At 37.5% G+C, this 72,089-nt stretch overlaps 2 protein-coding genes across 2 annotated transcripts in view; both read left to right on the top strand.

Annotated features, from left to right (window-relative positions):
- LOC136360041 (calcium uptake protein 3, mitochondrial-like) overlaps nucleotides 1–26,019 on the top strand; it is a 37,685-nt gene extending 11,666 nt beyond the window's left edge. Inside the window, 10 exon segments of the mRNA XM_066316940.1 lie at nucleotides 2,852–2,923; nucleotides 4,257–4,299; nucleotides 6,559–6,653; nucleotides 11,000–11,100; nucleotides 12,646–12,817; nucleotides 17,047–17,077; nucleotides 17,080–17,154; nucleotides 17,985–18,139; nucleotides 21,067–21,141; nucleotides 25,984–26,019. Of these exon segments, the coding sequence (XP_066173037.1) occupies nucleotides 2,852–2,923; nucleotides 4,257–4,299; nucleotides 6,559–6,653; nucleotides 11,000–11,100; nucleotides 12,646–12,817; nucleotides 17,047–17,077; nucleotides 17,080–17,154; nucleotides 17,985–18,139; nucleotides 21,067–21,135 (813 nt within the window). The 3' untranslated portion in view covers nucleotides 21,136–21,141; nucleotides 25,984–26,019.
- An 11,414-nt stretch (nucleotides 26,020–37,433) lies between these two features.
- Nucleotides 37,434–70,301, top strand: ZDHHC2 (zinc finger DHHC-type palmitoyltransferase 2). The gene is made up of 12 exons (XM_066316771.1): nucleotides 37,434–37,596; nucleotides 49,812–49,838; nucleotides 53,686–53,780; nucleotides 56,707–56,827; nucleotides 57,789–57,858; nucleotides 59,775–59,807; nucleotides 64,595–64,715; nucleotides 65,480–65,612; nucleotides 68,249–68,375; nucleotides 68,537–68,629; nucleotides 69,652–69,761; nucleotides 70,206–70,301. Exons 1-12 carry the CDS (start codon nucleotides 37,434–37,436, stop codon nucleotides 70,244–70,246), a joined length of 1,134 nt encoding a protein of 377 aa, XP_066172868.1. The 3' UTR covers nucleotides 70,247–70,301.
- Nucleotides 70,302–72,089: the final 1,788 nt, after the last annotated feature.

The raw sequence follows: 72,089 nt of genomic DNA, 5'->3' as shown, positions 1-72,089 counted from the left end.
GACTGACAAGTTTGTTCTAAAAGAAAAAAAGGGCTTCCATTACAGCAGCTTAATGGGAGGAAAATTGAAGCAAGAGGCTTTGTTTTTCAGAAACTGATGCTAAAAATGAAATAAAATAAGCATATAAAGTGGGAAACAAGGACAATATGTTAACTAGGGGTATTGCATCTTTTTATGTTTTTATAATCCTCTTCACATCCTGCTGTGTAGTTGTTCTCTATCATGATCCCTGGGTAAAGTTTTTCTCCTTATCCTTTTCTGTTAGCAGGCTTGGGGGATAAAAAGATGAAAGCAGAATTTTCAAACAATAGATATTCTTCTGTTCCCTCCCTATAATTGTATTTAACAAATCTGTACAGATTAAACTTGAGTGCAACTCTGCTCCATTAGGTGTCAGGTGATCCTTCAAAAATAGATTGAGTTAGAATGTTAGATCTTAGTGAAAAGTTTAAAATAGGTAGATGGATTTTTGTGTAATAAAAGTAAATATGAAAATAGAAGCTGCTTCAGTGATACTGCAGCTGTGATAGAACTGGCCCCAGAACATACATTAGGCATCTTTACACTCACCTTGCTTCAATATGATGTGTTGTATCCTGTGTGCACAAAAGAAGGAGACTGGCAACAGAAGTTGTCATTTGAACTACCCCAACATTTGCAAAATATTTATCCATCAATTACGGGCAGCCAGCCCAAAATTGGTAGTAATTCTACACAGTTTTACCAATAAAGAGACTTTGAAGAGTTTTGTTCAGGGAACACATTATGTGATTCTGGAGGGAAAACAAGTCTGCCTAGGGAAGAGTTGAAAAACCTAAATTCTTCTAAAAACAGCTGTATGGTTTTAAAATCTTTAATTTTAATTATGTAAATTATTCATGGTATTTGTGCTTTCCTCTTTGCTTATGTCAGTACAGAGAGGTCAGGGAACAGAGGATTGTGTTGCCTTGTTACTGGAGATCTGGCTTTTGCTGCCTTCAGCAGTCAGTCTCATGATCCTGTTTTCAAACAATGTTCCTATGAAAGTACTCCTAGAGCCTTCTTGCATTCACTTTTTTCACTCCCTGCTATCCTATAGCACCTCTTTCTGAACAAAAGATCCATTTCCAGAAGTTTAGCAAGGGCTTTAATAATGCATGCAACAGAATCCCACTCCTTTTGCCTCTGTGGCAGGGGAAATACATCCAAGGATGCCTTGCTTTCTACTGATCTTTTTTGGTTTTTTCAATTACTGCCACTCTTCTGTCCTGCTTGATGGCTTGTCACTTCACTTTTCACAAGGGATTTTCTTTCTATTTCTCTCTGTTCATTTAACTTTTTCCTTGGCATTGTTCTGGGTTGCAAACTGTGTAGTCCTCTATCCTATCATGACTCTTTTTTTGGCATAAGTTACAGTAACTAGTGCCTGTAGGTTTGGAAAAAAAAATCTGAAAAAATCGACCAAGGTCTTTCAATTTATCCCATACTCAGAAATAGATATTGTCATACACAAAATGTTCTGGTCTCTATTTTGCTTACAGGAAATTCCAGACCTCAGCAGTCCATTTTGAAATTTATATAATATTTTTTATAAAATGTGCTTGCTACTTAATCACCAAACATTGAATTAATTCATTTCAGTGTTGTCATACCCCTGCAGTAAAGCTTGCTGATCCCTTTGTCTTAGTCATCTGCCTTCTCTGAAATAAAGATATTCTGAAATTCAGTTTGGAAAATTTCCTTGCAAAATGTGTCACAAGCCCTTTGTTTCACATTCCAGTCCTTGTGGAGCTCTGTGTACAAATGCCATGACATGATCAGGTTTTACCAGACTTCTCTAGGTAAAATTTCACCTTTGAAAGGACTGCCACAGTTGTGTCAGTGTGCCAAGGTGTTTGGTCCTGAAAATACCATATTTTAGATAGGACAGGTTTCTCAGATCAGGGTTTATTCCTTTTCCAGCCCACTTAGAAGATAACAAATGCTGCATGTGACAGTGCAATATTTTCACATGCAGCTTTTTTAAAAGCTCAAGTTCTAGTAGAGACCTAGATGGTATCATAGTTAATACTAAACACCGTAGATCTTTTTCTAATGGTTTTGGAACATTAATTCATATTACTATAAATAAAAATACCTAAATCAAACAGTTGCTTGCAAAGAAAGAGAAGTACAATCCAGTTCTTACTCGGAAGACTTTACAAAAATAAATATGCTTCAGAATCTGTATGTTTGAAATCTTTGTATTTGAGGTTTTTCTCAGAAGTCATGTTTAAAGCTCTTCATGTTGAGATAGTGAGAGGGGTATTTTATGAGACCTGGAGGTATTCTTTGAACACACTTGAAAAGAAAGGGTACTTGATAAATGACTTTTTGAGCAGTAGTTTGTTGCTGCTGAAGGGGAATGTTTCACCCCCCCAGGTGTTTTTACCCTCCCTTGTGCCAGCAGGAGTAAGAACTGATCAGGTTTGCAACTAATATGAAAAAAAGAGATTGATCCAGCTGACTACATAACACTGCTACATAACAGATGACAAGAAAGGATGTGCCTTGAGGTGGTGAAAAAGGGTGGAACTTCCCCTTTTAGCCAGATTTGGCTAAATAGGATGTTCTTAGAATTGTGCTCCCAAGCAGAATTGTTACCCTTACTTTGTGGGAAAAAGATTTCCTTTTTCCCCTTTTTGTGTGATGGTTTAAGTCACAGAAAGAACATGAAGGCATGAGTATGAACAATAAAGCATCATGGAAACTCTGATATTTCAGTGAAAAACTGCATTTTTACAGTTTGTAATGTTCCTTATGATGAAGGCTATTGCTGTGCATGTGAAAACAGGCTGAGCACTAAAGATGAACAAAATTGTTTGGGTTTTAGCTCCAGGAGATCTTCAGGAAAAAAAACGAGAAGAGAGAAAAAAGAGGAGATGAAGAAAAACGTGCAATGCTGGTAAGTAAAATCAGAAAAGTTGCATCCGGTATTTGTTTGCTTTTTTTTTTTTTTTTTTTTTAATGTAGGACAAAATTATCTGTATATATATTTCACTGGTCACTTTTTTTAAACACTAAATTCATGTTGTTAAAGAACATGCATAAGTTTATATGTAGAAAAACAGTATTTAGCCTAAACTGCAGTTACTGGAAAAAAGGAGTAAGTGGTTTATATGAAGGAAAAATAGTGTTTAAATACTGTAGTATGTGTTATGACAGTAGCATTGATTCCATTTGGAGTTTAGAAATCTAGGGAAAAGTGAATAGTAATGACCCATGTCTATAACAGTGAGAGATTTCAGTGGGAAGACCAAGTTATACCTTAATTTCAAAACTCATTGAAGCTGTTCATGTAGACCTACAGATCCTGGTGCTTGTTACCCACATAATACTTCTAAAATAGATCATGAAATGTTACAACTGAACTTAGATTTTATACTCAAATTTAATTTCTTACTCAGTAATGCTGACTTCCAATGCAAAATGCATTAATCTGAATAGATTCTCGTGGAATATTGGGTACACACATGTCAAATTTGCATGTCATGCAGATAAATAAAAAGGTAAGTCAGAAATAAATGACTCTGTGATGGTTTGTTTAAGGATGGCAGCAGTAACAGGTAATTCCTTTACTGTTGGAAAATTAAATATCAGGGATAAATCTCTTTCAAGCAGAGACAAGGAAAAAAAGTTCATTTCCAATTTGCATATTTATGGAAAAAATTGCTTATTATTAAAACCATTTTGACATATCAGCAGAGTTTCTCAGTGCCCATTACACCTTTGCCAACATCAATGCTCAGTCTCAGTTCTTTGTCCCTGAAACCACAGGAGGTATGATTTTCAAGAATTAGGACTTCTTTGTAAACCTTCCCTGAGGAAAAAAGGATTTTTTTCCTTCCCACTCAGAGAGACCTATCCTGCTCAGCTTTTCAAAACTGTGGGTCAGTGGTTGAATCTCCCCTAGAGTGTTTATTTTGAACAAAGGAAACTTATACCTAAAGGAAGAGATTCGTAGAGCATTGCTTTTGGAGAAGATTGCCAAAATGGCTCCTAAGTCCTGAGGGTAGTCACTAAAAAAAACTGTACTTCTCTTTCGGAAATTTGAAGTGTAAGACTGAAAATAAACCATTTTTTTTCCTTCTGTCATTTTGAAAGCAAATAAACAAAAAGACTAATTATATGATAAAGGTTTGCTTGTCTTAACCTATTCTGTTGTCTTTTTTTCTCCCTTCTTTTGTCTTCATTTTGACACGTGGTACTTGGCTTGGCCCATTTTTGCTGTATGTCAGCGCCTTCAACTTTATGGATATCACACTCCTACTAACAGTGTATGTACTCTAATTATTTTCACTTGATGCAGTCTTCACCAGTGAGATGAAATCATATGCTATAAGAAAATTTATCGTATTTTATCCTTTTTCATCAAGTAAAAATGTGCTAAGCAGTAAAAATGTGAGGAATCTTGACTTGCATAAAAGATTGTGGAATGCATGCTGAACATGCAAGGCTATCAGGAGGAAATTATGAATTTACATAACATGGAGGAAACAGGATTTTTAGGGGAAAGTACAAAAATACATTTCAATAAACTATAGACAAATCTTGAATGAATGCATGTAAGTGAAGTCATCCTGCATGAGTCATTTGATCCATCTCTTTATTTCCTTGTGTAGAACATGAATAATTAGTCAATTGGATCCTTCACCTCTTTGCTGCCCCCCAAAAAGAAAGCTGAAGAGAGCTTTCCTATTTTTATGCTTCACCTACAGAACAAATACATAAGAACTTGAAATGCTGAAGTAAGAAAGTATTTTACATAAAATGCTCCCTGTGTAGGTAACAGTAAACTTCTTTTCATATTTTGGAGGGGTGAAAAGGAGAAGCAGCAAGAGATCTTCTGACGTTTTTAATGTCTTCATCGTGACTGATTAATTTCTGCACCATGGCAGAAGTAAAGCAGTTTAAAAAAAAAAAGAGATTTGATGTTTAAATAGAAGAATTCATCTTGTGGCATTATTGTGCTATTCCAAGTGAGGGGATGGAATCCAGGACAGTTAGATGACTAGTGAAATTCCAATTTTAAAACTTTGTTTTCTTTATAATTATTCACAGAAATGCACAGATTTGAGCAATATGCAGGAAGGAAGTCTGCTGAACTAAAAAGTGCAGTTGATGTGCATACTGCAGTGATGTGAGGAAAATGAAGTAGAATGTGCAGGGCCTTATGATTCAGTGGCTTTACTGTAGTGAAACTTGCTGGACAGTGATTGCTGTATTCCCATGGCTTCCTCCTGTTTCAGACTGAAACCAAACCAGTTAAGCATTCTACTTAAGTAATTTTCAGCTTCAGTTAAAAAATCTCTTTCTGGCCTCCTGCCACATCCACACTTTATCAGGATAATGCCCAGGTGTGGGCCATGTTTTTTGCCCTCTATCTGAATGGAGATTTCCATACAAAGGAGACTCAGATGTATAGGAATTCAGAAAGTCTCTCTCACCAAAAATTGGTATTTTGGGGTTCTGTTTCTCCTACTGAAAGAAGAAATGTAGCTGCCTTTTGTTTCCCATGATTTCCTGAGGAGTTGAAGATAGCCAGGTTCCAAGTAGATCCAACCCTAAAATACCTGGGATAGTCCAACATTCTGTCTCATGCATGAGGCCCTTCTCACTTCATCTTGCAAATCAATCCTAACATTTTAAAAATGTGTTGAGGTCCATAGGCCATAAAAGGCATATGGTGATGTTTTAAATGGGTGAAATATTTTAGTATTTTCATTTGCACAGGTTTAATTCTTTCAAGTCATGTTCTGGTGGATACTGCATTTGTGTCTTGGCATGTGCTGCATGAGAGCTTTCACTGGCCAAATGCCAACCAGAACATGGAACTGGGGTGTGATGCATGTCATGGAAATACAATGTGAACACTCAGAAGGACCAGTTCAATTGACTCCTGCAAGAGAACAAATTCAGTGAATATTTAAAGTAGATAGTTATAGAGTTGTGTGCATAAAAGAATGTGGTGTTCACTCACATGATAAGGTGAGTTTGATCATCAGACGTGGATGGTGTTTTCCTGATAGGTATGTTACAGTTAAAGTTGAATTTATTTAGGTTTGTTCATTGTCTTTCTTTGTTGGTCAACGATGTCATCATATACTAGATTAAATTAATTTATATAACTATTTGCATGGGGGTATTTTTATTTTAATCAGTGAAAAAATTAATTTCATAAGTATACAAATTAATGATTTCCAGGAAAAAGAATTGAAATAAAAAACAGCGGCAAAATACTGAGTCTACGTGGCCATTTTGACATGTACTTTCAGTAAATATTTTCACTTCTGCTTTCTTGAATTATTTGAGAAGGTGGATTCTGGTGGTACTTTTGTGCAGCCACAAGCATTAAGCAAGTAGCTGTAATGGACCAGTGTTCCTTTCATTTACAAAGCGTCATGTAAAATGGTTAAAATGTCACTGTTTAGAAGCAAGAGAGCCAAGCCCTTCTTTTGAAGATCAATTAGAAAAGATTCTAAAAGTTGATAAACGGTTGTTCTATTGTTTTTCAAACAATTGTGCTTCTTGAAACTGCAGGTTCTTAAACAGAAGGAGAGGACCTTGTCCCCAGAAGCTATTGGGATACTTTGAGACGTAGCACAAGCCAAGCGCTCTTTTCAGACCTTGCGGAGGTAGAACACAACCTCTCTGGTCTCTGCTCCATAAACAGACTGCTCTTGGATTCATTCTGTGCTAATTGTTTTCTATTGTTATGTACCTTGTTTCTTCTTTTTCCTTTTAATGACTTTTTTTTTGTTGTTTTAAACCTGAAAGTTCTTGGATCAAATGCTTTTGGTTCTGTACAATGTGATAATTGAAGGTTATCATTTCCAAGAGAGAACAAAGTTGGCTTTTGAAAGGTTTGGAAGATGAAGTTCTCTTCAGCCCTCACTATAAGAAGCCTTTTCTGACACTAATAGTCATGGCATTTCACAGTTAAAAAAGTAATTCAGGAAACCTTTCACATTTAGGCATGGTCCAATAAAAGGACAATTTATTGAGAGCTGTAGCCCTCTAAGCTTTTAATCTTTATGTCCTTAATGTGCTTTTTATGTATATTATCATAGCAAATCTTCACAAAAAAGTATAATGCAAAGATTGTTTTAATTATTGGAGAAAACCAGGAATGTTTAAAGGTAACCAAAACATTCATACACCTTTTTTAATATTTCATAGTCATTACGGAGGTCTAGAAATACCACTAAGCTGTCAAATTAATTTCCATAATGCTTTAAATTCTAATAATTCTTGTCTTGTTTCATGATCTGCTTCGAGATAATTGAATAAGATTTTCTTTGTATTTATCATTTCAGAGGGTCAAAAAACACATTTATATTTCTCTGTGGCCCACACAGTGAGAGTGACTGCTCTGCTTTAGTGGCATTAAAAAACATGCAGCAGCTCCCCACTGACTCTGGTCTCAGAGTTCCATATTTCCTAAGCAGGAACATAATGAGAAAAGAACAAGGAACCCAAAGTGACCTCCAGAGTAAAACAGTCTTTTTCCTTGGTTTGGAAGCAATGTGTGCTTCACATGAAAGTAATTATTGTGTTTTGTCCCTGCTGTTCCTCTGCAGAATAACCTGAGGACTTTGATGGACTTATTTCTAATTTCCAGGCTAAATTTACTCGTAGTCCCTTTATATCAGTCAGTTGTTCATTAATTTTCATGGTGCTTTTTCTTCTTTAGTGCTAATCTTACTCATGGTTGTGTTTATAAATGCAGTCATAGTCCTCTGATTAAATTTATTTGAATTTTAAGTATGAGCCAATGAAATAAGGTATTTGATTTTTCGTTGAGGGTAGAACCTACATTTCCTAGGGATCAAATAAGCCTTTTCTGTATCTCTCTCTGCTTATGTTCATTTGCCCTTGAACAAAACAAAACATAGTGTTAAAGAATTGAGTTTTATAACAATATTTGTAGCAATATCCACAGTAATAACATACACATAGCAGTCTTGCAATAAAGCAGTAATAACCACAGTAATAACATATACATAGTAATCTTACAATAAAGCAGTAATATCCACAGTAATAACATATACATAGCAATCTTGCAATGAAGCAGTAATATCCACAGTAATAACATATACATAGCAATCTTACAATAAAGCAATATACTCAGCCTATCTTCCTGCGTTTCTACACTGATGAGTCTCTCAATTTTTAATCCAGTCATTAATCCTAATTTATTCCACAAAATTTTAAAATCCAGAATATCAATGCTCTTGGCTAGTCAGATTAAGGAGTCATAGAGGGCAGAGAAGGCTTCTCATTTCAGTGTTTATTCAAGGAGCTTGGGGCATTGAGTTTTCTGGATAAAATATCATCTTAATATACAGTCAGCTGGCATGAATTCAGTCCCAACTATAGATGGACTGAAGTTTGGTAATCTCTACACGTGTTTCGTTTGAAGAGAGAGGTTTTTTAATATCTGATGCCTCAAGACTAATATCTGTAATACACTGTAATTGAAGCTTAATAGCAGCTATACTCAGTAGTGATTTCAATTCTCTGTAAAGTGTATAAAAGCCTGTCTGCTCACTTGTAAATCATTTCATGATGAAAAATTACATTCTGCTTTTTTCTCCACTGGCAATTTCCCACTTCTCACCGTAATTATCTTTATCTGGCTTGGCTTGGGCCAGCTGGCTTTCATCCATAGCTTTATCTCTCCCAGGTACTCCTGCATCTGAATAATGTTATAGCTATTTGTAGTAAGAAAGTGGCATAAAGCAAGGTGATAGTGGGGCCTGTGTTGTTCCCTAGGCTTTTGAGAAGTCTTTATGTAAGTTGAAAAGGAGAGTAAATAAGGTTTGTTGCTATGGGAATAAAAAAAAATCTTTGGAGAGTAAAGTTATTTATCACAACTAGTTTTTTCTAGGACAATGTATAATACTGTTTCTTACTGATTTAGCAATTCCAGAATCCTGTTGGAATATGGCAGTTATCACAATTCAGTTTTGGGGTTTATTCTTAAATTACTATGGGAAAGTGGAAATCAGAAAGTTAGTTATCACTGTTGGAAAAATCAAGAGTTTGCAGTAAGAAAGCTCTTATTAAATCAAATCATAATATCCATAATTATTGGAATATGTTGGTAAAAGTGCAGTCATTGCTCATAAGCATTACCTGCTTTTAGTCAACCCTTGTTAATCAAGAACTTGAAACTAATTTTGCAAAATACAAAATAAATAGACTTTCTGCAGTTCAGGTTAGAAAACAGAAGGGAAAAGATCCTGCCATTACACATCAAGTCAGTGAGGTGATTGAAACACTTGTCTTTGGTCTCTCTCTTTACCTGCTTTGTATTCCAGTTAGTGCAAAGGTAAAGAGAAATGAGAAGGATTTTATTCTCATTTAAATGACTGCAACATACATTTGATCAAAACCGAGGCTCATATTTGTTTACATGGAAACAGGGAGGTAATTTAATTGTCACTGATCTAAAAGAAATCAAATTAATTTTATCGTGAAAAATAAATAATAGCTTTGAATGATTAAGGATCCTGGTTTTATCCTTTCTGGCATAAAGAGAATTGATTTAATGCTATCAGTGCAGAAGGAGCACAGGAATAGTTTTCAGCTGCCTGCAGTTCTTCAGGGAAGCTTCTTGGGTTGAGTTTCTGCAGTGAGGTTTTTGTTTGGGGTTTTTTTTCATTTAGTGAGGCCAACCAAATGGGAATTGTGAAAAGACTTACAGATTGTATTTTTTTTTTAAACGGTTCTTTAGATATGGGTGAATGCAACCTAAGTCTAAGGTTTTGAAATGTTTTTGCAAGATGAAAGGCTGTAATTTAACATTTGATATCTTTTCAGTGTACTTGAGGGAAATTGTTTGAATGTGCTTAGGGATTTAATTGCTTAAAAGACATAAGAAATCAGGGTATCTGCATTTCAGTATATTGTATCCTGTACTGGAGGATAACAATATTAAAAGACAAATAGTGATTACTTTTCTGAATTAGTTTGCTCACTTAAAGAGCAGAGTTGTTTTAATTGAAGGCCATGAAATATCTCTACCTCTATATACACTATGTCATCTTATTTCTCCCTGGAGAAGAATATGAGAATAAAGAGGAAGCCAGAGTACATGAAATACAATCTTGAGAATCCTAAACTGATTATACTAAAGAACAGAAAAGTCTCTCTCATTTCTTTAGATTGGATGTTGAAAGGGATTTGTGTTGTTACTGCCTTGTGTTTTCCCTTTTTGTTGGTACATAAATTGGTCACAATTACTTGGCTATCTCTTCTAATCCAAATTCAAAATCTTTTGTTATTTATTAAGGAAAAAGTATTAATACCTATTCAGATTCCAGTCCTGCGCAGACCACAACCCAGTAGATGAGGAACATCCTTAAGAGAAGTAATCCAAGTATTGCTTCATTATTTCAAAATATTCCGTAATTCTGGTGTTTAAATGTGTTTGGGCCAATAACATTTAAGATGTAGCTATCTGCCACTTCCAGAAAAGAATCATGTAAAGTACACCTAACTTGATGTGATTTTAGAACACAATCCCATACTTACTTTTGAAATATGGATCAGAGTGTATGAACTAATGTCCTCTAATTCCTTTGTGGTTTCATAGCAGAAGGGAAAGGAGATTGTGTACTAAGGGAGTTACATTTTATGTTTACCTTAGCTGACAAGAATTTTCTTTCTCCTCACAAGTTTCTGGGTTTATTTTTCACACCTTTTCCCCCTTCATTGCAGCTTCCATTCCATCATTCTGTTGGTCAAACTACTTTCTACTAAATGCAATTAACAGCTACTGCCATTTTGGAGTGAAAATTGCATGGCAAAAGCATTGTAATGGATTTCAATACTAAAATCTTTTTAAGACTATAAACGTAAAATACAATCTCTTTTAATAGAAAAGTCTTATGATGGTAGGCATTCTCAGATTATACTTCTGTGTCTGATCCAATCATAGCCTTTAATTTTATTTTTTTTTATTCTACTATTTAAGCGTGCTGATGATATTTCAAGTTCACTGTCAGACACTACGTTGCTTGTGCACTTCTTTGGCAAGAAAGGAAAAGCTGAACTGAACTTTGAAGATTTTTATAGGTGAGGCTCAACTTCATTAATTCCTGCTAAAAATATTTGTATAGTTGTTCTAATTAATGTGCACTGTGTTATTATACACACAGCTTCTGCAGGTATGTTTATAATGGTTTATGTTCCCTTTGTGGGTGTTATCTACACAAAGAGCAAAAAAACAATAAGTTTTATTGTTTTATAAATAAAACAATAAAAAGTCCAACAATAAAAAGTCCTCTTCCAATGCTGCTGCATTTGCAAATTCTGTTAGCACTTGTGTGTTTAGTTAGTTTGGGGTGAAAAGGTTCTACCCCAGCCCTGTCCTTAATGATAGGTAGGAACTTCTTTATTGGTTTTAAATTATTTATATCTTTTCCTCTGTTTGTCAGTGCTTTAAAAAAAAATTGTGTTCATCTCTGCACTTAAGGACATATTTAAATGCAAAATTTTTTTGAAGATATTCAGGCACCTTAGAACAAGCTTCTTTGGGTAAAAGTTAAAACACAATGGAAGCTATTGGCTTAGTTATTGTGCCAGTAAATATAGAATTTAAAAATACAGGGAGAGTGCTATAAAAACAGAACCATAAAACTCTATGCTTCTGCAAAATTGGGAGAGATACACTGTTTGGTTATTGCTTCCTTAGTAAATACTCCTAATATCTATTGTCTTTATCACTTTGCTGTATATTCCAACCAATCAGAAGTTTGCAAAACATTTTGCCTTAAATGAGAAGTCCTGAAAAGTATTCAGTATTTTACATAATATAAAACTGTCTCATTAAATAAAATCTTGTCCTAAACTCAAAGTAAGAAGCAGCAGAGGAGGTAGTTTTACAAAAGGCATCTTGGTAAAATGCTGTGTGTTGTGGTGGACAATGAGATGACCAGAGTGCTAATTTCAGCTAATTGGCTGCAGGACCTGGGCATCACACAGAATCGGGGAAGTTACTTCTCATAGGTACCTGGTTTTTTTATATTTGGTGTCCAGAATATTCTTAAATGGGTTGTTAAGTTGGGAAGGGTTTATAAAATAAGAAGAGTGAAGTATTTTTTCAGAAAGGGTTAGATTAAAAGACTGCAAGCACTCATCATACTCGTTACTTGTTAACTTGTTAACATACTTGTTAAAAAAACAAGGTTAAATTTCAAACTGTAAGCAACTACACAGGGAATACATTTTGGGAATTAATTTAGTCCCGTTGGAATTTTGAATTAAGCATATAGAAATAAAGATCTGTTACCCACTGAAGAAGAAAATTGGGCAAACACAAACTAGAATTAGATTACAAATGTAAGTATCAAGTCATTTTAATCCTTACTAACACATTTCATCATCGCCTTAAGATGGTGGCATTGACTTGAAAATATGTCAATATAAATAGGGGTTTACCCAGTTTACCATAAGTCCTGCAAAAAGAAAACTCATTTGTATAACATTATTTGGCTCATATTCTGTGAGTCTTTTAAGGACATGAACAGTAGAAATATGTTTATATTCTATTTTTTATTTCATACAATAGAAAAAGCATGACAATTTTTTGTTTTGGTTTGGTTTGGTTTTTTTCTTTAGATTTATGGATAACCTGCAAACTGAGGTTCTAGAGATAGAATTCCTCTCCTACTCTAATGGGATGAACACCATCAGTGAGGAAGACTTTGCCCATATTCTCTTGAGGTACACAAATGTGGAAAACACATCGAGTTACCTGGAAAACATGCGTGGCAGTATTCCTGAAGAAAAGGTAATTGTTTGGCAGTGGACCACTAAGATGAAAGCATAGCTTTTCCTTAGCACCAGGATTTTATTCTGATCATAAACTGCCTGCCTGATTTTTCAGATTACTTGCTGAATGAAAAGTAGAAAAGTAAATAGCAGAGAATTATAGTCCATAGGATTTAGCTAGTGGTATTGTTGAAGTTTAGATAGAAAGTAACAGACAGAACATGCTAAATTGCAAAAACCATAAGACATTAAAAATTTTCTAGCAATTAATTAATAAACAACCCTTTCTTTTTTTCTTTCTTTCTCTCTTTCTTTCTTTCTTTCTTTCTTTTTTTTCTTTCTTTCTTTCTTTCTTTCTCTCTTTCTTCTTTCTTTCTTTCTTTCTTTCTTTCTTTCTTCTCTTTTTCTTTTTTTTTTTTTTTCTTTTCTTTTCTTTCTTTCTTTCTTCTTTCTTCTTTCTTTCTTTTTTTTCTTTCTTCTTTCTTTCTTTCTTTTCTGTCTTTCTTTCTTTTCTTTCTTTCTTTCTTTCTTTCTTTCTTTCTTCTCTTTCTCTTTGCACTGCCACTGGAGTAGCATCTCCTCACAAATAATGTTACATTTTGTCTCATTGTTTTTTAGTCTTATTAGTGGATTGCTTGCAATTATTCTTGGTTGTGGGTTTTTTAATGATTGAAGAGACAGAAATGATAATATAAATAGTAAAGGTCAGGAGGTGGATAGTCCTTAACTTGTTTAACAACAAATATGTTGTCAGAAGTGTATCTGAGAGAAATGTGGTAGCAACTGTGCATCAGTGATAATCTAGAGGATAATGTTAAAAGGAGCCCTTCAAACAAGGGATGTTTTGGATATACTTCTTCTGTTTGTGTTTACAGAAGATCAGATTGATCTGTCCTAGAAATCTAACTCTTTCAATAGCTATATCCTTTAATAGCATTGACAGCAGAGCTTGCAAAGAAAAGTAATAAATCAGTTTGAACAGTTTCTTTGGGTTTTTTTTGAGAAATGACATGTAATTTCCATCTTCACAGTAACTAAGATCAGTCAACTGACTGATGGAAGCACACTTGAAAAATCAACAGTTTTCTGTTCAAAAATCTGGATTACCTGATTCTTCCTTGTGGTTGTACAGCAGTTAAGGCCACTGAGTGTTAAATACAGCTGGGAAAGCAGGGCTGTCTCTTTTGACCAGATTCAGTGTCAGATGAAGTGGTAAGATGGGATCAGAGTTCCTGCTCAGTCACCCTTTCCAAGTTCATGGTGTAGGCACTGAGGTGCTCAAAACAAGCTGCCATAAAAAGTCTGTGCAGCTTTCAATATTCAGCCAAGACAGTGCAACAGAACTAATATAACTGCATGTTCCAGATGGAAATCTCAAAAAAAAAAACCATAAAACAAAAAACAAAAACAAACCAACAAAACACTCACTTTGGGTCTTGTATAGAAACCATAATATAAGTATCATTTGGGAAACTTAAAAATAATGACCATTGTAGTTGTAGAGAAATACTTTGAATGTCAAAGGTGAAGTTAAGTAAATACACAGACACTTTCTTTTGAACACAAGGTGTAGTCTTTGAAGTTCATTTCTAAGTCTTCCAATGTCATGGCAAGTATTCCACTGTAGTTTCCTCTTCCTGGTCTCTGGTGGGCCATCAGTTAGGAAAACTTCCATGTAGAAAGCTTCATCACTCAGTTACAACTTTGCTTTTGCTGTGTTCTGGGAATGTCCTGGCACTGGACAGGTGCTAAATATCTGTGTGTCATATGTTATATCTCCATTAAATGAAACAAGACATTGCTGTTGTTCATAACTTTGTATTATTGGTTTGATAAATGTGCTGTCAGTACATCTCTTATGCTGGCTTTTAACAATAGGACTTTGTCACTTAATACCATGTAGGTATTGTTCATATGTTGTTAAATTGTCACATTTTTGATTGTCGTCATAACACTCTAATTTCAAAATTATAACATTTGCTCTTTATTTCATGACATGATATGCTGCAATACTAACACTAACCAGAGGATTCCATTTAGAAGAATTAGTTGAGTGTGTAAACTCATAGGCCCATACTCTCACAACTGGCAATGTTCAGCTTTCCTGGCACTGTACAAAGAAGCCCCTAAAGCAGCATGATCATCTTTGTCCTGCTGTATCCTGTTCATATGTTAAGCTGGCATGCGGCCCTGACAGGATTTTTCCTGCTTCACTAACTAGATGCCAAGCAGTGATTCATGTAAGCTGGCATCATTAATTACAACAGATATCAGCTCCTGAAGAGACTGTGCATTTTTAGCAGCACTCGTGTATTACCCTGAGTTTTCTTTGCTGTGTAAAATATAATCTGTCCTATCAATAAAAAAGTTAGCTTCCTTTTTTTTTTTTTTTTTTTTTTTTTGTCATGGTTTAACCCCAGCCATTTAGCAAGCACCACACAGCATTTGTTTACTCCTCACCACCATGTCAGGGAGAGAATTGCAAAGGTAAAAGCCAGAAAACTTGAGAGATGAGAAAGAGACAGTTTGGAAAAGCAAAAGTCATGCACACAAACAAGATCGTTGCAGTAGCCTGAGCTCTTATTTTTTGCATTCAGAATTTTACAGAAAAATTGGGGCACATTAAGGATTTGTGAACCTAAAAATGTCAGCTCAGATTTTGGTGGATGTTCTCTGTGATTGCTCTTTTGCCATAGTACCTGAGGCTCGTGGCTGAGAGATGAAGTTTCACTGATCTGGGAATTTCACAAATGGATGGCAGAGTTATTCCAGTCCCAGAGAGTTTTCAGTCTAAACACAGTGCAAGAACTAGAACTTGGACACATAAACTAATAGTGTCAAATGCAGTGAAACAAAAAGACAGTCTTGATAACACTGAAGTTTTTAAGCTAAAAATTTAAATAAAATAAGGTGGTGGTTCTACCTGTGTATATGAGAGTTTCCTCCCAATTCTGAAGGATCTGCTTGTTGAGAAAAGCAATTCACGATGGAGATGGGCCAAGCTCTCCAAAGAGTTTATAAACCTTAGCTAGGATTAATAAATCTTAGGTAGGATCCTTTAAGCAGGGCTTTACATCTCAGGTGTGGAAACTTATTAAATTCTTCAATTGTAACAATATTCTGCTGCTCTCCACATTTTCCACAGTCCTTGCTGTTTCATATGGGTTAACATCCAACCCCTGCCATCTTCTCCTGTGGCACAAACCTACATTGGCATGTTTTCTTTGTTCCCCCATACTATAAAGACTACCTCTATGTTTGAGGAGAGGCATAGATCAATGTTTTAGTTTGAACAGAAAGGCTTAAAGGTCTTACTGTTGCCTTCAAGTATATTTTCAGAGACAAGTACTTAAACAGAATAAAAGAGTAAAAGCAAATAGAAAAATAGGCAGGAGTTATAGTTGAAGGAGTCCAGGGAGGTCAAGGTTTGACAAAGAATGCTATTCCATGTTCAGAATGGCTGAGACCATTGGATAAGGCAATGGTCCTGGCTTAGTTCATTGTCTCATTTTCAGGTCTCTTCAGAATCGATTTAGAAATAGTTTATCAGATCTTTGGATCTCTAAGATAAGAAAAGAGCAGGAAAATACTACAAGGAATGAAGATCAACTCTTTTAACAAGAACACTTTCATGGAAACTTTCATAGAAGATTCTGAAGTCTGGTCAAAATGCAGTTGATTTTCTTATAAAGCTGTACAAACTCTGCAGCACTTGCAAACCCTCAGCTGAAGAGATTTGGGTGTCTAAATCTAGATATGTAAAAATGTTACCCTGAAATACAGGCTTAAGGTAGACCATAATACATATTTATGAATCAATTAAATGTATTTATATAAGCACATACCCTCACATATATGTAATAGTGGTTTGCAGGTTTTCAGTAGTAAACATACTCCAGTGTTCATCCAAACCTAGACTTTTTCTCACTATTGACTATCATATTGTAATAATCCTGGAATTCTTAAAAATTGCCCTCAGCAGTGGAACAGTATTTTCAACTGTTCAGAACTGTACAGAATTTCAGATAATTCTCTGTATTCTGGTGAGAATTGCTGTCTTGTTACAGTCACAGAGAGAAAAGACATATTGCATTCTTCAAGAAACTCCAGTTCTCTATTGACTTTTACTCCAAATCCTTTTTTTTTCCCCTATTTTTAAATGAAGTAGACAGATATATTTGCAAGGTTTGTTTTCAGTTGTTATTACTACTGCTCATTTACAGTGCATATTGTTCTCCTGGTTTTTAGGGTATCACATTTGAAGAATTTAGATCATTTTTCAATTCTTGAACAATCTAGAAGACTTCACAATCGCAATGCAAATGTATAATTTTGCAAGTCGTTCCATAGGTCAAGGTAAGTGTCCATATTGTTATAAAAATCAATTGATATCCCTACAGAACTGACAAAAATGCAAAAAGTTTTGTATTTCCTAATTTGTAGCTTTAATGTTTCCAGTAAAAGGCTAAAAATGCTAGGAATCCAGCTTTGAGAGGAAAAGGCTTGGTCAGAAGAGTTATCCTTCAAAGTCATATAAATGGTGGACAAGCTGAATGCAGAATTATTGCCCATTAAATCCTCCAATACAGGATTTAAGAGGCACTTGATGACACCAGTGAGAGATCAGATTAAGGCAAGCAAAAGCATTTCTTTAAACAGTGAGCATCTAAAACTTGGCCTTCTAAAAGGCTATAGAAGAAAACAGTGTCAGAAGGTCCAAAGAGAGATCAGACAGATTTTTAACAAATCAATAAGTAATCAAATACTGAAAAAACAGAGCACCAGCACAGTCCTACCTAATGTGGCCTTACCAAGGGATTGTATCATTTTCTCTTGTGCTCTGTTTCTTGGGTTCTGTTTGTGTCAAATAAGTAATATATGTAACACAGGTTTAATTAAATATGATTTTCTACTTTAGTTATTGCACATAGTATAGTACATGGCCTGTTATCTTTTTTGTAAAATAATTGGCACCAAATTAAGCAGTGTCATTTTATATCAGTTAAGGACTAATTGGTTCAGAATTGTGAAATTCAGTCCTAATTTTCCCTTTTTCATATTTTTGAGTATTTAAACGTGAAAACTCGAGTTAAAAGTTTCCTTATATTCACAACATGGGGTTCTCGAAGTACCCTTTTAAATTCACCTTTCTGAATTTTTATTTTTCTGCTGTTCTCCTTGTGCAGATGAATTCAAGCGTGCTGTGTACGTAGCCACGGGTGTGAAGCTCTCCCCACACCTGGTGAACACAGTGTTCAAGATTTTTGATGTCGACAGAGACCAGCTGAGTTACAAAGAATTTATTGGCATCATGAAAGACAGACTCAATCGAGGGTTTAGGGTAAGGATTCTGAATTTTATACTTATCCCAGTTGATTTTGCTACTTTACCACTGCTTTAGTATCTGTAGCACCTGGAGATTTCCAACCAGCATATGTTTAAAGACATACATTTTATGACACATTTTATGACATCGGTTTATAGAAACTGAAGCAATCTGTAGGATAAAATCCTCCTTAAAGTCTTGATTTTTTTTTTTTTTTTGGTTACAAAGCAACGTTTAGAGGTTGTGATGTACCTTTATAATATGCAAATTAAATTGGAGAAGAGGAATCCACTGTATGCTGTCATTTCTTCTGTATTGTGTGATTAATAGATTAGCATTAGGAATTTTAGCAACAGCAGCAATTATGTCAGTGTTGCTTGCAGAGAAAAGAGAATTTGTCTTTCTCAAGCTCAAGAAGTTTAAAGGTCAACTCTTCTAAAACATTTTATAAAATACCAAGTGCTCATAATGACAGCTGGAAAGAGTTGCAGCAGAAGGTAGCTTTAATTTTCAAATAAAAATTGGTGAAGTGGTGCTGAACAATGCTGTGTTCTAGTTCAGAGCTGCTTTTAATAATTAAACCCTGGATCTAATTTCAGGTATAATAAGCTAGAGGGCAGGAAATTACTTGCAGTCTTTTTTTTTCTTCATATGACAGGTGTTAACATTTTAAACTAAATGTAAAATGGTGTTCCAACTAACCACCTTATTGCTTTATTGCTTAGACATAAATTTTAAACTGTATTATGGTTCCTAAAGTCAAAATTCAGTCTGTTTTTTCTTTAATTTTAGTTAATTTTAGTTAGCTTCCTAAATGTAATTCTAGCAATTTCTGTGATGTGGTGTTGAGTCTAACAGCTTACCTGTTATTTCTGTAATATTTTGATCAAACATAAAACGTGGATAACAACCACTGCATTTGTAACAAACTTCCTTGTTGGTCCTCAACTCCTTGATTATGGTGTGATAATGATGATTGTTTCACAATTGTTTCAAGCTGTTCAGCTATGTTTTAATTGTTTACTAATTGTAAATGTGCTGTGTATGTTAATTTAACCAGCAAACAGTCTGCTTATAATTCTTGTATTTATTACATCTTCCTATTTCACAAAATGCATGACAGAAATCACATAAAAATTTAAGAATCTCTATCATCCAGCACTGTTCAGTCTTATGTATGTATCTTGCTTTTGCCTGGACCTATAAATTTCTATATAGAATATTAACTATAAAATATTCCAGCTGACTATAAAAAGAACTAAAAAGAATAGCCAATAGTCAGAAGAACAACACAATCTTTCATAAATTCGAATTCTAAGTTAAATACTAGATTTAGATTTAGTGAAATACTAGGAAATCTCCTGGATTACACAGGAGACAATTGTGATTTGGTCCTGTAATTCAGTTTAATGCATTCTCTTCACTAATCAGTAGTATTCCAAGACAATTACATTAGTAAATGGAGGAATTCCAATTTCCAGGAAGTTTTCATAAGTCTCACACAAACCAATTTTTTCCAAGAGTGGATAATAGTAAAAATTCTGCAAAAATTTGCCTCATCATTAAAAAAAACACTGTGAAAAATTTGCCTTAACACCCCCCACCCACTGAGAATAAAAAGTAGAAAATGCCTAAGAACCTCTTTCCCAGAAAAAAATAATGGAAAGTGTCATTAATTGCTTCTTACTGTTTGTATGTTAAAAGTTGCAGAGTATTTCATGTGTCCAAAAGAAGTAAAACTTTGCTCTCTTGCTCCTGCAGTGTGGAGAGCTCAAATGTTGTCTTGTGCTAAATCAGAGCTAACAAATGACTAACCTTTTCTTTATCAAGACCTGTCTTTTGAATCCATATTTATTATTAATAATAATTTGTTATTATTAATATGCTGGAAAATTCAGTCGGTTTCATTATTTGGATAAAAGATCTTAACAGCTTCAGCTTATTCAGTAGTTTAGCAACACAGAAATCTTGGCCATGAGAAATGTGAACTCCTCTGAAGTATGTAAATGCCTGATTTTGTTAAGTATCCCACAATTAACATCTGCTAATTAACGAAGTGTCTGATTATCTCACTAAAAGTATCCCCAAAATAACAGTTTCAATTAGACCTATGATTTGAAGTATCATTTTACAATTAACATCTTGTACTTAGCAATTTTGCCTTTTTAAAAGTTGTTTCAACTAATTATGTTTAGCCCAGAATCTTGAGGCCATTAAAGGATTCAGTAGAGGGATTATGTATTTTAGAAAAGGGCATTTTGTGGTGACATTGTCAGACTAAAGTGAACCTACTTAAGAGGAAAGAGTCACACAAGTCCAATGAAAATGCAGTTCTGAAATGTCAGTCAGGATGTAGCAGGTCTGTCCTATTTAAAAGCTTAGCCTTGAACTTAAAAACTTGAGCAAGGTCAGGTACTGCCTCTTATCTGAACACAATAAATGTTTTTATTACAAATTTTAGCTATGTTTTTGGAAAATCAAACGTCTTCAAGACTTGACCAAATGAAATTTCTCTTTTTTGAACTTTCCTGGCTCAGCTGGAAACCTTGTTTTATTTTAGCCGTTTGAAGCAAACTCATATGTTAAGCTGCCATCAGGTGGTCAGTCAGAGTATTGCCATAAACTTATTAAAAATATTCAGATATAAAAAGCTCTTTTTTTTGCTTATTGGTTAAAATAATTATTTCCCTTCCTTTTTCAATTTAAAATATAGGAAGATTCCCTTTCCTTTAAAAATTCATTTTAAACTGGAAGATGTGGAACTTAATGACGAAATGATCAACATTTTGCATAACACGTGCTGTTGTTATCTCCTAGCTATTTGTCGATTAAAGCCATTTTTTTTTTGTATTTCCATGATACCCTTGTCTTATGCTCATCTTATGCTGGCTGCCTTCACGTGTTGTCTGCATCTGCACACTTCTCCATCTTCTGCTCCACAGGGCTACAAACCTATTCAGAGGTATACCACTTTCAAATCCTGCGTGAGGAAGGAGCTCTATAGCAGATAAATGACGGTATGTGTTAGCCACCACATCATTTCTGAGTGTGCTGGCATGCCTGCAGGAATGGCTGGGTGTTGGAACTGTCACTGCTTTTGTTCCCTGGTCCAAAACTCAGGATTAGGTGGTAGGACTCTAAGGAAATGTAGTAGGTCAAGGCACACGTTGTGGTTTTGATTGAAGTAATAATAGGGTTTTATGCTGGAGGTGGTAATGACTGATTCACGCTGTCACTGTTCTGTGAGCCAGATGTGATTTTGTGCTGTGTTTGAAATTAGGAAAACTTTTTTTTTTCATAGTTTCCGTTGCTGGTTTTTGTCTGTCTCATTGCCTCTTTTTAAGGGATTTCTCAGGTACTTACAGCTAACAAGTATTTCCCAAACAATGCTGTAGACAGATTTTTCTGCCTTTCAGTGACTTGATTCTACTTTGATTTATACTGCTACATTCTTGAAATCAATCATGTGTTTTATCCCAACTAATACTAATTAGTTGTATTTTTATCCCAAATAATGCTGTACCAGCAATTTTAAAAAATCAGCACTGTGTCCACATACAATTACCAGAGCTGTTCTCAGATACCCACTACATGAACATCCATTCTTACTGTTCAGTTGTACTGTGGATTTCAGTATAAAAACCAGGGTGTGCACATTCTGTAGCTGTACTGTGAAACTGTCACACAGGGGACATAGACACTGCAGTAGATATTTCTCCTCTTAATAGAAGAGTTTGTTCCTTTGCAGTTTAAGGGCTTTTCCAGTTTCCATGTTAAGAGGGTTTGACTCTCATTCCCCTGATGTTTTTAATTCTGAGGCACAATATTAAGCTGAGACTTTTTTTTTGTTGTTCAATACTATACCCTAATACTGAAGCATTGTACTAATATGTTAGGGACAGAAGAGGCAATTTGATTTTAACAAAGAGTCTGGTTTCTGCACCTTACTAATGAGAAGTATAAATGACTACTAAAGTAGTTAAACAATATTTTAGTAAGACAAGTCACTAGTCCTATTTCCACATGAGAGGAAGTCATGGCTTTTGTTTAATCTTATGTAACTTTATATCTTTGAAACTTTTGACTTTCAAAGCTTCCTTTCTTCTTTTTCAGGTATTTTTAAAAATATTTATTAGGAGTACTTGGTCGTTTTGTCAAAACCCTATTGTACTTTCATGTTAAGTATTATTTAAACTGTAGACTTTTCAAGATGTGGAACAGCTCTGAACAGGAAACTGGCAAATGCTACACAGTCATGATGCTTCCCTAATAATTTCAGTGAAGGGTGTGCAACCAAGTGGAAGAAAATGCAGTGACACAAAGGAATCCAGTATTTAATCAACAAACCTAATAAAATTATCTTGGTGATAGAAAGAGTGACTGGGGTAGAAGCATCAAGTGTACATACATCAACACCTGGTCAGATCTAAATTCAGGCACTAAATGAATTAATTCATATGCTGAGATGATGTAAACTGGGAAAAAAATGTACCGTGGAGATTTATAAAGGGAAATGTTCATCTGTATAAAATTCCAAAAAAGTTTGAATTATAATACATCTACACTACCCATCTGGAGGCAGAAGAAACCAGGTTAGTTTTCAGGGCATGGAAAATTTCAGGGCACATTAATTTGCTACTACTCTTCACTTGAGCAACTGCTTCTTGTCTCTTATCATGAGTCAGAATGACAGAATTGTTAAGGTCAGAAAAGATCTCTGAGACGCAGGTATTATTACAGTGACATAACCAGTTGTTGGCTGTTAAGAGTTCCTTTTTGTGCAAAACATTGCAGAACTCATTTCTTCAGATTTGTTGTAAACTTACTAATGGAAATGGAAACTTCAGCCAAGGCATGGGAAGTGATTTGGCAGAAGTGCTGTGGAGTAGAACAGAGAGTTCAGTCCTTGCCATACACTGTGGAGTGAAAGTGGATTTACATCATTCTGAAAACCATTATTTCCATTTATTTTATAAATTGGAAAGGTAATAAAAATGGAATCATTGGAGATTTGAACAATTTCAATAGGTAATTAAATGCCAGTCTGATGTCCAAAGAAGCACATAAATGTACATGAATACAAAAAATCAACTGCGACCACATTCCACAGTAAGGTGCAAAACAACTACTATGAATTTTACTTTTTTACAAATATAAATGTACAGTTTGTTGTGTTTTGAAACATTGTGCTTTTCTGTGGTAAATGTAGAACTCTAGTGAAGGAGATTAAGATACTTGACATGCCTCCATAGATTATACCCTACTTTAATCTGCACTCTGAAAAGGGATAAACAGCACATTGTGCTGTACATCACATATCTCTAAAATGCACTAATGCCATTACTCCAGAATGTAAAAAATGTTGTACCCTTATAATAAATACTGCAAATTTCTCCTTGGGCAACAACTGCACAAGCTGTGTGTGGTCTCTGCAGGGCACACAGCCTGACTCAGCATTGGCAGGTACTCCTTTGCAGCACTGCAGGGGAATGAAAAAACTGTGGAGAACTGCCTGACAGAGCACAGAGGACTAACTAGGAGATTTCTAACAAGCCCTTTCAAAGCTCATTTCCAAAAAGGGATGCTAGAGACCAGCTTATGAAGGGATTCAAGTCCATCCAAAGAATTGTTTGCTATTCATGTAATAGGTATTTAGGTCATAACTGTGATTTTATTGACTACTGAATTATGAAGTAAATATTACATCACAAATGTAAATCTAGAAATTGATTTCTGTGCTAGTAATTTTCTGACCATCTTAGGATTTTTTTTTTTGCATTAAAATAACTGATTTCTAGATGTTCTGAATATTGTGGGGTTTCAGAATTTCTGATGAAAAACTTTAGGAGGTAATGGTTAATAGCTGAAAATTGTACCTTGAGACTGAGTGAGGAAGGAAATTTATTTTGAAAAAGACACGAAAAACTGAAGCACGGATTCAGAACCTCATTCCAGCCACTTCAACTATAAATTGCTGTCTTTTGTAAACACTTGATTCTGTCAAGTTAGATTAAATTTTTTCATGTAGCTAATCTCTTTAAAGCTTTTAATTTCTATACTTCCCTAGTTCACAGCAATTGAATACATCTAGTGTAAAAGACAGCTTAAAAAAAAAAAAGAAGCTGTTGCTTCCTGTTTGAAGAGACTTTCACTTACCTCTTCTCTAAAGAGAGGTGAAAAGTGTGTGATTAGGCACACCTTCCTGACTCATCTTACAACAGTAATTGAAAATGGCAGAACTTGGGCTTTTGATCCTAAAACTGACTATTTTTAAGAAGCTTAAAAACATACTCAGATAGAGTGGGGGAGAATGTTCCAGTGGAACATTCCAGTGAAAGCATTGCAGAACGTGTGGACAAGCAGTTCCTTCTATGGATTTGGTACACTGAGAGTAGATACAACAACAGTGAATACATTAGAAATGAGTAGATGAACAGTTGTGTTTCAGCATTTCTTTTAATGACTTTCATGACCATTTTTCTGAACTTGTTTCATAAAATAAAATATAGATGCATATCTTAAAGCACAGGTTAATAAACTGAATGTGCTTTTGTTAAATAATGCACTGCCATTTGCAAGTTATGCTTTTTTCATGAGACTGACTATAAATATCAGCTAAATTATGCATTCATCTAAGTATGGTTTCTAGTACTACATTTAATGTCTGCATCATATACTACTGTGGATTAAACTGTGTTCTGAATATCTACAACTACTTTATAAACTTGTATGCTTTTTAATTATACAAAATGAGGCATCAGAATAAATAGATGTAGGCTTTAGAGTCTAATGGTGGATTTTAATGTCCTGCAGCGTGGCAATTTCTTTAACATCTTCATAAAGTTCAACCAAAACCAAGGTATTTGACAATCTCACCATGTGTCCTGGTTTTAGCTAAGAGGGAGTTAATTTTTCTTAGTAGCTGCTGCAGTGCTGTGTTTTAAATACAGGATGAGAATATTATTGATGTGTGTTGATGTATTGGTAGCTCTGAGCAGTGCTTACACAGAGTCAAGGACTTTTTCAGCTTCTCACCCCACCCCACCTGTGAGGAGGGTATGCACAAGGAGCTGGGAGAGGACACAGCCAGGACAAACTGAGTGGCCCAAGTGGCCCAAGGGACATTCCACACCGTGCAGGAGATGCTCAGCATATAAACGAGGAGGGAAGTGGTTTCCTTCCCCAGCTGCTCTGTTTCTTAGTATCTCTCCATCTATTTTTTTTTTTTTTTTGACACTTACCATGAAATAGACTTGAGGAGTTAGGAACAGTGGAAGAAATAATGAGATCCAGGGATAATTACAGAGAGCATAGAACACAGAGCAGTGAATCTCCCAGCCCTGGTTTTCCTCTCCATTCAATGGGCAACCTCATGCTGTTGAACTACAATTTAGGATTAAGGTAATCTGATATGAAGAAGCTTTCATATCATCTGCCCACACAGTATTTGGCTTTTGCTGGTGCCTCAGTGAATGAACATCAATAATTTTCTATGCTTTTTGTTTGGTGTCGTAGGTGAATTCTTTAGTACAGTGTAAATACAAATCAAGGAAGGAAACTAGAGAGGGAGCTGGACATACCTGAATAAAAAGGAAATATTTTCTTGCATCTTTTTATAAATAGGCTATTTGTTGAATGCTGTGTGCTGTGAGGTGAGGATGCCTTTTGAATATTTAACCTCCCTATGGATTTATAACTCTCATTTTACAGAAGTAAATTTGATCTCTCATCGTTTAAATATTAAAACATCTATCTAGTATGTATGAGTCTGAATAAAATTTAAGGTAGAATTAATGAATTTAGTGAATAGTATCTTTTTTTTTTTTTCCGATTGAATGTTTTTTACTTTTTTTCCACAGGAGACTCCAAAGTATGGTTGGAAGGAATATTATTCTGTGTGATGACTGTAACCAGTGAGCATCTCAGAGATCTGTGGAAGCAATTTCGGAGACGAGATATGCTGAGATAAAGGAGGAAAGCAGAATTATCTGCACTGGCTAGAATTATTTCTTCCCATGAATTCTTAATGAAGAACAAACTCACCCAGGTGAATGGTGAATCTTCCAGCTGCAGTAAAAAAACACAGGACTTCTTTTCCACTTAGTGTAGTGATCATCAACTCTTAAAACTGCTTGTCAGTATGTATTTTATTAATTGATGAACTATGTATTTTATTAATATTGATGAACTAATTATGCCATATGAGTGGGAGAAGCCTTCTTTTGTAAGAACACCTTTTGAATAGTATTTTTTTAATTATTATTTTGAGATAAATTTGTCATTTTAAAAGAAAACAGAAGTAAGTCTTACACCTGGGCAGGAAGATGTTTGGCAGTGAAGAAACTGCCTGCATCAGCTTAGACTGTGAATTTACTTTCAGAAGAGCACTATTAGAAGTTTGTGCTAAACTGAAAATGAGACTACATGAAGCAGTGTAACAATTACCTATGAGTTGAATGGACAAATGAAACTCTTAGAGGCTGTTATTTTACAAAGAGTAAAGCTGTTATAATGTGAATGATAGGTTATTTACCTAGGAAAAGTACTGTATGAACTCTCATGTTCAGATCCTCCAAGTCTTATTGTTATTTTTATGAATTTATCCTTTAAAAAAAATAGTACAGATTTTAAATGTCTTACGAGCAGTGTGTCAAAGAAAAGTCCAAATGTTCCAATTTATGTAACACACACTTTGTAATATTTATTATCAATTTTATTGCCATACACTGGTACGTTTCTGGAGTTCAAATCCATGTGTTTTCTTGTAAATAGTGCACTTTTATACGAAGTGGCACTGAGTAGAAATTATAGTTGCCTAATTTGCTACTCTGGAATGCTATATCTGAACACTAGATAAAGAGCTTGTGTTTGTGTCAAACAAAAAACCAAAAGGTGAATGCATGCACAGTACAGAACAACACTAATAATATTATTTGAATAGGACTTGCTTGCTATTCAGCATTTTTCCTTACTCAATTTTAACATTATTTTTAGGGAGTAGGAGTTAAATCCACACAAACAAGAACACATATTTTTTACACCCTTCTTGAAAAGGTTTTAGTGGACATTGAATAAATCCGTATCTGTTTAGGAAAAGACTGTGCCTTGAAATAATTCCAGCTGAATACACACAGACTTAAACTAATGTCAATGAACTGTCATCAGAAGTAGAAATATTTGGTAGTCAGACAATCAAAACAGAATTAAAGTAATGCTTTTAAATATCTCACAACTCCAGATCATGAAAGAAATTTCTTACAATTTTACTGAGTGCACACGTTGCTCAATTGCCATGTTATATATGTCATGTGAATAGATGTATGTTATCTGTGTTTAACAGTGCACCTAATTTTAGAAATGCTTAATTTATACTAAAATATATCACTGGTAGAAAAATCAAAATCAGAAGGAAGCCTTTTAAGAAATTCCACACTGGGAATTGTAGAAGAAATATGTGTTAAGTGTGGCTTTAATCTGAAAAAATAAAAAACCCCAAACCAAACCAAGCCAGTTCAGAAAACTATGAAAGGATGATACTTCAGTTAATATTTCATGAGAAATAAATTAAAATTTCCCCCTTGCTGTCCTTGAACTATTGACAGCAAGAAAGAAATCAAATCAATTGATACAAAGGTTCTTGAACTGGCACAGCAGAACACAGGTAAGCTACAGTCCCCGTGTGATCACTTAGGGAACCAGCTGTATTCAGTGTATGGTCTCAGTACTCCAAACTGCCTCACTGCATCTTGTCAGCATGTGCAAACCCCACTCTGCGACTTCAGTGATGAAGGACAAAGAAAAGAGAGGGAATATTGGGAGTCACTGAAGGGGTTATGTTGTGGTTTGAAAACAAACCAAGTGAGAGGCTCTAAGTCAGAAATACAATTTAATGAGAAGAAGGGAAAAAAATAAAATAAAATAAATGCAAGAATACAAAAAGAAAAACCACTGACAGAATCAGAATACACCCTCAGGGTGACGGAAGCAGTCCAGGTGAGGTGCTCTTCCTGAAGCAGTGATCCCATAGAAAGGTCTGGTAGCGCCAGTCCTCTGGGAATCCAGTGGGTGAGGGCTGCTTCTACTGTCCCAAATCCCAGCTTCTATCCAGGGGAGAATGCTTGGCTCCTCCCCGTGGGCAGAGCATCTCCCAATGGGATGCTGAGTCATCCAGGAGCCTTGATGGCCCATTAAAGAGAGATAACAGCCGGAGGGAGTTATCTGTGAGTCATGCACAAGGCATTGATGGGTCATTGACTGAAGATGGTGATAGAATACATCTAAACTACAACCCAGGACAAGTCCCATCCTTCCTTTTCCTTCAGGACTGCCCTCTCACAGTGACCCTCCTCTTGGAGGAAGCAGCAGTACCATCATCATTTTGCTCCTCCACTGCCCTAGGCAATAGTGCACTTTGCTTTTATGGCTGGCTTGAGGCAATTTGAGCATTTTTCTATATATTTCCTATCTAGGTACTTAATATAAAATAGAATGTGAAAGTGTCAGATTAATTTTAAGACTATTTTTTCTTTCTATGTTTAATATTATTAATGTATATGAATAAATCATATAATATCCTTGTTTATTTCAGAATAAATGCACTTGAAACTTAATTTCTTTGTAGTGTATGTAATTCAAATTCTTTGTCAAAATAATTTTTTTTGGTAACATGAATTTGTAAACACTTTGAATTAGAGCAGCTCACCATCACAAAATAGACTTGTTTTCTTCTTGTAGTCATCTCTTTAGAGAGCTCTGCTTTTCAGCCACAGAATTCTGCATAAAAGACCTGAAAATTCAAGGACAGGTGAAAACAAGGCACAGTAATGGCACATGCCATCTGCTGTAGAGGCACCCCTCGGATAAGCAACCTTACTCAAATCTGCAAAATCCCTGGGAGCACAGAATGTGTGTTAGGTGAAAAAGTTGCATAAATTAAGGCTTTGTTTCAAACCAGCTCTTGTCTTCCTCTTTAAGTTGAGAAAACTGTAATAATGCAAATAAATGTATTTAAAGGCTGTTTAGGAATTGCCCACAGATGCCCAGCAGCTCAGATGAAATGAGAACTAGCAAAGCTTCAGCTTTGGCTGGCCTTGTGATTCTAACCAACTTTGGCCTGAGCTGTGCTCAGCTCCCAGCTCCTGTCAGAGTATCCCAGGCTGCTCCCTGATAATCTGCTGGTGTTTAGGATCCCAGGGCAGTTTCCCTTCGTGCACATTTTAGCAGTAAGTGGATGCAAACTCCTTCCACTGTAGATTCTCACTTTGTAGAAAGTTATCAGTCTGAAGGGGAAAAAAAACCCAAACTACTGAACAGTGAACTATTGAACTTTCAGCATTTTGTTAGTCACACTGCCTGGTTTCTATAGTTATTTGATCTCTTATTCTCCATTTAAATATCAGGATACAAATGCATTGAAATAAAGAAGAAAAAAAAAAGATACGGAATTTTTCACTTTGATGTAACATTGTGTGATATGATGATCATTACCTAATGATGTGTCTTGCTCTCTTGTCCCACTGAGGATATACTGAAGACACTTTTTAGGAAAAGAACTCCAGACTAACGCTTGCAGAAGGAAAAGAACCAGACCAAAAAAATCATTATTCAAAAATGGATCTGAAACTAATTTGTAGCAATACCAAGTTTGAAATTCCCTTAAAATCAAGCCAAAATTTACATGAATATTTTCTAATATGTGTGAGGTCTGAATGTATGGTATTCTTCCCTATATCTGAGAATCCATGAAAGGATTTGGCACCCTGAACCTGTCAGCAGATAGTGCCCTTGGATATACAGCATTTTTTTTTCTTACACATAAATTTAATACAAAGGTGTGCTTTAATCTTGAATGGGTAATGTTAATTTTCACCACTAGTTTGACTTACAAATTCCTCCCACAGATGAACATTATAATTAGCTAGTAGCATTCCATATAAGTACTAGTACCCACTTGGATTTTTTAAATAAAATACATAATTTTGTCCATATAAATATTCCTAGAAACAGCAATTCATTACTCATGGGGGGGGGTTTAATTCTAACCCTGATTCAGAAGCTGCAACCTAGATTCAAAAGAGCATGAATCTCTGCAATAAAAATACTGAGTCTGAAGTTGGTTACCTAAGCCTTACCAAAAAATGTCCTTTCACTTGGAACCGTGTGATAAACCCCACTACAAGGAGCAAAGAGTGGAATCCAGAAATCTCTGCTGTTTCACTGCTGTTTCAAAGCATTTCCTTTCTCTGTGCTGTGACCCTTGCAGCCTTTTTGTATAATTTCATGAAGACACTGGACAACCACCAAAACTCGTTTTCAGTCTGGTACTGAAAAGATTTCCAGGGGAAGTGGAAGGAAAGAAAGAAAACGTGGCTGTGGCTGCATTTTGTGCAGATACACTCTGAGGATCCCCAGCAACAAAAAAAAGCACAAAGATCTCTGGACAGCAGCCAGGCTTTGATGTATGACCAAGGCATTGCAGAGCATGAGCTGTAAAAGTAAGTTTTAAAACTACCCTGTAAGTTTTAAACTGTCTGGAAAAAGAGGGTGGGGGGAAAAAAAGAGGAGGTTTTCAGATTGGTCATTTGAAATTTAGATGTTTGCTTTTGGAGTCCACCATAAATCCCATCACTTCTATTCCAAAGGGCAGAAAGCACTGGAAAGGTGCACACAGCGTGGGATAAAGTTTCTCACATACTCTTGAAGGGTTTTCTACTTCTAGTTCTGATTTTTGCCTAAGGCAGAGATCTGCCTTAGGGCACTGTACAGATCTCCATTGCACAAGAGCCAGTACTGATGGAACTGATTCAGCTTTTCCCCATGTTTCCCACCTTAAGGACAAAGGGAAAAGCAGCATGGGAATGGAAATTCCCAGATGAATGCATCTGGGGAAAAAAAAACAACGCAATGAAAAAAATTACCACTGAAAGTGACAGCAGAGTGGGTGGATAATAAGCCCAAATAGGACTTGAAAAAACTCCCCTGAAGGCAGACTCTGACAATACAGTGTTGTATCAATACAGAGGTAGAAATCTAGAAATTCGAGGAAGGAATTGGGAAGGAGCTAATGTGCCAGGAAGACTACCACCAAAATTTAAGGAAAAAAGTCATACAACAAGAATTAGCTTTGGATATCCAAACAGTTGCAAATAATGAAGTACCAAGCTCGGATGAGAGAGGTAGAGCAAGAAGCTGAATACATCTGGGCCAGCCCAAAAATCCATTTGACAGCTCCCTGAGACTGGGCAGGCTACTTACTGCTTGTTTTTACCTAGCCAGGAGCTATGAATGCTACACAGATGGTCCCTAACTCCAGCTGGGACACAACATACAGACATTTTCCAGGTGATATCTTACACCAGGAACGTCGCAGAGAGATTCTTTTCCTGTGTTGTTAAGTGTGGTCCGACACTCAAACATTCTGGGGAGAAGCAAGCAGCACAGTGTCTGTCAGGAAGTTCGGGAGCATCCCTTCAGGGCTGCTGCTTCACCTGCCTGTCAGTCTGTCTGGTGTATCCTGCTCCCAGCTGCTTCTCTGTGTACTGCACTTGTGTAGGAGTAAATACGTGTTTTCCTGTCCTACTCTCCCTCCTCCTCTTGGCACCCCAGTGAATACATGGGATGTAGTGGGAGAGGGAGTATTCCATGGTATCATATTGGCTTACAGAGAGGGGCTGAGCCCCCTAGACTCGCTAAGGAGTAGTTTTTAATTAGGGACTGCGTGTCAGGGTGTCAGGATGCCTTCCTTCAGAAGGAGGCACAGTTCTGACTCTCCATTCTGTGTCTGAACCCAGCTGGAATCTACCTGTCAGAGCACGTGGAAGGAGAGAGAGCGCCTGCTTCCTTAATGTCATCTGATCAAGGACCTGTCAAGTGGAATGACCAAAGGAGGAAGCAAACAGAGATGTACAATGAACCCAAACAACCAGCAGGGGCAGCCCTGGCCAGCCAGAGGACATGCAAGGTATGTGGAGTGGAGAGATGCTTGTTTCAGGAGATGAGCTGCACAAGAACCTTGTCAAAATGCACTGAGCACCAAGCGTGAGAGCTGGTGATTTGGGACCATGGAGCAGGTAAGAAGATCTGGATCTGGTAAGAAGATCTGGGATCTGGGTTATCAGAGCAGGGAGGCCATGCCCCTATGAGGATGCTGCAACACTGCAGCGGCTTGTGAGGGAAGAGAGGAGGGATGTTGCCTCAAGTTTGCCAGCTTTTTTACTGTTCTGCATTTGTCAAGTAACGATGTATGTTTTTAGAATTGTTTACATTCTTCTCCTCTGGGAGGAGAAGATGATTGATGGTGAGGTTCACCAACGAGGTCGAAGAGGTGGTGACCTGTGTAGCCAATCTTTGGCCTGTTTGTAAAAAATAAGATGAAGTCAGAGAAAATAAAGTAGGGAGCTTTCCTGCTTGACCTCCTGCTGCCTGCTTCGTCCTGTCGTGTCTCTAACAGTGACAGAGGGAGGTGTGTGTGTTGCCACCCGTGACCCCCAGCCCTGTCAGCCAAAGGGGACAAAGGCATTGGGCTGCTGGTACTTGGGTGACCCCTGTGCAGAGGCACTGCTGAAGTTGCTGCTGGTTGAGCAGGAAAGCAGCAGCCACCTTCAGCAGCCTGACACCAGGTCCCCACGCTGGGGTCCAGCACAGAGGAGGATGCCCAGCCCCAGAGCTGTGGGTGGTGACCCCTGTTGGAGTCCAGGACATTCCCTTGGATGGCCTGGGACCCGAGGAAAGGGATTTGAGCCCTGGACAGGGGGGTGTGGAGCTGCTCCAGGGGGCTCAGAGACCTTGGCACAGAGCCCAGGAAAACACCAGGTTTGATTTTAATCCATGGGAAAAGTTTCCAACATTGCAAAAGGAATTGCAAACCACCAGGATGTGAAAACAGTAGTTTAGTACAGATAGTAGACGATAGACAATACAGAATTCAGTAGTTTTAGAATCTATAGAATAGAGGTAAATGGGGACAAGATGGTGGAATTTGGGTGGTACCTCATGTACTTCTCCTTCTTCCTCGTCCTCCATCTTTTGGGGTGGTGATGGCACAAAGTAGTCAGAGTGGATTGGAGCAAAGCAGAAATGACACCTTTAGTGTGGGCACTGGGCATTGGTACAAACAGTAAATAACCCACACGTAGTTATCTGTATAAATGTGAGGGAACATCCCATCGTGGGCAGTCCCCTCGTGTCCCAGCTGCTGTCCAGACCTCGGCTGGGAGCAGAGAAAATTCTGAGACACCAAATAATAAACACCACGAGAAACCTGAAAACAGACCTTGAGGACTCTGCTTTTTTATACCGATGCGACTCGGGGCTTTTAGAGGGCCAAGGACTTTAAACCACTGAAATCTCGGGTGAGGAAAACCCTTTCCTTTAACATCCCTTTGCAGGGTGCAGAGAATAGTCAGCAGTGATAATGTTAGAAACACCCAAATACATGCCAGGAGAGACACATTTTAAAACAATCTACCAGCAATAACCTGCATACACCTTGCCTGAGGGAAAAGCCTGAGCGGTACACTTAGGACAAGAACATTTTGTTACAATTTGCCAAACACTCAAGCTGCCCTCCTCAAGCCTCAGCTTCCTTCAGCCGAGCTCCTGACAAGAAAATTACCTCATTTCCTCCCTCTTTTTCTGGTGAACATTTCATACAAGCAGCAATAAACTGTGCCCCAAGTCACCTCTCTCACTGCAGAGACAGCCCAAGTGCTGATTTGGGAAAGCTCTCCATTACTACCTCTAATGGCTTGGACTATCCAAGGATTTACTTCTGCCATAACACAATGCTCCTGTGAATATGCTTCCTATTGATTTTTTTTTTCTGCTGTTACCTAAAACTTCTGCAGGTCACACCACAGAGGGAGGAAGAGGAGGAAAGGAACAGAAGAAACGGTCTTTTGTGACTCAGATGGAGAGTGATGAGAGCCATGGAAGGAACAAAAATTCACTGTGGACATAAAGGAGAGCTAAAGACACAAGGACAGGAGAGAGGGATTCTTTACACCTCTCTGACCAAAAGATACTCCAAGGTAATTCAGAGTATTAGTCAGGACAAGCTTTTTTTGTTCCATCTAAATTAAAGTGAAGTTTGCCTGTTTATTTCACTGATTTTGAGCCAGATAACCATGATTTTGGAGCTACACTAAAGCATACACTGTAGTAATTATTCATGTAATTACTGGCATATGAAATAAGAAAATTCTGATTGCTGTGAAAGCTGAACAGTGAGCAGAGGGTGGCAGTGGCCATGGAAAAAGCAGAATGCTGAATTACACAAGCCCATTTCCACGAAGGGATAATGAAAAGCTGCTGAATAGAAGCTGTATGATATAATTTAAGGTCTTTGTAACACATCATCTTTTCATTCCCACACTTCTGGCAAACCGCCACCTCTCTATATGCATAATATTTTATACTACTATAATTGCAAAGACTAAATTACTATATTATAAAGTTTTCCCGAATGTTTACTGTGTTTCCCTGGCATGTGTTGCTAATAACCCCTGTGTCACCTACAGCATTTAAAAATGGTTTACAGGAGAAGATTTTTTTCATAGGCTCTAAGACGACGCAAAACCTGCTTCGTCCTCACATATGCAGCATGCAGCTGCAAACTTCTCAAGGTACAGACATGTCTCCCTGGAAACACAGGACACAACAGACGCATTATCCTTGGTACCTGGGAGAGGTCACTGTCACATTTATTTCCAAATAAGTACAAAAAGCCATCAAATGAATTAAATTGCCTTCATTTCTTTTAACTTTTGCCAGCAGAGCACGGGGTTTGCCTTCAGGCGGTGGTGATCTTATTCCTTATACTTTTAAAATCTATGTTGAATAATAATGGATGTTTTAATTAAAAAACAGTGAAGTCAAATCCTTTAAATGTTCTGTGAAAATGCTGGCCTCAACAATGACTTGCACAATTAATTAAGGTAAAATAAAATGCTTTATTGTCTGCATCATGTTGGTTTCAGTCCCTTTTACTCTTGTTTTGAGAAATATAACATGTAGGAACATAAATTCTAGTTTTTCAGCACCATTCGCTTTATCTTAACCTTTTAATGTGTAATACATAATTCCTCACGATGCAGAATTATGCTGAATTTATTATGTTCCAATCTTTTGGTGGCATCTTTCATTCATTTCTCTGCTGTAATAACATACATTGAGGAGACAGTTTGCTAAGCCCTCCAGAGGCTTGATATACAAGTTTATTCCCTGAATAGGCAAAGATGATTTACTGCCATGTCATCTATATTATTTCTCTTGATACATCATCCTGCACTGATCCTTCATTCAGTTCATTGTGGCTAACTGAAATCTCTCACTTTCATCTCACAGTAAAGAGGGGGGAATGATTTTGCATGGCATAAAAACCCTGCAGCCATATGGTCAACTTCTTTTTTTGTGTCTCTTCAAACAAACATTCTATAACAACTCCGTTTCCTCCTCTGGAACCTGCCAGCACACCTACGATTGGTTCTGGCTTATTCTCTCCAGTATTTTTTTCCTCTCTCACAGCCTTTTTCTCAATCGATGGCAGTTGTATGCTTTCCAGATAGTGATTTCTTATCTTCACGTGTAGTCTCCTGAGTGAGATATTAGACAAGTTGGGTTTTTTTTCCCAAGTCCAAACCCATTTTAATCTACCAGCTACTTCCCACCAACTGTGCTGCTGATGCTCTGGGAGGTTCTGGCAGGTTGCAGAAATCCTACAACCTCCACATTTCCGATGGTAATTCAGCCACGATGAGGGTGCAAATAACATAATTGTTATAAATGACTATTATAAAGTTGGCTTTTCGCAAGATGTGTGCTATGTGATTAATAACTTTGTGGTAAGGATATAAGATTTTATTTCTACTATTAATAAAGAAAATTAAGCATAATGGTAGTAGTGATATAGTACTTGCTTAAACTGTCTCTTTGGCCGGGATAACATCCAGTGAACATGTAAAGAAGACTCTGCTATTGATACACCAGCTATCAGCATCTCCCATCTGAAGGAAGCACAGACCAAGGCTCAATCTGGAGGTGACAATGAAGACACAACCAAAAAACACACAACTCTAAAAAGGCAGACCCAAGGAGAGGCCATGCAAAACAGTCCCTGGAATATGAAAACTAGTTTATGGAAAAATATGAATATTCAACAAACTAATACAACAGAAAGGGTATTAAAGAAAGCCTGTAAAATAGCAGTTTGTGGACTTGGCTAAATGCCAAGTCACCCAACGAACTGTACTTTGCTCTTTTTTTCCTTATCTCCTAATCGTCTTATCTTTTTATTAAAACCTATTTCTTAAAATCTACCAAAAAAAGTGAATCTCGTTTTTCCCAATAACGGTAATTCAGCCACGACGAGGGTTTACTGTTATAATTCCTACTGTAACAGTTTCATTACGATGAGTATAACGTAAAGCCTTTCGGGAATGGTGAGTCAGCACAACCTTCCCCTGCCACCCAAACCAACCTTGGCCACCGCGGCCTCCCAACCCGTGTTTACTCTGCTCCGAAGCCTTATTTGCAAACGAGGAGCGCTTTTTCTAACCGGGGGCTCTAAAGCCCTTCGCAGGGCAGCGTTAAGAGTCGCCGTGCCCGTTTCCAGAGGAGGATGAGGAGGGAGCGAAGCAGCATCGAGCACTGGGCGCTCCCCGCACGTGGCAGCGCCAGAACTCGGCGGCAGAGGGGACCGAGAGCACCGAGAGGGGACCGAGAGCACCGAGAGCAATGAGAGCACCGAGAGCAATGAGAGCACCGAGAGCAATGAGAGGGGACCGAGAGCACCGAGAGCAATGAGAGGGGACCGAGAGCACCGAGAGCAATGAGAGGGGACCGAGAGCACCGAGAGCACCGTGAGCAATGAGAGCACCGTGAGCAATGAGAGCAATGAGAGCAATGTGAGCACCGAGAGCACCGAGAGGGCACCGAGAGCAATGAGAGCACCGAGAGCACCGAGAGGGCACCGAGAGCAATGAGAGCGCCGAGAGCACCGAGAGCACCGTGAGCACCGAGAGCAATGAGAGCAATGAAAGCGCCGAGAGCAATGAGAGCGCCGAGAGCAATGAGAGCAATGAGAGCACCGAGAAGGCACCGAGAGCAATGAGAGCACCGAGAGCAATGAGAGCACCGAGAGCGCCGAGAGGGCGCTTTGCGCTCGGGGCCGGCTCTGCCCGCGCTGCCCGGGGAGCGGCGGTGGGAGGAGCGGCGGCCCCGGGAGGGTGTGGCCGGGGCGGGCTCCGGGCTGTGTGGCGCGGCCGGGCCGCGGGCCCCCGGAGCGAGCGGCCGGGAGATGCGCTGCGGGAAGATGCGCTGCGGGAAGATGGCGGCGCCGCCGGCCGCCGGGCCGCCGGGAGCTTGGGGCGGCGTGCGGAGGCGCTGCCAGCGGCTGCTCTACTGGGTGCCCGTGCTCTTCATCTCCAGCATCCTCTGCTGGTCCTACTACGCCTATGTCACCCAGCTCTGCCTGCGTGAGTGCCGCCGCCGCCGCCGCGGGGCGCGGGTGGGACGGGGGTGGGAGCCGCCGCCCTGCCGGGGGAGCGCCGCCGGGCGGTACGGGAACGGGTATGGATACGGATGTTGGTACGGGCACGGGAACGGGCACGGGTACGGGCACGGGTATGGGTACGGGTACGGGTACGGGTATAGGTACGGGTACGGTACGGGTATAGGTACGGGTATGGGTACGGGTATAGGTACGGGTATGGGTACGGGTACGGGTATAGGTACGGGCACGGGTACGGGTATGGGTATAGGTACGGGTACGGGTATAGGTACGGGTATGGGTACGGGTATGGGCACGGGTATGGGCACGGGTATAGGTACGGGTATAGGTACGGGTATAGGTACGGGTATAGGTATGGGTATAGGTACGGGTATGGGTACGGGTATAGGTACGGGTATAGGTACGGGTATAGGTACGGGTATAGGTATGGGTATAGGTACGGTATAGGTACGGGTATAGGTACGGGTATGGGTACGGGTACGGTACGGGTATAGGTACGGGTATGGGTACGGGTATAGGTACGGGTATGGGTACGGGTATAGGTACGGGTATAGGTACGGGTATAGGTATGGGTATAGGTGCGGGTATAGGTACGGGTACGGGCGGCCGCCTCTGACTCTCAGCTGCCTCCCATTGTCGGCCCCGGGGTCGCCCCCGGTCCCGCTGCCACGCCCGGCCCGCGGCTGGAGCGGACCGGAGCGAAGCTCCCGTGCTCCGGCCCCTGCGGACCCATCGCGCCTGGTGTGCTCCGACACGCGAGGGGGGAGCCGCCAACACGGGGCTTTTCACAGGCTGAGTTCACCTCCGTGGGCTGCGCGGAGTGTGGCCGGTCCCGGGCACCGGGAGCCGGACTGGCTGTGCGGGTGGGTGAGCGGAGTTCACACACACACAGGTACACACACATGTACACACTCACACATGTACACACACACACATGTACCCACACACACAGGTGTACACACACACACATATACACACACACACATGTACACACACACATGTACACACATACACATTTACACACACACATATGTACATACACACACACATGTACACACACACATACAGAGCCTTCTGAGGACAGACGTGAGTGCAGGAATAGCGAACAGGAAACCGGCGAAATGCCGCTCTCCAGGCGCCCAGAAAACGCCCGGCTGTCCCGACTCCATGACCCTTGTCGCCGGCCCGTGCCTTGGGCAGTGACCCTGGGCACGGCCCTTGGCACCTGGCATCAGGCGGCTCCATTCGGGGGCTGTTTATGACAAGAGCATTGGTGTGAATTACAGTAGCCGAGCCAGAAGGATTTATTAAATGACCAGCCTCTCTCGGTTTGGAGGGTTTTTTTCCCTGATTTCGGTTCTGTTACATGTTTGGCTCTATTCTCTTACATGGTCTTGTAGAAAACCATTGAATCTGATTTTTAGAGGCTGATGTGTGGCATACTGATATTTCAGTAACAATGTCTTAATACTGCCAGAGGAATATAAGTTAGCTCCACTTAGTTTTCAGCTGTTTATGTTAAAAATCTCAGCAGTCCAGCACCTAATTTTTGATATTTTTTTTAAATTGTATACAGAAAACAGATTGGATTTTTGTCCTATGGATGCTTGGCTGAGCAGTTGAGGGATTAAACAAAAAGTGATTGTCAGGCTTAGCACTTCTGATTTTTGGGGCAGTAGCAAGACTTGCTGTAGTTCCTATATTGGAGTTCCTATATTTTTTTTTCTTTGCTAACACCATTGAAATCTGTTAGTTTTAAGCATCACTGTGCCTTCATGAGAGGAAGAGTGAAGTGTCTGCCTTCAGCACAAGTGAATTGTGTGCAGGGTTCTGGGGGTTCACTGAACAAGCCTGGGAAGGAGAGCTGTCAGCTGCCACTGCTGATGCTCCAGGGAAAGATGCTCCAGGGAAAAGCCACTCTGTAGTTCATGTCCTAATGTGTGGAGCCTTGTGCTAGGCACAGTGGGTTTCTTCTGGGCACTACTGCTTCAGTATTCTGTTTTTTGTTTTGTTTTTTTTATTCTGCATAACTGTATGACAGAGGAGGGTTGGGGTTTAGCTGACCTGGAGGAGGATGCCTCTTAAGGAAATGCCCTGCTTCAAACTTGCTCCAGTCTATAAACTGCTTCACTCATTCCTTGAGGACCCCTCAAAGCATCTTTTACTGAATTCCTTTCAATGGACAAGGGTGATTTGTTGATTTGTTTGGTTGGTTTGTCACCCAGCCCCACACTTTCCACTGGGAGCTGGCTCACCAGTGTTTTTAATTCAGCGCAAGAGTCGCCCGTGATTTCCAGTAATTCCATCTTTTATCTATATCTGGATGTTTTCCCTCATTTTTTTGGCATAATAAAATAAAATGAGCTTATGTCTTGTCTTAGTAATGAATATTTAGTGTAAACAACAGAAGGAATAACTAACAACTCTGGGAAGGAAAGCCAAGGGCAGGAATAGACTGAAAGCATTTCAGTGCTTTGAAGCCAGCCTGTGTGTTCAGTGCAGCTTTTATTCCTGCAGCACTGAATGCTAAAGAGGATGTATATAGCTGGGTTTTTTTTTTTTTCCTGCAGCTTTCTGTCATTGAGGCTGACAGCATACAAGGAGCAGTGTTTAACCATTGTGCAATAGGACTTCACAAGGACTTTGCACTGGTGTAATAGAAGTGGTCCATTTGAGTTTTAGTAATGAGAAAGTGGTTCAAATGTAGTATTTTGAGTGGGTTTGTGGGGGGTTTTCTTAGAGTTTATTTGTTGGTTTGTTTGGGTTTTTTTAATTACATCTGAGCATTATATAGAAGGAGCAAATTTTTTTAAAAAAGCAATTTACTAAGCTAATTCCTTATATACCTAAAGCTGAGTAGTTACAGTGTTGAGTAGCATTCTAGAAACACAAAAAAGGTTTTAGAAATAGAAAAATGAATCCACTGTTCTTAGCACTAGTGTTGCCATGTCTATAGAGTTCCATCTCTTTTCTTAGTGGATTCAGGTAAGTGCTCATGCAGCTTTTAACCTTTAGCAGGAAGGAGAAAGATGTTGAATACTAGCAAACAGTTCTTTCTGCTGGATGTACGATGAATACTGGAATTAAATGCATCTGTGAGTTAGTCTTAAAACACTTGACTAAAAATTGCTTGCCCCTAATCCAGAGCCATTGATTTTGCCAGGATTGTCATATCCCAAGCCCTGTCTAGCAGTAGTACTTATTTTTTTCCACCCTGAATAACTTCATGTTTAAAATTACTGGATCTTTAAGTATTCCTTCCCTTTTTTAAAAAAAATGATGTTTGTGAGAGCCTGAGGGATACAGATTTGTTGTTCTCCAGAAAGGATGGGGAGAAGGAGGTGATGCACAGTGAGTCCAGTGAACTTTGATAGCTCAAGCTACTGAAATTTCAACCCAGGGCACGCAGAACAGCAGGAACATGAAGTGCAAATGAACTGCTGAACCCCAGCAGCTGTATCCAGGTGTCTGTATTCAGCAAATACACCTGGAATAACTGTTAGTGAAAAAGCTGAAAATGAACATTCAGTCTTTATTAAGATCTTTGTATACTTCCCATGCAAAAAAAAAAAAATATTCTTACATTTCCCTTCTTAGCTACATCTGTAATTCAGGTTGGAGGAGTTTCCCATTCCATGCTTTAGGTAAGGCAGAACCAGGAGTTAAATTGCAGTTGCTGACAGCTGTTTGTCAGAAATGTTCTTGCCAAACACAGACACTGACACCCTTTTGTTTTGTTTCCCACCAGTTCATGATTTGGAGGTCTGTATAAGAAGGAAAATGTAAAAAAAAAAAATGACAGTTTTGTGATAGATGTTTTTAGTAAAAATAACAGCTGTAGATATCCTGTATCCAAAAGAAATCTGTTCACTTTTGATCCATTTTTGACACGGCACTAATTTTAATTCAAAGGACAACGCTCTTGCTCAGGGAATCCTGTCAGAAAATGCAGCTTGAGTTTGTAATTTTGAGGCAGGAAAACAGATTTACTGTGGAACAAACGAGCAATAAGCATTTTGTGACTACTCCAGTGAAGGGAAAGGGAGAAAATATTGCCACCTGGTGAGTGATTTGGAAAAGAATAAGTTACTTCAGCATAGCTGAAGAGGGGATACAACAAAATCTTTTTTTTTTTTTGGTGTGGAATATTTGATTGGTGTCTGCCTACAGCTCCCCTCAGAGTGGAAGAAGCATGGAATGACATCCAGCTGCTGAAGATGTTAATGGTCATGAAAGATTTTTTTGCTGGAAGATCACATTGATTAGTGCTGAATTGAGGTTTTTGACCCACTGAACTGTCAGTGGAATGGAATTACCACAGGGTATAAAGCTGCTTAATTCATCACAGTTTAGAGGCAGGATTAATACGTGCCCTGTGGGCTTTGGACAGTGTTATCAGGGTGTCAGAAGTGGCAGAAAATAGGGAGATAGAAGCTGCTAGGGTGAGGGGGAAAAAGGTTAAAAATAATAATAAAAAAAAATTAAAAAAAAAAATTAAAAAAAAAAAAAGAGAGAGACCCAGGATTTGGTCAGCTGGATTTGAGCTCTTTGCTCAGTGTGTTCTCCAGATGGATTAAAGGATTTATGGTACTTGCAGCTTATGTCCTGTAACCATTTGGAGCTTAGGTTTGGCTATAGAAATAGAAGTACACTGCAACATTGCAGTTGGCTGTGGTCAAATACCAGGTTAAATACCCTGTCTGCAGGGTACAAAAGTACTTTGGTCCAGGAAAGTTTGCATTTTTATTCTGTATTTTGGAAATACTATCTGGTGGATTTTTTGTTTGTTTGTTTGGGGTTTTTTGTTGGTTGGTTTTGGGGTTTTTTGGGTTTTGGTTTGGGTGGGGGTTTTTGTCTGTTTGTTTTGGGTTTTTTTGTGGGTTTTTTTTTTTTTTTTTTGGTTGGGGTTTTTTTGGGGGGTTTTTGTGTTGTTTTGTTTTTGGTTGGTTTGGGGTTTTTTTGTTTGTTTTTTTTTTGTTTGTTTGTTGTTTTTTTTGTTTGGTTTGGTTTTTTTTGTTTTTGTTTTTGTTTTTTTGTTTTGTTTTTTTTTTTCCCCTCTTGTGAGATCTGTGGTTACTTTGAGAAAAGTTTCCAAGCTGTGGCTGAAGTAGAATGGGCTTCTGCATTATAGCCAGCAGTCGGTCCTGTGCATTTCCCAAATTTCATGTGGATGCTTTCTCAGACTTTTGGAAGCAGCTGCCACTTTACAGCTCTGAAACAGAGCTGAAGTCTGTGTTCAGCGTGGCTGGTTCTCTCTCCATGGATTACCTGTAGTTTTTATGCCTTGAATTGTAAACTCTGGCTTGAAGCTGAAAACACAAGGTCTGTGGTGAAGATAAAGTTACTGGACAAGATTATGTTCCCAGGTAAATGTTTGATACTGTTTGGTACATAACTTAAAGAGTTCTGCTTGGTACATAACTTAAAGAGTTCTTGTCAGGGTGTAGTTTTTGGTTGCTGAACAGTGTCTGGCCACACAAGTGTCTGCTGCTTTGGTAGAACCAAACTTTTCATTCTTCAGTCTGTGACTTGGAAGGTAAATGGGAAATGTGTAAAGAAGAATTAAACCAGTTTTTAGTCATACCCTGTGCACAGGCAGTGGGTTTGTGAATTTAACCAACAAAGGCACCAAATAGCAGCTTGCTGCTGGGCCAGGTGTCCTGGGGAGGGTTTCCTCATCTGAGATTTAAATTGTTTAAAGTCCTTGGCCTTTAAAAGCCCCGAGTCACATAGGTATAAAAAAGCAGAGTCCTCAAGGTCTGTTTTCAGGTTTCTCGTGGTGTTTATTATTTGGTATCTCAGAATTTTCTCTGCTCCCAGCCGAGGTCTGGACAGCAGCTGGGACACGAGGTGACTGCCCACGATGGGATGTTCCCTCACATTTATACAGATAACTCCGTGTGGGTTATTTACTGTTTGTACCAATGCCCAGTGCCCACACTAAAGGTGTCATTTCTACTTTGCTCCAATCCACTCTGACTACTTTGTGCCATCACCACCCCAAAAGATGGAGGACGAGGAAGAAGGAGAAGTACATGAGGTACCACCCAAATTCCACCATCTTGTCCCCATTTACCTCTATTCTGTAAACCCTAAAACTACTGAATTTGTATCTTCTACTGTGCTAAACTACTGTTTTCACATCTCGGTGGTTTGCAATTCCTCTCCCATGGACTAAAATCAAAGCTGGTGTTTTCCTGGGCTCTGTGCCAAGGTCTCTGAGCCCCCTGAACCAGCTCCACACCCCCTGTGCAGGGCTCAAATTCCCTTCCTCGGGTCCCAGGTCATCCAAGGGGATGTCCTGGACTCCAACAGAGGTGGACAGTGATGCACTTTAATGGGCACAGGGTTAAAATTAATCCTCTGAAACGTTTGCAAATACCATCAAATGCAAATGTATGGGTTATTGATGGCTGCCTTAAACATCCCAGAAATATTTCTGTGACTTGTTCCGAAACAAAGCCCGGGTGTCACCTTTGTCACTCTGAATCAATGCAAATCACTGTTCTCTCTAGCAGAGATAAGTTTTTATTGCAAGCACTGATATTTTTACTAAAGGACTGTTGCAGGCAGTGACAGAATTCCTGTCACAACTATAAAACACTTTTATGTGTGCACACAGCTCAGTCAAACTGCGTCTATAGATCAGTGTTTTACAGCTTCAAGTATGCTATAAAGATGAAATATATACTTACTGTTGTGAATCGGATCCAAGATGTTAAACTTCATAAAAGTTGGAGAGAACCAGCTATTTATAGATGTGGCTGCAGAGTCCCTGAATCAGATGGATCTTGTTTTCCCATTCCACAGGTATAAATATTTCAATAATGTACATAAAACATGATAGCAAAATTTTGTATAGCCGCTTTCATCACAGCTTTAAAAAATTAATTGCTTTCTCCCATTTTCTTTTCTTTTTTTTCCCTTATTTTTAAATGTAGCCATTGCTGTTCAGAAACTTTGATTTTTGGGTTTAGAAGTCAGGCAAAATTTAACATTACAAAACCAATGCACATTTTCATGTAAAATTTATCTTTCAGAATCTTTTGGGGGTTTGTGATGGACGTCTACCTAGTTTTTACATGGTTGGGTGAGATTAAAGATTTCTAGGGAAAAAAAAAAGAGTGGAAATTGAAGAAGCAGAAAATCCAACTCGATCTGACCACAAGGTGCCTAGTGATGTGATTTCTTTTCCTAGCAAATTAATTTGGTGATGGAAACCATCCTGGCCTTTTTTTTTTAGTCTTTTGACACACATCATCATTCTGCCTTCTTTCCAGTTCTCCTCTGCAAGCACAGGCTACTTGTATAACTTCTGCCAACATTTTAAATTTAAAAAGTAATATATTTGATCTCCTTACTGCACCTGCTTAGGGATTGCCTCTCTAAATTTCTAACAGACAAAGAAACTCTAAGTGAAAAAAAGCAGGAAAAAATTTTGAACAATATGCAATACTTCAACATCATGGTAAATCTCGTACCATGAAAAAAGCATTTCACATCTACATTCTCTAAAATATCTATATTATTTTTAAATTTTTTTAAATTTTTAAATTTACATACCCATTTGTAAAAGAATGGAAAGTGCAATGTTCATTAAGAATATTTATGTACCAACAAAAAGGGAAAACACAAGGCAGTAACAACACAAATCCCTTTCAACATCCAATCTAAAGAAATGAGAGAGATTTTTCTGTCCTTTAGTATAATCAGTTTAGGATTCTCGATTGTATTTCATGGCTTCCTCTTTATTCTCATATTCTTCTCCAGGGAGAAATAAGATGACATGGTGTATTTGACTATTGGATTGACATTGATTATTGGATGTTCCTGTTTCTGGCTCAGGAAATTGGGATTTCCATCGGCTGAAATGCTGTGTGTGTCCCAGGCTGGTCCCTAATTCTGATGAGCTGCATAATGAACCAGAGATGCTCTAATGATGTGACAGTCTGCAAGGACTCAACTGGAAATGGCACTGCAAGGGTGATTCTTCATGAAATTGGTCCCTGCAGCACCTCAGGCAAACAAAGCTGTAACTTTTTAATGATTTCCTGAAGACAGGTCATGTTTTTTATAATTATTTCTATCTCTGGATACGCAGGAGGATCATTTTATTCGAGTCCCAAAGGGGTTTATTTACCTTGTTTTCTCCCAGAAATCGCTTAGCAGCTGGGATTGTCGTGCCCTTTGTGTTTATTTTAGTCATCATAGACAGAAATGCTTTTAACCCAAATTGTTTCTGTGCTATTTGACTATCAGCAAGTGCCTTTGCAGCGTTTCAGCTGATTTTATTAATAAGATGCACAGTCTGACCTACTTTTCACCACAGCAAGTGTAACCCCTTGAAACAGAAATTGAGAAAACTGCCAGAAATACTGATACAAATGATCAGAAATACTGATACAAATGATTCTGCTAAAAAATATAAAATTTGGTCGAAGTAAACGTACCGTGTGCTATTCAGAAGGCAGGGAAAATAACAAACATTTCTTTGAGCAAATCCAAAATTGGAGGATTTTTTTTTTCATACTAGAAAATTATTTTCCCTGCTCTTAAATAATATGATTTTAGTGTGATCTTAGGGTAAACACCTTGTAGTTACTCAAAGAAGTCTTTGTGTTGTAGCTATTCAACAAATGGAGAAAATTGTGGTTGCAGCTTAGGGGTGTATGAAATAACTTTTGATTTATGCTCAATAGTAAAAAAAATTAAAATGACAAGATACATATATTTAAAAAAAACCCAAACAAACTTGTTCTCACCCTGCTGGGGTTAACTGGACATTTCTTGTGTTTTAACTTTCATAGTCTTTACTGTCAGGAGCATTTGGGTTCCAAGTTAGATACTGCAAAAGCTGAGAACTCTGTACAGGTGTCGACTCTGTTTCCTTCTGGGGGTGGACAGAAATTTTGAGAAGCTTTAGATTTGCTTTAGATTTTGAAATTTTGAAATTTTGCTTTTGAGATTTTGAGAAGCTTTAGATTTGCTGTCTGGTGGAAATGACTGAATTTGGATTTGTCTATCCTTTACTTACAGGCGTTGTGGAAAATTTAGACACATTAATAAATATATTTTATGCAAAAATAAGAGATGGGAAAAAAAAGATTACAGTTGCTTTCACAGCAATATTCTGTGAAATTTTCTCTCCCTTGTAAGGAGAGAAAAATGCCACAAATTGGTGAAGATTGGTTAAGCAGATTTTTGTTTTGAAACTGGTGATTGTGCGGTGTGTGCTTGGCTGTGACTTTTTAATTAGCAGAGAGCAGTTACTCCGAGGAGACTGGCAGAATCCCTGCACACTTTGCTGTCTGTTCCAAGCGGAGAAAGAAAATCAGAATTTGAATAGTGGCTAATTTGCTTTAATCTGAGAACTCTTATCAGCATTAAATTGCATATCAGCTCTGAAGATGTCTTTTGTTTTGTAAACAGTCATCTGGTGGGTGGCTGTTTTCTTACAATTTTACAATTCTTGTGCATCATTGTAGGGGAGCCTGTCTGCTTCCCAGAGTCAAATGTATATATATGTTCCTTCATATTTTCATATTCATATATTCCTAGCAGTTGTCTAGATGGAAATTCAGCTTTTCAAATTCTAAAGAGTTCAGAAAACTGAGGGCAGAATATAGTTTATTTTATAGTGTCTTGTGTGACTTCCGTGGTGTCTTTTTGATTTTTTTTTTTTTTTTTTGAGGAGTTTTATAAAGTTGGTTACTGTTTTCCCTCAGGTGAGCTAGGTGCTTGTTTTGGTGGAGCCATAGTCAGATTTTAGCAGACCTGCTGTAAAATTACGGAATTGTGCAATAATTCATGTTTGAGAGCTGGTACAGTCCAACCTCTAATCAAAACAGGGCTAAGTGTGAGTCCCACTAGGTCATTCAGGGTTTTGTCAGCTTGAGTCTTGGAAAACTTCACTGCTGGAGGTTGTGCAACATCCAGACATCTTCCTCCACTGGTGGACAGCTCTCCTGGTAGGAATGGTTTTGCCTGTATCCAATCTGATCCTTTCATTTCAGCTTACCCTTCTGGCTCCTGTCACCCCACTGTGTGCCAGCATGAAGAGCCCATGTCCTCGGTTCCTCCCTGGAGAGACCTCCAAAAACCGTGTCTTCTCCAGGCTGACAAGCCCTGCTTCTCTCTTGAGAGGATGAGTCCCTGCCAGCTTGGTGGCTTCCTCCTGGGCTTGTCTCTTTGGTGTGTTGGGGGGAAAATCCCCAGCACAAATCCCTGTTCTGGATGGGGTCAGATAAATGCTGGGCAAGGGGATGAACCCTTCCCTCCTCTGGCCAGCCCTTGCTGATGCAGTGTAGGTGAATCCACAGACGGCTGGGACAAGGAATTCTGCCAGCCTGGATATTCTAGAACATGTGGGTTTATTGCAGGGCCGTGGGTAAAAGGGCCTTGCCTTCAGCCACCAGCCTGGGCTGGAGGGGAGTCCCAAAGAGAGAGGGAGAGAGAACAGCAGGGTGAGAGCTGAGAGAGAAGGGAGAGAGAGAGCAAAGGGCAGGGGAGAGAGCAGGAGAGAGCGAGAGTAGGGGGAAGAGGAAGGGGGAGAGTTCAGAGGTAAGAGGAGAGGTAAGAGTTAAGAGCTCAAGGTCTTTGTTACATTCCATTATATCTCCTTTTGTGATGAATATTCTAATTTTCAGTGACCAACCAACACAAGACACAAAATCCTATAGAATCTACATACATACATACATAACTATTACATTACCATATTGTGTTATATTTTAAACTCTAAAAACTACTCTTTAGACTTTTCTGTTTTGCTCCATTGACCTTTGGATCCCTCAGCCAGCAGAAAGGGATTGTTCAATCCAAAGGGATTCTCCTTCAGCTAGACCATTGTTTTCAGGTTCTATAGTAACTGAGACTCAGTATCCTACAGCTCAAAGTCAGCTTTCATTTCTATTTCCATTATAGGTTTCATATTTTCAGAATCTTTGCTAAGCAATCATATTGATAAGGTTTCCCTGATTCCATCTTCCCCAACACAAGATGTATTTAAATACTGGGGTTAAATCAGTCAGCAAGTCAAAGTGTAATCCATCAGTCAGGTGGCAAAGCTGTTTGCCTTTTCCATAGGAGTTGCCTTGTGCCTGAAGAGCAGCCTTGTGCAAACATTTTTATTAGATTTATTTAAAATTTAATTCTATTTTTATTAGATTTATTTAAAAAATTCCTAATTTTTATTAGGAGAACAAGAGTGGATGAGAGTGCTGTCTGTCTGCTGTCCTGTTGTAGGCACCAGTGTATCACAGCTTGTAGACTGCTCAGCTGGGATGGACAGATGTGTGGTGCAGTGGTTTGGCTGAAAAGAGGGTTTTGATCACTTGGGAGATTGTGATCTTTCTGAGGTACCTGTTGTGGGATGCTCACTTTTAAATAACGTGCCCAAGAGTGGAAAATGCAGTCACTGATATGTGATATCTGTGTGCACCCTTCCATGATCCTACTAAAAAATAGAAAATTTTCTATATTTATTTATAGATTTATTTATATATTTATATAAATAGATATTGATATAAATAGAAATATATTTATAAATTAATATAAATATAAAGATATTTCTTTTTATATTTATTTATATATTTATGCCTGACACACTTGTCCTTTCTCACTCAAAGTCTCACTCTCCCAAATTCCTCGCTCCCAAATCTTGTAGTCCGTGGGCAGTTTCCAAAAGGAAATGCAGCTTTTGTCTCCTTTCAATTCTTATGCTTTGAATATTTAAGGTATCACCAAATATTGCTGCCAAAACCAGTTCTGGAGTCTCATACCGCCACTTCAAGAAGAGAACATAAAAAACATAAAGAGTGAAACCTGTGCAACCACAGTTAGAAGAAATACCTGAACTTCAGAAGTGGCTTTTTTAGGATTAAACTTCAGAGATGGCTTTTGTTGAATTAAACTTCAGTTTCAGATAAATGGAGGTCCTGGTTATCAGGAAATGAGCCTGGGAACAGAACCCATAAAAACCATATAAGCAGTTGATATTGTATAACTATTCTTGTGAATGGACACAGCATAAAAGCTTCACAGTGTGTGACCTTGAACATGTATTGTTTGATGATTATTCTTCCATCTTGAGTTGAAAAAAATAAAGTTTAATATTGAGTTGCATCATTTGCTATTTAAACATAAATTTTTATTATTTCCTTTTTTTTTCTTGTTTTTCAGTGACAATGACAAATATCGGAGAAAAAGGTAAGGTTTTTTATTAGCTGTTTGTAGATGTAATTCATAAATCAGAGTAAAACAGTAGTTTACCAGTAGAATTGAGAAACAGTCAAACTTAAGTTAGATTTGTACTTTTTTTGTTCCTCAGCACCTTTCATTATCTTGCTGTTCCTGGATATTGCCTTAGCCATTACAAATAAAGATGAGAAAAATTAGAATTTTTTTACTCTTTCCACTGGCTTTCTGATGTGTCGGCTAAAACAATCATTATTAACAATCTGGTTTTTAAAAAATCTATTCATAATATGGAAAGCTCTTGTAAAAGCAAGGATTTCTAGGGGTGAGCAGTTTATTTGTGCAGATGCAACATACTTCAGTGGGAGGTGATTTTTTTCCTGCATTTTCTTTTTAACATATTTAGAGAAATAGGATCCTTCTATTATATTCTGTTATATTCTATTATATTCTATATATTATATTCTTTTATACTTATATAAAATATATTTTTATAATTTTTATAAATATATAAATATAAATATATATATAAATATATATAAATATATATAAATATATATATGTATATATATAGGAACTGTAACTAGGCAATCTTACCATATTCTGACAGGGCTACATGTCAGATGTATATAACAGAATATAATATATTTTTATATTTTTATATTTATATATTTTAATATATTAAATATATATATTATGTATAATATATATAATATATATTATATATAATTTATCATTTATACTCTATATTATAGAATTTATATACATCATATATAATGTATATTATATTTTTATATATTTTATATATAATATATATAAATATATATGTTTAAAAAAACATATATATATTTATTTCCAGATGCTATTTGAATACTAGAGCACAAGATGGAAATGTAAAGTGTAGGGCTGCAGAGCTTTTGGAGGAAGAGCTTTTTATGTTTCTGTAATTCCAGCAGATTTTATTAAGTCATTGGCAACTCCCTCACTTAGAAAACACTTTGTCAATTAAGAAGCATTTGCTTGAAAAACTTCAGTTCTCTGATCTCATCCCCCACATGAGTTTGGAATTGCAGTTTCTTGCTGCTCCATTCTCTGTGGGATGGGGGGAAAAAGTGAATTGATGGGCATTGCTCACAAAACACATGAAAATTATCACAAAACACATGAAAATTATCACAACACACATGAAAATTATCGGAAAACACATGAAAATTATCACAACACACATGAAAATTATCAGCAAAATGCATTGGGGGAAATTTTCTTATTTTTTTAAATTTCTTATTTTTTAAATTTTCTTCTTTTCACTCAAAGCCTTGGTGGGCTTCAGCCAGTCAGAAGCAGCACTGTGGCTGTCCTTCTGCCCTAAGATTTGTTTTGTTGGGTTGAGTTAGGGTTTTTTGTAGTTGGCTGGTTGATTGGGTTTTGGGGTTTTTTTGGGTTTTTTTCCAGAAAATGTGTAGATTTCTGCCAGGGAGCAGCAGCCAGTTCTTCTCCAAGTGCCTCAAGTGAGATGAAGTTGTTGTGTTGAGCTCTCAGCGCCCCAGGGTCTCCATCCCTACACCTAATACCCAAGCAATAACCACACCCAGTTAATTAGTTTTCCTGAATTTTAAAAGGGTGGATGCTTGAATGGTTTTAAAACCAACATGTGCTTTAAATGCAAGCACCAGTGCAGGGAAAGTGGTGGGGTGTTTATAGGTGTAATTCATCTAATAACATGTAATTCATAGATGTAATTCATCTAATAATATATTAATGTAATGTGCTAATTTTCATGTGTTTTGTGAGCAGTGCCCATCAATCCATCCCAGTGCAGGGAAAGTGGTGGGTAGACAGCCTGGGAGGAGTTCAGTGACCAGTCAGGATCAGGCTGGGGAATTTAGGTTCAAGATCAACCAAAATAAGCTCAAATGTTCTTCAGACCTCCAAGGGAAAACCTTGGGTAATGTCTTCAGGCGTTAGGCTTTGGTTTGTGTGCCAACAATTTTCTTCTGGTCAGTCAGTTAATGGGTTTTTTGTTGGTTTTTTTGCCTTTTTTTTTTTTAGCAATAAAATGCTTAATGCATTTCAGTAAGTGCCTGATGGACAGAACTGGGGTGACTTTGCTCTCACTATATGCCATGAATATACTGATGTGTAAAAAAATATTGATTTTGTTCGAGTAAATGAGGAGTTTTTTTAGAGTTGATAGAAATGTTCTGATAGAAGTGGAGACTGTTCCTGTCTAGATGCTTATAAAATAACAAGGTGGTCATTTAGTGTATTGTGCTTTGTGTGGAGGCCACTTCTATCACTTATTTATGCTGATAATTATTTTTTTTTTCAGTTTATAGACATGGCATGTGACTCTTTGCACCTATCATTCCAAAAGCTTTGTACAGACTTGCTCCTCAGATTCTATTAGCTTTTGTTAATTATTTTTAACAGCTTAGTGAATGAGAGTAAATATGTACAATGTTCCTGCTATTACTTCAACACCAGAAGTATTTATTCGATTATATTTGAGGCAAAATTGCAAAAAGTAAGAACATACCAAGCAACTGTATTTATATGCACCATCATGCATGTGTTATAAAGAATTCTCTAGCCCTGAATAATAGGACATGTAAAAAAAGCTGACCAAACGAGGGCAATATTTCAGGTTGTGAAGTGAAAGTAACACGGGTTTCCCACTATGACACTTTTTGAGGATATGCATTTGTGGAAGAATACACTTTTCTTGTCGTTAGAGTAACTTTATCAGGGGATATGAGTTTATGATTTGCTGTTTATTGTAGTGAATTGCTTACTAAGGTGAGACTTTTTAAATGGAAGTACCTATCAACTTATGGCAGACTCTGGAAAAGTGACTGTTGCCTTCTGTATTCTAATAAACATTGATTCTCATCTATTAAAAAACATACAAATAAATGTCGACTGGCTGTGAAGAATATAAAGTAGTGAATGAACACTGGAATTTAAAGCACCTGTTGGTTTTAAAACCACCCAACCATCCTCCTTTTTAAAATCTAGGAAAACAAATTACTGGGTGTGGTTAGTGCTTGGGTATTAGGTGCAGATTCACCCCAAGACTTCTCTCACATTTGTCATTGTCCCCTTATGTCCTGTGAGAGGTTGGGGCTTTTGCTGGGGGAGGCAGACATGCATCAGTTAATTAGGATTTTAAAAACGAGTAAGGGAGACTGTTTGCTAATTAATGATGGGCCTTTATTAGGGTTTGTATTTGTCTTACGTAAAGGAAGTGGAGAAACAGAATATTTTATCTGAAGGTGCTTTAAAACTTGCAAAAAGAGTAAGAGCTGGTATTACCCTTACAGCTTTGTAAAAATCAATTTTATTTTGTTGAAGTACGCAAGGCTACACTTCAAAAACACACTACACATTTCAACAGGAAAAGGTGTTGGTGTTTTGAAAGCTGAGATGAACTTCTCCAGGGGGTTGCATTGTGGTAGGAAGCAAATCAAAAACCTAAAGATGTACGAGCTGCTATGAAATTGGTACTTACAGAGCCATAGAGTTCTCCCTTCTCATTCATCCCAAGGTAAAGGCCACTGTCCACGCCTCTAATACTGACCAGTCCCACTGCCACACTGATGAATTCGAGGATACCTGAAAAAAAAAAATAAAAAAATTTTGCTTTAATTCATCTTGTAACCGTCAAACACATAGAATCCAAAAAGCCGGTTGAAAACAAGTAGAAAGTTGCAACGCAAATTTTTTTTGTGGCAAAGCTTTTCCAGAGCCTGTGCATTTACATCTGTTAGAAAACTCTCTGTGATGCCTGCAGGGCACTGTTTATAAACACTTATAATATCTCTGATCTGTTTGTATTAATTCTGTTCCCTTCTGATTGTAGTTGTGTGCCTGGTTGCTTACCACGTGTTTTTCATGCTGTTCGTCTGGTCGTATTGGAAAACAATCTTTACACTACCAATGAATCCTTCAAAAGAAGTAAGCTAAATTTAACTGTTCTTTAGGAAATAGCCTAGCCAAATGCCTGGTTTTGTGGTGTTTCAAGGACTTAAGTCTCTGATGTCGTGTAGTTTTTACACTCTGTAGAAAAACACAGATGGCAGTTACAGCTTCTTAATAAGAGTCAGATTGCAATCAGTGTAATGACCAAGATAAAAAAGTAGCAATTCCTCTAATTTTTTAATAGATATTTTAAAATGAGATCTTTATGGTAGAAGAAAAAAAAATAATCTTGTCCACTTGACAAATATGAGTTATTTGAACTAGAAACGTACATCTTTGCCTTGGGAATATCAGACTTTTATGTGTGGGCAAAAATTTATTTCCCTGTGTTTAAGACTTTTATTTCTTGTCAGCATCTGTCTGTTGCCCTCTGAATTAAAACTTCTTCCCTGTCTGTTTTGGTATGAGGGAATTTTGGATTGTGGTGGGAGTGCACATGAGGTAAGCTGATGGTGGGAAGCAGGAAGGGAGTAAAGAACAGTGAAAAAATGAGTCTGGGAAAGTTCTCCACCAGTGGTAGTTCTGCTCAGGCAGCTTTTTATGGCTAGCACAACTTTTTGGCCTCTTCCATCCTGTCTTTGTGCAGAACCCCCAGATTCCTCAGTAGGGGCTGTGTTCCACCACCTCTGGGGTCAGGAGAAGCTGTGGCTGCCCTGGGGTTTGAAATACCCACAAAGCAAACCCTCCCTTTGGCATGGAGGCACCTCTAGCTGCTCTAAGTACCAGGCCAACCTGAAATGAATAAATAGTTTGTGATTTCTACTCTTTGTTGTGTGCAGGTTCTTTTCCAAATAGTTTTCCTTCACTGCTAGGATATTTAATTGTGAAAGCAGGTAGATAATTCAAACTAATTGCCATCTTCACTGGAGTTCACACTGCAGTCTTTACTACAGCCTGGGGAGGAGCAAAATAAATTAAAAACCTATTCCATTTGAAAAATTACATGGCAAAATGTATGTGTGTGTATGGTGGCTGTACTGATAATTAGAAGGGCTTTCAAGTCATGGGGCTGGTGCAAATAAAAGCATTTTGACAAATCCTGGTTGTAGTACAATTCCAAATCCATCTTACAGTGCTGCTGGAGAATTTCAGATGGAGCAGGGGAAGTGTTTTAGTTGAGTAATAGAGAGCAGTGTGTGGTGTTCCTGTGTTCTTTGACTTTACACTGAATTTACACAGTGCTGCTGGCAGTAAGTGACACCTTCCTTCTTCCATGTCTTTCTCCTATTCTACTACAGCAGTGTTTTAAAAATTTAATGAGGGTATTTTGTAATGTTAACTAACTGCTTGGAGTCCATTTTACAGGATGAAGTCTGCCAATAGAAAAAGAAGTATTTTCAAGTGAACTGAACTCACTTGAAGACTGAAAACAGACAAAGCTTTTTTTGCATTTTGTTTTCGTGAATACTGCAGCTGGTGCAAACCACACTGCTTTCTTTTGAGCTTGTTTCCAGCTTTGACATGTAAAGTAGGTTTTGAGGGACTTTACTGCCATCCTCTGCTTGTGCATACCAAGGCACTGAAGATAGGAGTGAAAATGGCACAAAGGTTTTAGATGTAGGACTACTCTGAGCAATAATAAAAAAAAGATGTAACAATAGAGCTGTTTATATCAAATAAGCATTGAAAAAAGAAGTGTTCTAAACCAAGTTTTTGCAGTAAGAAGTCTTACATATCCCAATATAAATCCACTCAAAAGACTTTTTTAAGAAGTCTTACATATCCCAATATAAATCCACTCAAATTTACACCCTTGTGAGAGTGTAAGAGTGTAAAAAGTGTTCTTGCCAGGGGAAAAAATGGTGACCTGAGAAACTGTAGTTAGATAGTGAATATTCAGCTTCAGCTGGAAGACTGTGGGCTTTGTCAGGAAGGGTGGAGTGCTGCCTTCTCTGTGGAAGTGAGAATAAGCTTCTAACTGCATCTTCCTGTCTGCTTTCTTTATTTTTATGTGCATCATTTTCTTTTAGGGAAAAAAAAAAAATCAATATTATTGTAATGACTACCCTTCCTGTAAACAGGGCTTCTGTTTCTGGCACAGGGTAGAGACAGCTCTTCCTGCCAAATGTGGATTTCTTTTTAAAGGTGATTTTGTATCCTCTTTCTCTGATAGAGATACCAAAGACTTCTGCCTGTTTCTAGAAGCTACAGTGACAAAGAGTAAAGAACAGTGAAAAAATAAGTCTGGGAAAGTTCTCAGCAACAGGCTGTGTTGCTGTGTTGCATAAGAATTTGAAGTTTAGGAAATTTGTACTGCTTCGTGTAAAGAAAGCATTTCTTTCAGTAATTTTTGCCTTTTCAGCACTTGCTAAAGCCATGTTTGTTACTGTTCTGGGCAGTGTCAGAAGCTGGTTTTTTATTCAGGAAGATGTTTAAGATGTGGTTATTTTGCCATACAAGAACCATCTCTCCCTTCTCTCAGCCAGTCTCTAAAGTATAACCACACCCTGACACCTGCATGAGGAGAACAGCAGTGACAAAAAATAAAAGGGAAAATGCCAGAAGAGAAATAAAGCTGCCTTTTCTGCTATTTCTAGTCGTGTATTTTCTTCCATTTAAACACTGACATCCCTAGGTTATAGTCACTAGTTCATATTTGGCATTACAGAAGTAAATTGACTGATTTTTCAGGGGAATGATGTGCTCTTGATCTTTCTCTTGAAGAATGTTGCTTAATACTTCTGGAAGCATTGAGCATTGCATCAATACCAAACCAGAAGTGTTTTTAATTTTGTCTTCAGTTGCCATAAAATAAATCAGTTGTCGAGGGACCACTGGGGTTATTTCTACGTGTTGCTGAGCCATCTTTATGAAATGAATATTTATCCCTCTTTACACATCTGCAGTTACATCTTCAACTTGGAGCTGGCTGATTTTTCTTTGCTTTTAAAAATCATTCCAGTTTCATCTGTCATACTCAGACAAGGAGTCCCTGGAGAGGGAGCCCAGAGGTGAATCCCAACAAGAAGTCTTGAGAAGGGCAGCCAAGGACCTGCCCATCTATACACGGACCATGTCTGGAGGTAAAGGGATGTTTAGGAGACTAACAAAGGCAGGATTGTCTTGAGGTACCACTTAAACTAATTAAAAAAGAGTTTTCAAGGGTTTGGATTGAAGGGAAGAAGTGTTTTTTTCATATTTCACAAAATAACAAAACAATCCAAGAAGTTTAATTTAGCTCGGTGCAGCTGCGTTTATTCAGTGTGTAAAGGTTGGCGGGAAGTGAATTGCACCATAAAATTCAGGATTTTAAAGTGGATTGACAGTGCCTTGCTTTTGTTTTCAAATTGATATTAACAAGTGGCTTGTGATACTGAGCTGCAGAAGAGGCTGTAGCAGCCATTAAGTGCATGAATTTCTTATATCATAGATTAAAAAGATAATAAAAACAGAATCACTGTTTGTATGTCATGTACAGTTAGATCACAACAGGAGACTGTTACTGTTTTACTTGTTGGTCATCCAGTGGCAATAACAAAAGATAATCCAAACTAAGAGTTAATCTAACCCTACTCATAGTGTCAGCTTTTCAATGCTGGCTAGTTAAGCAAATCCAAGAGATAATTTCACCCAGGAAGTTAAAGCTGATAGAATAATAGCTTAAGGTAGCTACACTGTTGAACAGTGTTTAGCATTTTTCCAGTCTAGTGAGGGTTTTGTGGCTTTTGATTGTTTTGCAGAGCTAAAAGGCTTGGGGAAAAAAAAAAAAAAAAAAAAAAAAAAAAAAAAAAAAAAAAAAAAAAAAAGATTAATGTGATTAGCAGAGGTTGCAAAAACTGAGCTTTTTGGGTACAGTCTGATAAATTCAGCATTTCAAGAGGTTAAGGAATGCTTTGGTATTTGAAACTGGTTCTGATCCTGCTGAAATGCTTTCCTGGGGGTTCTGCTGGGCTGAGCTGATGGTATTTACTTTTGCACAGACTTGAGAAGTCAAAATGTGTAACTGTCCATTGAAATGTGATCCTGGAACTTTTTTTCCTTCAGCAATCAGGTACTGTGACAGATGCCACCTTGTAAAACCAGACCGGTGCCATCACTGTTCGGTGTGCGACAAGTAAGAGGATTTCTTTAAAAAGTGGTTTTCTGAAGTCATCCATTTTCATTTCTTAGCACAGAAGCACTTATTTTTTTTTTATGAGTAGATTTTTCAGGCTTAATATTTTGGCAGATACACTTTTTTTTTTCCTCCCTTAGATTTTCTTTCTTTTCCGATTTAGTTTTCATTTATTTATTTCGAAGGAAGTCTGTAGCTTGGTTTAATTCATTTCATGGTTCTCTTGATGCCAGCATGGATTTTACATGGTCTTATACATTCTTTACACAGTGGGTAAAAATTATAAACATTAATAAAAAATTTTCCTTAAGAATGTTACCAAAAACAGCTGATAAAAAATGTGCTTTTGTTAGAATCTGAATAAACATCTCTACCCATCTCAATTTAATCATGATATCACTTCCATCTCATAAACATGTCATTTAATATCCTATTTTTTACTGGATAACTTGCAGGTTATTTTTCTTTAAAGAAACAAACAGCCAAGCATTTCCCCATTTCTAACTGAAGCCATAAAATTAAGTTCTTGTTTGTCTCGCAATATTTTGCTTCAAAAAAATCCCAGTTTTTTTTTCCCCAAAAATCCCATTCTTTTCCCCCCAAAATCCCAATGTTTTCCCCCAAAAAATTTCAACATTTTTCTTCAAAATATTGCAATTATTTCCCCACAAAATACCAATATTTTTTTCCCAAAAATTCTCAATTTTTTCCCCAAAATCCCAATTTCTTCCTGAAAAAATGATAATAATTTTCTTCAAAAAATCTCGTGGTTTTTTTCCAAAAAAATCCTAATTATTTTTCCCAAAAAATCCCAATTTTTTCCCCAATGATCCCAATTTTTTCCCAAAAAAATTATAATATTTTGCTTTAAAAAATTCCAATTTTTTCCCAAAAAATCCAAAAAGTGAAAAAAAAAAAATCTCAAAAGTGAAGACACTTCTTCAGAGGGTGATTTATTCTTAGCTTTGATTTATTCTTACTCTTCAGCTGATCAAGTCCCAACATGATTGTGAGGTGGAGAAGACATTGTTTTGTCCGGGAAAGCAGCAGAGGCACTGAAAAAGAGGCAGAGTTGAGGCAGGAAGAGCATTTTGGTTATTTTGTATGAAATGGTGGCTGCAGTGTAAAATAGGAGCACAGTTGTGTGTTTCTAGTGAAGGAAAAAGGTGACTTGTTATCTTACAAAATGGGAGGGAAAATTTGCAGGTTGCAATGAGTTAACATATTTTGTGGAATACCTTTATTTTGTCCTTTACCTTCCCAAAATTCCCTCATTTCAATCACATCTGGTTTTCTTGGGAACGTTTTATTATCGGAGAGGGATTAATTGCAAATGTGTTTGGGATTTTTCATACAAGGTCAGCTCTTAAAAATATGTTTATTTGCATAGAAAGATGTATATATTTCTATAAAAACAGACCAGGTTCTTGGAAGTATATTTAGTTATATGACTATATTATAATTGAATTATCCCAGTTTCTAAGGCTCTGGCAGAAAATAAGCAGTAGTTGGAAAATCTATTCAGACTGAGTCCCAAATGCTAAAGCTGACCAAATCCTATAGATTGCATTTTCTTAAGTCATAAATTCTTGACATATCAAATATTTTCAGTTGGTTTTATCTGCCATTTCTACAGATCCCTTGTAGGTAAGCTGTATTATGTCAATTTTAGTATTATATATTATTTAATTTTATTACATTTAAATATTATTAAGTATTATTATCTACTTAATAGATTACATAACCTGTAGTAAATAGGGATAATTCCTAATCTGTATATAAATTGTATTATAGTAAATAGGGATAATTCTTAATCTGTATATAAATTAAATGTGGCATGTAACTTTGCTTCTGACTTTGTTCTTTTCCTTTGTCTTTTGGTGATGCTGGAACTCTGCTGTGGTGTTTTTTTAAAGATGCATTTTGAAGATGGATCATCACTGTCCTTGGTGAGTGTACTATCGCTTTTTTTTATGTTCTGAGTTGGTAAAATACACTTTTGTGGGAGCTGCTGAAGTGATGCTTCAGCATTCCTGGAGTTGGAGGCACATGTGAGGTGACAGCTCCTGCAGGATGGAGCCATTCACTGTATCTCCTCTTTTCCTGGTTGTGACATCCAGAAATGGAACAGTTTTATCTTCTTTTTTTTCCATTAGAGCCGGGATTTCCAAAATTTAAATATCTTTTTTTTTTGGACCTTTGAGTTAGGCACCTGTTTTTACAAGTGTGATACACTTTTATGGGAGCTGCTGAAGTGATGTTTCAGCATTCCTGGAGTTGGAGGCCCATGTGAGGTGACTGCTCCTGCAGGATGGAGCCATTCACTGTATCTCCTCTTTTCCTGGAAATGTGAGAATTTTATCTTCTTTTCTTCCATTAGAGCCGGGATTTCCAAAATCCAAAATTCAAATATCTTTTTTTTTTTTTGGACCTTTGAGTTAGGTACCTCTGTGGGGTTTTTTTTACAAGTATGGATGAAGCTGGCTCCTGCTCAGTGGGAACTTTTTTTAAGAATTGCACCTTTTCTTGGTAGAGTTTGAATATTACTGTGCCTTAATTGCCTTGAAGGGTGAAGTGCTACCCTAGGCTTAAAATGGAAGGGAGAGGCTGTGTCCTTCCTTTTGCCAAAGCTCCCAGGACAGCTGCAGTGGGATTGCTGGAAATACCAAGTTCAGTTTTATGGTTTTTTTTATTTCTTTGATTCTGTCTCCCCTCTGCCTCCCACCCTCCCTCGTTTTGCTGCCACATCAGCCCACACAGTGGTTTTGTTCTGTCTTTTCTTAGCAGCCCTTGGAACCAGGGGATAGACAGGATGTATAATTAGTTCTGTGTCACTTTGGCAAGTGTATCTCACAGAAATAATTAAAGATAATTATTTAATAAGGTCCAGGTTTAGAGGATTGAGTGGTACAGTCCTTCACTGTATAAAATGGTCAGAAAAGGAGAACCCCCTGTGTTGGACAAACAGAATGGAGCATGGTTCTAAGCAGTTCTTTTGACACTTTTTTATATCAGATTTTAGGAGAGAGGAGGCTCTGTCCTGGGGCAGGAAAGGCTGTTGGAATCCCCCTGTTTCTCTTGCTCCTGACTACAGCATCTGCCATGATGTAATTTGATTTTAAGCATCTTATTTTGCATCTACGTGGTGGATGCAGTTGTAAGAAATAGTTACAATTTTTGTGTAGGGTGGAGTTTTTTTGCTGTAGGGACAATCATCTTGTGAAAATGGATGATGTTCAGTTTTAATAGTGTGCTTCTTAAAAAAAAACCACAAACAAGGCCACAACAAAGGAAACAGGTGAAACCATTGAATGTAGATCAGATTTCTTAGAACAAAAAAGACAGTTTCCTTTATTCAGATTTTTAATAGCTGCCTTGTTGAAAGCTCTAAAGAAAACAGTAAACTGTTTTTCCTGATAAAATACCAGTGAAAAGTCTCAATATGACTAGTAACATCCAGCGTTATAAACACTTCTTAAAAGCTTTGTGGTCTCTTTGGGATTTTTTTTGTGTTTTTCTATCTTAAGACATTTACATGAAAATGTCCTTCATGTAAGCTTCAATTTCAGAGTAAAAATCCATCGTATCAAATAAAAAAAAATCATAAACAGTGCTTAGGTTTTGTGTAAAGGGACAGTGAAGTGTAATTTCAGTAGTTTACTGTACATTTTTGCAGTCTTAATCCAACAGCATAAACACACCCAGTTGGAGAGAGTGTTTATGCTGCTCATTGGTTTTAGTCCTATAAGCAATGGGTGCAAAAAAAAAAAAAAAAAAAAAAATTACAAATAGAGAAAGTAATTGAAAGATGTGTAATGCTTCCTGATGGAGAGATGTCCCTTTTGTACTCCAAAGTAACAGAAATGCATTAGGAAAAAAATTGTGCATTTGAGCAGATGTTCACAGTTCCTTGCTCACCCTAAAAAGAAAAAGAAAAAAAAAAAAAGAACTGTGTAGAAGAGATGAAAGAGTTTTGAAATACTGCAAAGGTGCTGATAGTTTCCTGTAAAGAGCCATGTTCAGAGGTTCTTAGGGAAATATGTGGATATCTTGCCAACCAAAGCAAGGGTGCAATTCAGTGTGATGGATGGGTTTTAGCCTCTCTGAACATCATTAGCTTCTGGTTTGCTTTTCATGCAGTGATTTTTTTGGGTGGGAGCAAGTTGGGTGGGAAGGAAGAAGGAAAGAACTCCCATGGATGCTTAGAGCAGAGAAACAGCAATGAGAGTTATCTCTAATTCAATATTCTGCCAGAGGAGGATTTCTGGAGAGAGGATGGGTAAAAAATAACCTATGGAAAGTAAAGATGAAGCTTTTGGAAGGTAATGAGAGGTTGTCATGTCCTGGCCCCAAATCATCTGCCTTCTGCTCTCTGGGAGGTTTTATTTCAGCTGTCACCCCTGTGCTGATGGAAGCTCTGTGATAAACAGAAATATTTAATGCTAACTGCCCACTAATTACTCTGAGAGGTTGAAGTGCTGCACTGGAGACTTCTGGTGCTGCTGCTGCTCATTGTACAGATGGAACTGCAGGTGGGAATCCAATGGCTTGAGGCATCACCAGAAATTCTGTTTGTGTAACAAGGTGCATTTGGGAGCTCCTTAGGAATCATTTGAATCATCTCTCCTTTATCTTTTGGGTAATCCAAAGAGTTAACATCTCCTGGATTCTGTGATGCTTTTTGTTAATGAGTTGCGTCACCTTCAGCGCCTTGTGAATTATTTCTTTGCCTGGCACTTTCTGTAAGCTAACCCCTCAGACAGGAATGATGTATATTCTTTTTGTCCATGAAAACAGGGTGTTTAAAATGTTAGCTGTAATCTAAATTGTTATTCTGGGCTGTTGTGACTGTATGAATGTTTCACTGCAATAAGGTACCATTATATACCCAGTTGTGGGGATATTTATCAGTTTTGCTCTTTCTCAGAAATGTTACACTTCAAATCTCACCATTATTTTTAAGGTTTAAGATTTGATGCTACATTCTCCAACAGTACAGTTAAAAAAAACAACATGGTGTTTGCTTTCTCTCCAGTCCTCTGATAAACTCTTGTTTTCCAGTTAGACCTCTGCAGTGTGGGGCCTTTTCTAAATTGAAGGGAACATAATCATTTATGCAAGTTTATTTTCACGTGTGTGCCCCATGCCACTGTGCAAAACACCAGTTAGAGATAAATCTGCCTTTGGTTCTAGAGATTTCATCTTTGGAGAATAACATTTCACTTGATGTTTCTTTTCTTACATCAAACAGTGCCTTAAGTAAAAAAGTACAAAAATAAGTAGCACGAATGGAAATAGGACTATTGTAGAAAAGTTGAACCTGAATTGCTTGCAGTTTATCATGGAATTGCTTACTTTGACATATTTCATGAATAAAACCTTTACTGTGGAGAATTTTATATTTAATTTTTGATAAGAATGATGATGAGCTTAAAAATACATCTTCTTTTCCTTTAATTAGAACAATCTAATTAGCCAAGGTGTTGTGTTTGGTCTAAACAAGACTTAGAACAAACTGACCCAACTCTCTGCCCACCCTGAGAGTGGGTAACAGTGATGTACACTGAAAATTCCTTTGCTGTTTTAAGATTTTTACCCTTAACTTTTTAGCATGTCTTCTGCCATTAGCCTCAGGATCTCCCTAAAGAAGACAATAATTGTGGTGCCCTTCTGGAAGCTAAAGTTGAGCCTCACCGTACATCCTTTTATTTTTTTGTTGTTATTGTTGTTGAGAATTATTTATTAATACAGAAGTATCTTTATGGATGTAGTGTTCTCTTAATTGGCTGACCTTTCTGACAGCAGTATCAGTTATCTTTTTTTAAATTCCTATCAAGAACTCTGTTAAGGTTTGTGCAAAGATAATTTTGTTTAGCTTCTCAAGGCAACCAAATAAAAGAGGAAGCAGTTGACCAATAAACTGCCAGTGGGAAATGCTCCAATATTTTTTTCATTTGGTGGGTGCAATATCATTATATGTTTAATAGAGCTCTAAAATTCATAATACCTAATGTGTTGTCTCAAATGGGAAGCTGCTGTGGTACTAATTGTGCCCTCATCATCACTAGTTGCTCATTATCATGTGTAAAAATCTTTACAAGTGGGAGACAGGTGATCTTAAAGCAAATAAGTGAAAATGATGAGATTTATTTTAACATTTAGATGTGTTTCTAATGTCTTATTCCCTGTCATGGAATGTTTTCTATTCCAGAGCAGCATTTCTCTCATTATTTTATGTAAATATAAATATTTTTAGGAATCTCCTATGAATGCTCTTACGTTTGAGAATCTTACTAAGAAGTTCTACAGTAGGAGAAGTTTAAAGTGTATATTGTGTATATTAAGGAGGATCTGGATTAAATGAGACTCCTTTTATTCTCCCAAAATTCAGCTAAATTTCAGTTTCTGGCTTGTTACTGTCCCAGTTGTCATGCAGTTAATGGTTTAACATGGATACTTAGCTACAAACAAAAAACCCAGATAACTGCAGTCACATTTACATCAGATGTGCTGAGAAGAAATTCCATACCATAATTTTCATTTATTTTCAGTCGGCTGTTGAAACTTAAGTGTTACCTGGTGAAGTTCTTTGGGCTTTTTTTTGTGGTGGTGATGTTTTGATTTGGTATAAATGTTTTTAGAGTAAATAATTTAAATTGGATGAAAGCAAAGAATACTTTCATGCCATGTCATTTTTATGTGGTTTTTTGTTTTTGTTGTTGTTGGTTTTTATCAGGGTGAACAACTGCGTGGGATTCTCCAATTACAAATTTTTTCTTCTCTTCTTGGCTTACTCCCTACTGTATTGCCTTTTCATTGCTGCAACAGATTTGCAGTACTTCATCAAGTTTTGGACTGTAAGTACCCTAATCCACACACTGTCTGTAAGTGTGTGAGGCCACTGCTGTGCAAGAAATCTAAAATTCTAACGGGGGGACCTGCAAAAAAGCTAAAGATAGACATTTTTACAAGGACGTGTGGTGATGGGACAAGGAGAAATGGCTTTAAGCTGAAAGAGGGCAGATATTGATTAGGTACAAGTTCTTTACTCTGAGGGTGGAACAAGTTGCCCAGAGAAGTTATTGATTCCCCTTTTTATAAAGTGTTCCAGGCCTCTTTGGATGGGGTTTTGAGCAGCCTGGTGGAGCTGAAGGTGCCCCTGTCTATGGTGGGGCTTTGGGAACTAGATAATCATTAAGGTCCCTCCCAAGGTAAGGCATTCTGTGATCCCAAGGCATTACATTGTAAACCAGGATCTCCTAAGGTCATGTACAAAAGTGTAGCCTATATATAACAATCACAGCCTTCACTTTTTGCCAAATTACCCTTTTCTAAAATTACCCTTTTCAGTGTTCAGATCTAAATGTCAGATTTTTGCTCTCAGTAGTTTACAGTTTCCCAAGAAAAGGGCTGTTTCTTTAACTCAGATGTCACCAACCTAATGGCATGTCTTATCCCTGCATTGATATTCTTCTTGTGTGGTGTGTTTGTCTGTGTGCTGAATTTGATTTGGCTGAATAGAGGATTATAAATAATCAAATGAAACAGCTATTTCCTCAATTCTAATGGCTTTTTTTCTTTTTTTCTTTTCTTTTCTTTTTTTTTTTTTTTTAATTTTTAGAATGGCCTTCCTGATACTCAAGCCAAGTTCCACATCATGTTTTTGTTCTTTGCTGCAGCAATGTTTTCTGTCAGTTTGTCTTCTCTCTTTGGGTATCACTGTTGGCTCGTCAGCAAGAATAAATCTACGTTAGGTAAGTAGATTTCATGCTTCTGTGTTTGACAGCAAAAAAAAAATAATAAAGGTATTTTATAATCATGGGGGTAATGGAGGAAATGAGCAATTCTACACAGGTTCCTTGGGTCTTGGTTAGAAGTCTCCCAAGTTCTTCTGCTCCCTGGAAATTTTGACTCTTCTTTCTTGCCCCAAAGGGCCAAGTTTATTAATAATGTTCTTCCTCTCACTGCTTTCCACCCACAGTTTGTTAACAGAAACTGAATAAACTAAAAAAAATTAAAATCAAGGGAAATTTCTAATAAATTTAGATTGCAATGCTAATTTTAGATTTAGAAATTCTAATAAATTTAGATTGCACACATAATGATTGAATGCACACATGCCTGATCACAAAACTTAATCAATAAAGTGCAGGAGACTAAAGTGCCTGTTCTGCATGCTGCACTGTGATAATGCCAATTTGCAATATAGCCATTAAAATTTCCAAATCTCTAAATGCTTTCCTGTTGATGGAAGCTGATTTAAAGTAGGCCGATAAATTGACCTGGTTTTTTTCCAGTTCTCTTTGGATTTGTTAGTGATCATTAATGATGATTTTAGTGATTAATGGAAGCTGTGAAAATAGGTGTCTGTATCAATGGAAGAGAGCTTGTTTACTTCAGGATTTCCTCTGTGATTTTTGAGTTTCTTCAGGATTCTGACAAATAATTGATTTTGAACAAATTTTTACTGGTGTTAATTTTAATGTAGTTATAAGTAGAGAAAAGTTTTATTAAAGATGCTTATTGGAACAGAAATAAATTATTGTTCTGTTTATAATTATTTATTGTTTATAAACTGATCTTATAATTTTAGTGCAAAAGTTTTCTTCAGAGAGAATCATAATGCATCTAATCCAACATTTTGTGTTCTCAAAACAAATGGAATTCCATACTGGTGATATAACATGTTTCCTGCATACTTCAGTTACTCCAAAAGATCTTGGTGTCTCTTCCCATTTTAATTTGGGAAATTGCTTGATATGTGAAGCCTTAAAAAGCGTGGTAATTTCATAATGAAGCTGTGATAGCTTTAAGTTTGACTGTGCCTAAATCATCCTGGGAGTTCTTTTCCTGGTTTAACACAGGCATCTCAAAGGGTGCTCCCATTTTCCCTTCCCCCTTGTTTAAAAGCCACTGTAATTAATGCACACTGCATGTGGAAGGACATTTCCAGCAGAGATTTGACTGCAGAAGGACAGTCTGAGCATGGTTCTGACATGGTTTGTGGCACATCAGAGTTTGCCTGCTATGGACAGCCAATTAAGGGAATTAAATGGCTATCAGTCACTTGGTAGGAAAGTGAATGAATTTTCTGCTTCAGGCACTTTGCAGCACTTGAAGCTATATTTAGCTCTCTTCTCCGGATATTTAGGTTGGGTGGCCAGGGGGGAATAATCCGGGTCTATGAGCAAAGGCGTTTATTCATGCAGTGGTAAAAACACACAGTGTTTTCATACCCCAGTGTGTGAAAAGCTGTAGCCTTACTGCTAAAGTAGGTTAACTTTTTCTTCTTTTCCATTACTTTTTGTGTAGTAAACTCTTTGTTTAGGTTTTTCTTTCTTGGACATTGTCTGTGGCATAGTCACATGCTGAAATCTTCACATAGATGTATCATGTCTTCTTAAAAACTGAGTCCCTCACTCCTTCCTTGCCTTGGTGAGGGAGGAGGATTGTTGGGGAAGATGAATCAGGGAAACCTTATCAATATGATTGCTTAGCAAAGATTCTGAAAATATGAAACCTATAATGGAAATGGAAATGAAAGCTGACTTTGAGCTGTAGGATACTGAGTCTCAGTTACTATAGAACCTGAAAACAATGGTCTAGCCAGCTGAAGGAGAATCCCTTTGGATTGAACAATCCCTTTCTGCTGGCTGAGGGATCCAAAGGTCAATGTAGCAAAACAGAAAAGTCTGAAGAGTAGTTTTTAGAGTTTAAAATATAACACAGTCTGGTGATATAGTAGTTCTTACAGGCTGTATGTGGATTCTATAGGATTTTGTGTCTTGTGTTGGTTGGTCACTGAAAATTAGAATATTCATCACAAAAGGAGATATAATGAATTGTAACAAGGACCTCGCTCTCTTAACTCTCTTACCTCTTAACTCTTACACTTACCACTCCTCTTAATTCTTAACTCTCACCCTTCCTCTTCCCCCTGCTCTCGCTCTCTCCTGCTCTCTCCCCCTGCCCTTTGCTCTCTCTCTCCCTTCTCTCTCAGCTCTCCCCCTGCTGTTCTCTCTCCCTCTCTCTTTGGGACTCCCCTCCAGCCCAGGCTGGTGGCTGAAGGCAAGGCCCTTTTACCCAGACCCTGCAATAAACCCACATGTTCTAGAATATCCAGGCTGGCAGAATTCCTTGTCCCAGCCATCCACGGATTCACCTACAGAGGGTGAAGGAGGCTTCCACCCTTCCTCAGCCATTGCACTTGCTCCACACACACAGTGCCTGGTGCAGCACTGACTTTGGCTTTGGGCAGTTCAAAGTTTGCACTTTCCTCTTGGGTGATGGCACCTGCAGTGCAATTGCCTAAAGTGCTGGTGGGAGACTGAAACATGCTGACCTGCAAAGAGGTTTATCTAATTCATCTTTTTTTGTTGTTTCTTTTAAGAGGTATTCAGAGCTCCCATATTTCGTCACAGAACAGATAAGAATGGCTTTAGCCTGGGCTTCAGCAAAAACCTAAGGCAGGTGTTTGGTGATGAGAAGAAATACTGGTTACTACCTGTGTTTTCAAGGTATGCTGTTCCTAATGCTTCATTTGTTGAAACTGTTGAATAATCACAGAGAGTTTGGGGGAATGGTTAGTTTTTTTGAAATAAGATATACTTGAATAAAAAAAAATTTCTTTAAAGTCGAGAGGTTTTTGTACGTGCGACACTAATTCTGAATTTTTCAGTTTAGGGGATGGTTGCTCCTTTCCAACTTGCCTTGTTAATCAGGATCCTGAGCAAGCTTCCACACCTGGTGGACTTAATTCAACATCCAAAAAGTAATCTGCTTTTTGTTACCCATTTCAAATAGATTGTTGTTTTTTTCTCCTGTGCACACATAAACAGAATGATGTATAATAAACTTAAAAGGGGTAATCAAATGAAGAATATCCTTCTGATAAATCCAGGTCATATTTTAACAGTTAAGCTGTAAATCAGGTAATTCTCAAATTTATATTTAAATATATGAGGGAATATATATATATATATGTATTATATATAAATAAATATATAAAAATATATAAATATATTTTTATATAGTATATATATATAAATATATAAATATATTTAAATATGTGAGGGAATAATCCTGATGGCATTTGGGCCAAAGCACAGCAAGCTGAATATTAAGTGTTGTTTCTGCTAATAATAGAACATGTTCTATTAATTCTTATCTTTGAGGGACATGACATCTTTAAAGTGTGAAAAGCATGCATATTCTCCTTTAAATAAATTCATATTGCATCTTTTTTGAAACATTTATGTAATAAAAAGTGTAATAAGTATAGTGAATATGTGGCTAAGAAATTATAATGGAATCATAGTGATAATCTTTTATTCATAAAAGAAATAGATGACATTTCAGCTAGCTGTTTACTGACATTTTATCTTACCCCAGCGTTCTGTAACTTATATTAGGAAAGAGATTTTGGAGATGTTCTCTCCACTCTTTATCATGTCAAGTTTGTTGTAGTGAAGAAGAACAAACATATATAGGTATATAGAGTGTATTTGGGGCTGAAGTACCTGTATTAATATGAAATAGCTGCCAAATTAAAAATCCCTATGCTTTTTAGATTGTGTTTGCACTTGTGACAACTACAGTTGTAGTTGTCATGTAATGATACAGTTTTATCATTACATTTTTTACCATATGTAATGATAAAAAAGTAAGTGATTGATCAGACAAGCAGCAAGGTGAGGTCAGGAAAATCCTGTGTGTGACAAACTGTTTGTAGCACGTGGTGAGATGATGAAAAATCACTGCAGTCCACTAATGTTCTTTTTATTGGCACAACAGTGAGAACCATCTGTTCCCTGCCAAGCCGCTGCGCGATTCCCAGAGCCACCTCCTCACAGATACACCCTCTTGGTCAGAACCTGCTGCAAAGGCTGAAAAGGGCAAAGTTGGTAAGGAGTTAATATTTGTGTTGTTTTAGTGTTGGAGGAGATGGTGGAACAATAACCATGGTTTGTATTCATCAACCAAAAGTCATGGAGCTTTTCTGAAATCCGTGCCTCTAGGAAGTTCTATGTGTCAAGCTGCTTTTCCCAGTTAAACCTGACCAAGGGATGTCACAGCACTGATGCCAGTAGCTGCTCATTATTTTTGATACCAGTAGCTGCTAATTATTTTTTTAAGTCAGGCCTGAGAGCAACTTTGCCAACAAATTGGTTGTAAGAGAGGTGACACCTATTTGCAGCGAGTGAAAAGCTGTTTAATAGATACAGGACAGGACTAGACTTGGTAACAGAGTAATGACATTAAAATGATTGTTAATTCAAGGTTGTATTATTTGCTGAAATACACATGAGACTTTTCTTCTGTGGGAACACTGTTTTTTGTCTTTTAAGGTATGAGCAATCCTGCGTTAACCATGGAAAATGAAACCTAATTTCCCTTAAAAGAAACAGCTGAATATGTAAGGAAAGGTATGTTAATATTCTATGTGTTTAATATTTTATTTGATGGTTCCTTACTGTTTGAAGAATGCACAAAAGAATATTACTAAAACACATCCTATTTTTTTTTCTTCAATTAATTTTTTTACCATGTGTAGTAGCACGTGAATTCATAACTTTAAACTAAACCTCCTATTTCTTGATGTGTCTTGTTTGCAAATTACTTTGGTCTTTATACAATAGGCAATAGTCCAATTTATTATTATTACTACTACTACTACTACTATTATTATTATTATTATTATTATTATTATTATTATTCCCTTTCTTAAGAAAGATGCTGAAAATATGAGTCTTCCAGCTGTTCAGCCATTATTTGGAACACTAAGTTTGAAAATTAGGCTGGTTTTAACTCTGAATGAAAAGATCACAGCTTTGTCTCTTGCAACAGGTAAAAGTCTATCAAATGATGAAGCAAAAAGGATATGGTCTAATTTATAAACTATTAGTGTCTTGCTCTGAGTCAGGCACTGAGCTGCATCTTATTTAATAGTAAAAACATACTGCCTACTGAAGGCAAAATGTGTCCATATTCCTTCCTGAGCATTTCATTACCTGTTGTAAAAAACAGCTGAGATTTTCTTCATTTCTTGCTTTAATATTTTGCAACACAGACTTGCCAGAAAGCAGTTCTGAGAAGCAGCTAGTGAATCCTGTTAGGTACACAACACAAATTGACCTTTACCCTGGGTTATGGAGAATGAACACAATCATCACATTCACTCTAGGGTGTGAATATAGCTAACTCCACCAAAACTTAGGGAATTTAATTATTTTGGATTTAAAAACGGTATAAAAAGTTTGACTCCAACCCTAAGAATATCTGCATACCCAAATTATTGGTACAGAGGAGTTGTTCCAGCAAGGTCATTTCTTCTCAGCTCTTGGAAGCATTTTTCAGTCATCCTGAAAAAGTGTCTAAAGTGAATGAATGTCCTTCATTTATGTGTGATAGGACTCTTGGACATGCTGTCATGGCTGTGAGGTTGCTCATGGAAGAAATGAGAGGCATGGAGAGTCATCAGGGAAGTGCAGTGATTGTTCCTAGACTCATTAAGAATGGTATTATTGCACTGTCAAGGCTGATGACTAAATTAGTAGCTGTGTAGATACCAACAGATGGGCTCACAGCTTATACCAAAAAGTTCCCAAAAGTTCAGTTTGGTTTATAAGAGAAATTTAAAAAACCTCTTGGCCCCTTGCATTCTGGTTTTGTGTTCAGTGATGAAGCCACAGTTCCAGATATAGGTACATCTGCAAACTTGATGATGCTGTGAAGTGTTAGAGGTGTTGAAAATGTGGGTGTCAGAAGAGAAGAGTCAAAGAGATGAGCGAAGGAAACTCAGAAGGTGACTGCAATTTTCACTGCTCTGTGTAGGATATTTTAATGGAATGTAAACTCCTCATTTCTAATCCTTTGTTCAAAATGTTAAAACATTGCATTTCTGCACTCTTTAATCCATCAGTTCTTTCAACAAAACAACAGCTTCTGGAAAAGACTAAATTACTTACCTTCAGTTAATGTCTTATTACATGTCATCCCTAATCAAGACTAAAATATTGGAGACAGACTTTAAAGAAACAGATTCTTGGATTGTTACAGAAATTCCAATAATTGCAACTAGTTTTATCAGGTTGGAGTTCTACTTTCTGAAGTCCCAACACTTCATTTACTTAATAATAGCTTTTAAATTTTCTTCTTTCTTTGAAGAGTGTGTACATTTTATTGGGACTTTGTCATTCACATTACTCTGAATATCGAACATGGTCTGTGAC

The sequence above is a fragment of the Sylvia atricapilla genome, chromosome 4, assembly GCF_009819655.1.
Source record: "Sylvia atricapilla isolate bSylAtr1 chromosome 4, bSylAtr1.pri, whole genome shotgun sequence".
Taxonomy (NCBI): domain Eukaryota; kingdom Metazoa; phylum Chordata; class Aves; order Passeriformes; family Sylviidae; genus Sylvia; species Sylvia atricapilla.
Note: the sequence above shows the minus strand (reverse complement) of the source record. Positions and strands in the feature narration are given on the sequence as shown.

Excerpts from the sequence above, each read along its gene's own strand:
- ZDHHC2 (XM_066316771.1), top strand. The coding sequence starts at position 37,434 with ATGCGCTGCGGGAAGATGGCGGCGCCGCCGGCCGCCGGGCCGCCGGGA. Across the intron at positions 57,859-59,774 it reads CACTGTTCGGTGTGCGACAA|ATGCATTTTGAAGATGGATC; the intron begins GTAAGAGGATTT and ends GTTTTTTTAAAG. Across the intron at positions 59,808-64,594 it reads ATGGATCATCACTGTCCTTG|GGTGAACAACTGCGTGGGAT; the intron begins GTGAGTGTACTA and ends GGTTTTTATCAG.